At 38.8% G+C, this 72,089-nt stretch overlaps 1 protein-coding gene and 2 pseudogenes across 2 annotated transcripts in view; 2 read left to right on the top strand and 1 right to left on the bottom strand.

Annotated features, from left to right (window-relative positions):
* The window catches only part of LOC143533229 (mitogen-activated protein kinase kinase kinase 1-like), a 4,196-nt gene extending 4,012 nt beyond the window's left edge, over positions 1-184 (top strand). The window contains exon 9 of the mRNA XM_077028076.1: positions 1-184. This exon is cut by the window's left edge and continues 298 nt beyond it. The gene's annotated coding sequence lies outside the window, so the exon portion shown is untranslated.
* Positions 185-40,068: 39,884 nt separating this feature from the next.
* Positions 40,069-48,545, top strand: LOC143533233 (histone-binding protein MSI1-like; annotated as a pseudogene). The gene is made up of 3 exons (XR_013135319.1): positions 40,069-41,069; positions 41,533-41,861; positions 47,521-48,545. The product of XR_013135319.1 is annotated as a histone-binding protein MSI1-like (transcript).
* A 2,964-nt stretch (positions 48,546-51,509) lies between these two features.
* On the bottom strand, positions 51,510-52,151 carry LOC143533228 (secreted RxLR effector protein 161 pseudogene; annotated as a pseudogene).
* Positions 52,152-72,089: the final 19,938 nt, after the last annotated feature.

The following is a 72,089-nucleotide window of genomic DNA, read 5'->3' as shown; positions in this document are numbered from 1 at the left end:
TAAACGCCTACCCATGATTTGATGCGGGTCCCCTGCGACGTCAGATGTTCAAAAGAAATCAGGTGTGTCAAGTCCCGAGCCTCACCAAACCAAAATTGCCCTCCAAACCGCTTTAGCCCGAAAGCAGTCTAAAAACGCTTGTTTCGTTGTTTCAATCTCAGAAGCACACACATACGACAGTTATAATTAGCCTGATATTGGTAGATTATTTATCTAAACAAAATCTAAGCATCCAGTAACATGGTGACACGTGGAAACGAAGATAATTTTTGGATATCTAGTTGATAATGCCATATTATTTTATCTAAACAAAATCTAAACATCCAGTATCATGGTGACACGTGGAAACGAAGATAATGTTGGATATCTAGTTGAAATACACTACATATGAAACATATTACATGCATAAAGTAAAACACACATACATAAAAACCAAATATATTACAAATGCATAGCAAACTGTAGGACCGGTTCGGGACTCGGTTTCCCAACGATTCACGGGGCAACGTGTTAGAGTGCGGAATCCTCTAACACGGCGATTCGGTGGTGATCAACGGACACGTAGGTACGATTCCTAAAGGTGTTTGACGCCTAGGATTGGAGGAAACGACCAAGAACACGAAGAACGCTCGAGAGTGTTTCGGGAGGCTGCTGCTTCTCTGATTTTCGTGAATGTGAGTTGTGTTGAAAAGCCTCTGTGAAATTTCCTAAGTAACGTGTATATATCGAAAACTGGTTCGATCGAATGAGATACCCATTCGATCGAATGAGATCTGGTTCGATCGAATCAGTGACTGATTCGATCGAATCAGCTTCGTTTGACATTTTCAGTACGTTAACTTGGTTTCACGATCGTTGGTTTCTTGTTGAACCAACCTGATAGAACTGGGGACATACATGTGACATTTCATGTCCTAACAAACTCCCCCTTGGAGCCAGTTCTATTTGCTTGTAACCAATCGAGTTCTCTTGCTCGACCGTAACTCCCCCTTGGAGTTATCTCACTCTCTCTTTTCTCAAAACTAGTGGTGCATACGTTGCATCCACAAACTCCTTTCTTCATGGAGTTCTCTCTTTACCAAATGGTACAGTCAGTCAGACTTACCATAGGTTCCGCATATCCTGAGACGCTGTCAATTGGAATTTTGGATTAACATTTAAGCACAATTGTATTAGATTTGCAAAATAGACATTAAAGCATAATCTATCACAATATTCCAAATCATATTTCATTCAATTCAAAACAATTACAACCAGAAGATTTAACTTTGAATTACAATAAGAAACAAGATAAATGATAGACATGACAATTAATCTTCAGTTTCTTGGGCATACTTCTTCTGTTGTTCTTTCCAATTTGATCCTGCATGTATGTCATAGGCAAAGCAAATCCTAATGACATTTCTGTACGTTAACGCTTGCTCTATGTCTTCGGGAGCGTAAAGAATCTCTGTCTTGTACAACGTATAGACATCCTCCCTTGACAAATTTGTGAGCCACATTGGATCAAAAATACGAATTGTGCTCCAATTTCCATTGTCATTGAGCACAATAACTGCCTCATGCAGTTTACCATCATAGTACCAATGCCTGAATGATTTGTAGAAGTCCTGCTTCATCTTTCTAAGAGGAATCTTCTTCATTGTGAGTGGTGGCATGTACTTCAAGATAACTTTTGGCCTGTTGGTGATCGGATCGATCTCTTTTTTGCTTAGATATCTCTTCGGCCTTTGTGGTGTGATCATCTTCCATTTTGTGTTGTACTCTTTTCGCAACACATTCTGATAATACGTGGCAAATGGAGATGAGTTGGCGTATAGCAGATCAAGATAATTCAGACGGTTCAGATCATGAGTAGGAAGGGTCTTCAAATCAGTAATACGTTGAAAGTATTCAACCCCCCTTTCCCTCTTGACAGCTACGCAGTTAAGATCCTTCAGACATGCCCAAGCGATAATTTCTCCTGAGGTTCTGCGACCCTTCATTTTATATGACGTTGTATGAGGAATGGTCGGCTTCGCTTGTTGTCTGGATCTTATCTTCTCAAGAATAGCATTGAATGCTTTCTTGCACTCCTCGGTTTTCTCTAAAAATTCGGCTTGATCCGCTTCAGAAGGCTGTTCCATATTGTTTGACCTTTCTTCAGCCTTTTTCTGCATTTCCTCCTCTGTTACATTTTGGAAGAAACTTGCAAAGTTAGGAAGATCGTCATTTTGAGACGTATAGTATTCAGGATACTCTTCCTTTGACAAGTCTTCCATTTCAACGTCATCAAATTGAGAGGGATCGACGTGTGAGGGATCAGTGGCCGTAGATGATGATGATTCAGGTGTAGCAGCAGAAGAAGACGTTTGTTCTGTTGGATGCAAAGCCAGATACTTGCCTGTTTCTACGTTGGATAACTCAAACATTTGTTCCAATTCTTCTTCTGTGAAATTATGAGAAATTTCACCTTCTTCCAAGTCTCCACTTGCGAAGTTTAGCTGCTCATTTGGATTGTCCAGTAGAAACGTGAAAAATTCTGCTGCTGTTTTTGATTGCAGCGGTTGGACATTAAACGGATTATCATCACCTGTTTGATTAAACAAACACAATGTAACAACAATTGTAAATAAACATATGTAATATCATAAACATGAAATACAATATCATTACATATGAAACTGAGTTTATACAAAAATCATCATTTAACAAGATTTAACATTTAAATCCTCACTACATCCACTCAACTCACTCTTTAGTACCTTCACCACCATCATCTGAAGAGTCAAGTTCGTCTGTGTCCACATCAACATTTGTTGGACCTTCCAAACGTAGAACATTTCCTTTCAGTTCTGTTACTTTCGCCTCAAGGCTTAGATTCGACTCTCGTAGTTCCTTGATAGAAGAGCCCTGTTCGGCGACAGTCGCATTCAGCTGAGTGTTTTCAATTCTGAGCATGTCGTTTTCGGCTTGAAGTTTGGCAATCTGCTCATCTTTCAGTCGATTTTGCTCTTCTTGCCGTCTATTCAGCTCTTCTTGCTCAGTCTTGAACATGAACATCTTCATCATTGCCTTGTGAAGATCAGCTAGTTCTGTTGCAACCTGAGGAAAGTATAGACATTTCTGGTTGAGGTTGAGTAGTCGGTTGTGGTGCTGATTGTGGTGCTGGTTGCTGTGGTGGTGGCGGTGCTTGTTGAACGGGAGGAGCAGCAGACGAAGTCCCAACTGATTGTAACGGTGGAGGACGTGGGAGATCAGAAAATAGACTACGATACTTCCTTGTAACCTTCTTCTTTTGCCTCTTCGCAGGCCTTTCTTCGCCCGCAATTATATCGGCCAGTTGCTCCTCGGCCCTAACCTCACCAGCAAAGTGCACATCCAAAGCACTTGCTTCATCACCAGCATCCAGATCCTCAACGCTTAAGAATGAATCAGCCTCTTTTTCGGCATCTGTTCTGGTGTCTGCCGGTACCCCGCCTCCTCCTCAGTGTCAGACTCGTCGCTGGTTTTCTGATAAGGTAAGTTCTCGACGTCTGAATCACTGGTGGCTTTCCTCCACTTCCTCTTCGGAGGAGCCTTGTAAGACTGATTTGCCACGTGCCCAAAACACCTTTTGTGTGGTGGCCTTGTGGGGCGGTCCTTGTATGATTTTAATCGGTTGAGGGTTTCGTTCTTCATGTGGTCCAGTTTCACCACATCACCCTCATTTTCTTTCAGTAAACCCGGAGCTTGACTATCGACGATCATTTGCACAAATCGCGGGTACTGTAGAAACTTCTCACCCGCCCCTTGTTTTATTGTAAGATTCTCCACCATATGGCTGAAGGTCATCTGCGAAAAGTTGTAGGGGCGGTTCATCACTAATGCAGCCATTGTAAACTGCATGCTTTCCCTCAATTTATCAAAACTTGTTCTTTGAGGCCCTAAGCAGTGCATCACCACGTGTGCCAGATATTTGAACTCTGGACACAGATTGGCTTTATGGAGTAGACCGGCATTTAGGTCACCGTCGTACTTCATTCTGGCAAAACAGCCTCTGGTTCCAGCAGGATGTAACACAGTAGGATCTGAATCAGAATCTACAAACCCACAGACTTCCCTAAGGATTTGGGCAGATATAACAATTTCGTGCCCTCTAACAGTGGAGCGAATTACCGACGGCACAACTGTTTTGTCGTGCGTGGCATTCCTCCAGAATTCCTGTTGAACTGACATGACGGGTTCGACTACCCTAGAGATAGGTCCGTGAATCCTGGACCGTTTCAGAAATTTGATCATAATTGCAAAGTCTTTCCCATGGCTTGCCTTTTCGTCAAGAAAGGCTACAATGTTGTGCTTGATGGATGTTTTGAAAGGCACAAAAACTTCTGCAACTTCAGCCATTTTATCTGCAAACATAAACGTGTTAGAACGAACAGATATCGAAAAGATTGAATGCGTTTAACATTTTCAAACTTTCTGGACTGGTTCAATCGAATGAGTAAAGATTCGATCGAATGAGCTACTCATTCGATCGAGTGAGATCTAGTTCGATCACAGACAGTCGAAAAAGATAGATTTCACCTTTGACCTCTGATTCGATCGAACTACTGACCGAATAAGTCTCATTCGATCGAACAAGAGACTCGTTCGACCGAATAAACTGATTCGACTCATTCAAACGTCAGCCCAGATTTTGAAGAATCCCGATCGAAATTTTCGATCGTTTAAACGATACACAACACACAGATAGCATCGATTGTAGTTTGTGAACATTTATCAACATTAAACTACAAGTTTTAAACGGTTAAAAACAGTTTATTGTGTGTTTCTTTCTAATGTCCGATTCCGAGAACAAAACGACCAAAAACTTGATCAAAACACGGTTATAATCCAAAAATTCTTACATATTTGTGATGTACGTGAAAAACCGAGTAAGATGTATAGATCAAAACGAGGGATTCGAGAAAACGATTTTGAGAGCAATTTTCTGGAAATTTTTTTCGAACATTTCTGACCGATCGAATGAGTCTGAGTATTTATAGTGTTTCTGGACTCATTCGATCGAACGAGATGTCATTCGATCGAATAACATTCCTATTCGTGCGAATGGCAATTCAGTCGTACGAATGAGATTTCATTCGATTCACAGGACTTGTTCGATTGGACCAATCGATCGATTGTGAGTCTATTCGATCGAATAAGTCTCTTCGCAACACTCTCATTCTCGCAACAACTGACTCGATCGAATCGGCTCATTCGATCGATTTACTCGATCGAATAGTCACATATTCGATCGAATGAGGGAAAACTTTGAAAAAAATAAACTTTTAAACTTTTTATTCCCCGCCATCGATCGTGGTGCCTTTGAACCTGCAAGAAAACATAAACTTTTGACACTTGGTTAGTTTTCTTAGACATTTTCCGATAATGTGAGCTTAGTTCCTACAGAACATATAGACCATAAAACATTAGTAAACATTTAGCAACCATAAAATATCAGGCACAACCATCTTTGGGTTTTCTTGCCACTTCTTCTTTCTTTCATGCACAGCCGGTTGCGCAGATAAACATTTAGCAACCTGCATGAAGTTTTCTTTCATTCCTACACACTAGATAAACATTTAGTAGGAATAGACAGGGATCAGACTACCTGTCACGATGATTTCTCATCGATTTTCAAACAAACAGAACTAAATAAAATGAAAAATAAATAAAAATAAAATCTTTTTGTTTTTTTTTTTTTTTTTTTTCAGTCGGGACCGAGACGATCCGAGCCGGTTCGAGACGGAAGGTTTGATAACCAAAGACGGATAGAAACAAACACGAAACAAACGATTTCATTGATAAAAACGAAAGATTACATGCTTGTTAAACACTGAAATCACGATCTATGGCAGGGGGAGGTCGAGCATGGCCTCCCCCCTCATCCGGACAGCACCTGGGCGTCGGGCACGCAAATCCTTGACAAACCACGCCTGAAAGCTGGGTATTTATACCCACTGCTATTCGATCAGGACTCATTCGATCGAATGAGTCCTATTCGATCGAATAGCAGACTCATTCGATCGAATCAGAGACTGGTTCGATCGAATGAGTATCCATTTGAAAATGCTCTTTCGAATGGATGACTTTCGGCGTGGACCACTATCTAGGTGTACAGCATACAACATAAACAATCTAAACTATTCGCCAAGCGACGGCCACAAAACATGCACCAACATATTCCCCCTTGGACGTTGCTTGCGAATTGCTGTAAACACCTCTTGCAATCTTCAGTCAATCTCTGCTCTGGCTTGATAATCACGTGGTAGAATACCATCATTACAGCAGATTCCCCCTTAGACTGAACTCTCAGTTAATGGTGCAAAGTGTTCTCCATTGCTGACATCTTCAGACAAAACAATCTGTTTAAAAACAACCAACTATAGAAATTCCCCCTCAGCGTTAGCGTGTATCCCAATATATAGACGTGTAAGCTCATATCGTCTTCCGCTGACTTAATAATGTATTGGGCAAATGACAGAGGCTTCCGATCCACAGCTACTCCCCCCTAAACAGATTAGTTTGTATGCAGATTCATCATCGGAGACAAAGACACATCATTAACTTCGTGATTGCGAATCACCATTCTTCAACAGAATTCCCTCCACAAAGCGGAATTCTCACATGCGGAAAATAAATATTTAACATGATTGGCCCATAAATAGTCAGATGCTCCTTTTTTTTTTTTTTTTTTTTTTTTTTTTTTGGTCTGGAACATGTTCGATCGAATAGGGCTCATTCGGTCGAATGAAGCACAGATTCGATCGGATGAAGAACTGGTTCGATCAGCTATTTGAATTTGACACTTTGAGCGGGAAAACCAGTTCGATCGAATACAATCTGATTCGATCGAATAAAGTCAATCGAATGGGCGGGAAAACTGGCGTTTGAATGTGACACTTTTGAGCGGGAAGACCTACTCGATCGAATCAGCCAAACGAATAGGCCTATTCGATCGAATGGCAGATTCGACTCCTTCATCGCCAGCCCAGAAAACGCGAAGAACACGAAGAACACACCAACAGTTTAACGTCCAGAACGCATAAAATCAAGAGCTCGGCTTGCTAGATCGGTTGTTAGACCCTTCTAGCGGTAACCGTGGCTCTGATACCAATTGTTGGTTCAGTCGGGACCGAGACGATCCGAGCCGGTTCAAGACGGAAGGTTTGATAACCAAAGACGGATAGAAACAAACACGAAACAAACGATTTCATTGATAAAAACGAAAGATTACATGCTTGTTAAACACTGAAATCACGATCTATGGCAGGGGGAGGTCGAGCATGGCCTCCCCCCTCATCCGGACAGCACCTGGGCGCCGGGCACGCAAATCCTTGACAAACCACGCCTGAAAGCTGGGTATTTATACCCACTGCTATTCGATCAGGACTCATTCGATCGAATGAGTCCTATTCGATCGAATAGCAGACTCATTCGATCGAATCAGAGACTGGTTCGATCGAATGAGTATCCATTTGAAAATGCTCTTTCGAATGGATGACTTTCGGCGTGGACCACTATCTAGGTGTACAGCATACAACATAAACAATCTAAACTATTCGCCAAGCGACGGCCACAAAACATGCACCAACATAGTCCCCCTTGGACGTTGCTTGCGAATTGCTGTAAACACCTCTTGCAATCTTCAGTCAATCTCTGCTCTGGCTTGATAATCACGTGGTAGAATACCATCATTGCAGCAGATTCCCCCTTAGACTGAACTCTCAGTTAATGGTGCAAAGTGTTCTCCATTGCTGACATCTTCAGACAAAACAATCTGTTTAAAAACAACCAACTATAGAAATTCCCCCTCAGCGTTAGCGTGTATCCCAATATATAGACGTGTAAGCTCATATCGTCTTCCGCTGACTTAATAATGTATTGGGCAAATGACAGAGGCTTCCGATCCACAGCTACTCCCCCTAAACAGATTAGTTTGTATGCAGATTCATCATCGGAGACAAAGACACATCATTAACTTCGTGATTGCGAATCACCATTCTTCAACAGAATTCCCTCCACAAAGCGGAATTCTCACATGCGGAAAATAAATATTTAACATGATTGGCCCATAAATAGTCAGATGCTCCTGACTACCCCACAATAACTCAAACTCAGATTCTCTCCACAAAGCAGAATCTTCAGAATGCGGAAAATAAATTAAACTTGGTTGGCCCATAAATAGTCAGATGCTCCTGACTACCCCACATATTAACTCGATTACTGTTATTCATATTTCAAGGTCTGACATGTTGAATGATCTACATTTCTTCAACCCCATCCGCCAAAGATTGTGCCCTATTACAGAAGTAACACCCAGAAGCTCGTATCCCACATTTTCAGATTCAACCATACTTGTACCCTATTACAGAAGCCTCTTCTGAAGCTCGTAGCCAACATTTTCAGGTACAAGATTGAACCCTATTAAAGAAGCATCCCAGATGTTGCTCGTAGCCAACATTTTCAGGCTCAATCCTCGAACAGCGGAGAAAAAGAAACAATAGCCAATGTGTACATACCAAACCAATAACATCATAACTCATCAGTAATCACTTTTCTCTGTTCTTCTGTGTTCTTATAACAATAACCACTGTAGAAGCTCAATGAACAAGGGGTTATCCATTAAACTTGTAAACGATAATTCCTTCAGGTGATTTTGCTTTGTTCATTGCCCCAATTTGCCGCTTTAACCATTAAACATTTAAACGCTCTGACTTTGCCGGCAAATATCAGTGAAAATTTCACTGTCACCAAACTTTTTCTGGATTGTAATCAACTTGTATAGGATGTCCAGAAAAATCTTCATCACTGACCCGGAAATTAACCGAAAATTTCCCGGAAATTTTGTCGAAAAAATTTTATTTTTGCCAAACTTTTTCAGAAGACTTCCCGACTGATAAAAATGGCTTGGGCAAATTTTCGTGTAAGCGGGCGTTCCAGACTATTTTTTTTTTTTTTAAGTATTTACAGGGAGGGACAGGGATCAGACTACCTGTCACAGGATGATTATTCATCAACATTAAAGCAGAATAAAAATAAAAAATAAAAATAATTCAGAATAAAAATCTTTTTGAATTTTTATAATATTCAAACTGAAATAAGCAACTGTACAAAATTTAAAGTACAATATTTTTGGTTGAGAATGATCTATAATAAGAAATCATACAGACTTATTTGACTATCTACTGAGACTTTTCGTGATTTTTCACATGTTTTTGATTTTTCTGAATAAAAGAATATACAATATTAAACTAGACATAATGAACATTCTTTTTGTGAGAAAGATCCGAACATGGGATCAGTACTGACATTGTAGCACTCAGTAAGTTCAATACTTATAATTTCTTTTGGTCGATACATATTACCGATGCGATTATGGGTATATTTGTCCATTTAAACTTAAACAAACATCCTCTCGTCTGTCAATGACCATTTGATAATTGCTTTAATCATATTTCTATGATAATTGCTTGTGATCACAGCTATGTGTCCCACCATATTTTTGATTGACTCATGTAGGACCTCACAACATATTGAACAGTCAAATCGGCGCATCTTATTTTTGACAAACGACCATAAGCTTATAGGATCCCCTTTGTTCGCTTAGACATGTTTTTCACATACGTGTTCGGTATTCATCTACTTGTCCCAAAATCATTTATTTTATATTTTTCAGGAGATATCCAAGTTATCAGCGCTGTCCAGGTCGATACTTACGTATCACAGAGGGAGATAATAACTTTAGATATACCAGCATGGAAGAGCGCTGTCCAGGTCGATACTTACGTATCACAGAGGGAGATCATTCCAAAACCGGTGGAGCATAAGATATTTAATACAGATATCCAAGTTATCAGCGCTGTCCAGGTCGATACTTACGTATCACAGAGGGAGATAATAACTTTAGATATACCAGCATGGAAGAGCGCTGTCCAGGTCGATACTTACGTATCACAGAGGGAGATCATTCCAAAGCCGGTGGAGTATAAAATATTTAATACTCCTCCTTAATCAACGCATAAAGCATATGATTTAGAAGGGACTTTCGATGAAAGCAGACCTGCAACACGAAGATCTAACATTCTTTAAGAATTTAGGTTTTGGGGGAACCAATTTGGGCCGATGGTAATTCGTGTACGCGTGATAAGACATATCCTCAATTGATATTGGTCTTTAGACAGTGACGTCTCGTCAATTTATCTTAGATGTACACCCATAGCTGACAATCTAAATGATTTAGATAGGTCAAATCCAGACTCAATTCAGTAAGATAAGCCTACCAATATATCACATTAGTACTATGCATGACCAATTTTTCACTTTATATCTTTCTAACATCATGCTACTGTCAGTGTGCCATCACTTCCCAAAGGTTGGATACAATTTCTCATTTTCTGATTATTTGAATGTTTTTGGATTTTTTTTTAATATAAGGAAAATGAAAATAAGCTATACAGAAATAAAAATCTTTTTGATGTCTCAGTATGATAGCGTCTGTGTACTATCATCTTTCTTGTAACAAGATCAACTTCTCAAAATTTTAAAATTTTTGATGTTTTTGGGTTTTTGTATTTTATATTGTTTTTGGTTTTTCTTGAAACCTTTCTCCCCCTAAAAATTATAAAAACAAAATCTTTTTGGATTTTTCAAAATTTTTAAGAAAAGAAAAAATGAAAAACAATTTAAATGATATCTTCAGGAACATCATCTGATTGACGTTTAACGCCGTTGATCTCTAGCAAATATAAAAACCGTGGTTTGTCAAATGCTTTAGTGAAAAGATCAGCGCGTTGTTCCTGAGTGGGGATTTTTACCACATCGATTAACTTCTTTTCGTAACAGTCACGAAGGAAGTGATATCGAATTTCGATGTGCTTCGTTTTGCTAAATTGGACAGGATTTTTGGTAATTGAAATTGCAGCAGAATTATCAAGATATATGGGAGTAGTAGAACATTCAATACCGTAGTCACGCATCTGTTGCTGAATCCAAATAACTTGAGAACAGCAACTGGCAGCCGCTATATATTCTGCCTCAGCTGTTGAAGTGGAAACTGACGTCTGCTTTTTGCATTGCCACGTTACTAAACGACTTCCAAAGAACTGACATCCTGCGGTTGTTGATTTGTAATCGAGTTTACAACCACCATAGTCCGAATCACTATACGCATGTAGATCAAAGTTATCATCATGAGGATACCAAAGACCCCAATCTGGAGTACCCTTCAGATAACGCAAAATTCTTTTGACTGCAATAAGATGGGAGACCTTCGGCTTTGACTGGTAACGTGCACAGAGACACGTAGCAAACATTATATCCGGCCGAGAAGCAGTCAGGTACATTAGAGATCCGATGATCCCTCTATAGTGAGTTGGATTGATCAATTCACCCTTCTCGTCAGGATTAATCCCGTGATTAACCGCTAACGGAGTTCCCTGTGAAGAGGAACTCAACATCTCGAACCGTTTCAAGATGTCATTGACGTATTTTGTCTGGTGAATGAAGACACCGGAGTCTATTTGATCAACCTGAAGTCCTAAGAAGAACTTCATCTCACCCATGGAGCTCATTTCAAATTTTTCTTGCATCACTTGTTCAAACTCCTTGCATAGTGTTTTATTCGTGGACCCGAAGATGATGTCGTCCACGTACACTTGTACCATAATGAGATCTCCTTCTTTCTCCTTTGTAAATAACGTGCAGTCGATCGTTCCTCTTCTGAACCCGTTGTTCAGAAGGTGTTTGGATAGTTCCTTGTACCAAGCTCTCGGGGCTTGGTGAAGACCGTACAAAGCCTTGTTGAGCAGGTAGGCTTTGTCCTTGTGATTTGGGTCTTCAAAACCTGGAGGTTGTGCCACATATACGGTCTCTTCGATGTGACCGTACAAAAAGGCACTCTTGACGTCCATCTGATATACTTTGAATCTCTTGAAAGACGCATACGCCAAGAACATCCGGATTGCCTCCAAACGCGCAACCGGAGCATACACTTCATTGTAGTCTAGACCTTCGATTTGCCTAAACCCTTGGACCACCAGGCGGGCTTTGTTGCGAACAATCACTCCACGATCGTCGCGTTTACATTTGAGTACCCACTTAGTGCCAATTTTCTTCTGTCCTCTGGGGAGATCCACCAGCTTCCACACACCAAGTCTCTTGAACTGCAATAATTCTTCTTGCATGGCTGAGACCCAGTTAGCGTCTTTCAACGCATCGTTGATGCTGCTTGGTTCTTCTTGTGCTAAGAAGCATTCATGGGCATTTAGCGCAACTGATCCTGACTCCATCATTTCAGTGTAGAGGCCAAAATTCAGCTGTCGACGTGTTTTGACACCCTGTTGAATGTCCCCTATAATGTTGTCTTGTGGATGATCACGTTCAGTCCTAACTACCGGATTGTCAGGAACGACAACATTTTGTTCCAAGTTAGTTAAGTTCGGCTCAGGAACTGGAGCGGTTGGTGCCTCTGAAGTAGACGTTAGAGGCTGTTCTGCATTTGGCGCTTCTTGATTTGACGATGAAGGTTGTGGAGTAACCTGTGTCGGTGTCGATTGTACATCATCTGTTGGTGATTCATCTTCAGAGTCAGATTCGGATGACTCTTGAACTTGCTCGCTAGACTCTGTGGAGGAAGACGATGATGGACCAGGATGAGGTGAAGATTGCTGTGATTCATCAGGAGGTGCATTTTGCGCCTCATACATCATCTGAATAGCAACCTCATACAGATTGAATGACTTGAACAATTTGTCAAAATCAAACAACCAGTCTTCTCCTGACCCCTTGGCTGGTTCTGTGTAGCGTTGAACGTCGACATGGTACCATTCTTCAACTAATTTTGTTGATCTGTTGAAGACCCTTTTGAGAGGTACGCTGTAACCCAGAAAATAGCCGTTGATGATCTTCTCCTCGAACTTATTATCGACTTGCCTTTTAAGTAACGTGCAAAGAGCTCCAAATGGTTCCAGGTGCTCTAAGTTAGGCCTCCGTCGTTGAAGAAGCTCGAAGCTTGTCTTGCCGTGGCGCTTGACAATGCCTACCCGATTCAATGTGAAACAGGCGTTGGCAATTGCCTCACTCCAAAACGTGACAGGCAACACTGAGTCTGCTAACATTGTTCTAGCTGTCTCGATTAACGTTCGATTTTTCCTTTCAGCAACCCCGTTCATTTGTGGAACGTACGGGGCACTGAACTCCTGGACAATGCCTCTTTCTTTGCAAAAGTTTTCAACATTCGCATTCTTAAACTCTGTCCCGTTATCTGAACGCATTCTCCGAACCTTCAGATTGTACTGTGACTCAAGAGTTGTAACCAGCAGATTTATACACCCAAATGTCTCGGACTTTGCTTTCAAGAAAAACACCCAAGAGAATCTCGAATATTCATCAGTAACCACTAGGCAGTATGAGTGCCCAGAGATACTCTTGACGCTTATTGGGCCAAAAAGATCCATATGAAGGAGTTCCAATGGTATATCAATCGAGTGGAAACTCTTAGACTTGTGGGACCTTTTTACTTGCTTTCCCGCTTTGCACTTCACACACGAGTCAGGGAGACTGAAACTTCTCAGATTAACTCCCTCAACTAGCCTGTTGTGCACAAGCTTATTCATGTTCCTGACATTAATGTGACCCATCCGTTTATGCCATATGACAGTATCACGTTCGGATGCCTTGGACACGAAACATGTCGCCGTTGGAGACGATGACTCTGCCTTAGCCATATCCAGAATGTAGAGATCACTCTGGCGTGCGGCTGACATTAAAACTTTGTCTTCAGGAATGGTGAATTCCTTAGCCAAGATGTGGCAGTCTCGGTCATCAAACATAACTTTGAAACCCTTGTCGCAGATTTGACTTATCGACAACAGGTTGTTCTCCAACTCCTTGATGAAATTAACCATATCAAACGAAATTCGCCCATTTGAAACAATTCCTTGGGCCGTGATGTAACCACCTTGAGTTCCTGCAAAGGAAACTGCACCTCCTTTTATCTGTCTGACACTGGATAGGAGATTCATGTTTCCAGTCATGTGCCTGGAAGCTCCTGAGTCGATGATCCACATGTTGAATCTTGGATCATAAAGAGCAACCTGCACACAAGAAGCAAAAGGTTTAAACATCATTGGAAACCCAAGCCTTTATGGTCTTGGGTTTTCCATTTTCGTCACGAATTAACAGTTCAATCCATTTACCCTCATTAACACTGTTTTCTGGTTTGACATTGTTATCAACAGTGTTGTTTTCCATTTGTTTCCAACTGTCAGTCTTCTTCTTAGCCTGTTTGACATAGCTGGTTGAAGACTGACTTTCACTTGTTGAAGTGGAAACACTTGGGTTTGAGGGATCAACAACTTTTGTTTTAACATTTTGATGTTGTTGTTTCTTCGGTGATCTGTGTGGTGAGGTTGACTGAGGTTTCCTAGGAGAAACCGACCGCGGTGTGTGAGACCGTGTTTGACTTTGAATGTCAACGGTCGGTCGCCTCATAGGAGTTGACTTGACATATCTAGGATCTGGAGTTGATATGTATTGCTTAGGATCCGTGTACTTGTAGCAGAATCTTGCTACATGGCCAACCTCTCCACATGAGAAACAGTAGTTTCTCTCCCTTTGACGTGGTGGAGAGTAACGACTTTGTTGTTGTTTGTTACCATAGTACCCCTTGGATTTGACATTTTGGGGTGAAGTTTGTCTGGGAGGGGGTTTTGGAAAATTATGTTTTTCATTAAAGTTACCCTCCTTGACAAACTGGGTACCATGTTCCACATGCACTTTCTCAGATTTATGATTAAACTTGTTCTTCTGAGAATTACTTGTTGTTGCCTTTGATTTAGATGTGGATGGGCCTGACTTAGTTGTGGAACCTAAGTCTGTGGCAACAACATTTGGTTTTGGCTTGGTCTCAGGAGCAGGGTCAATGACTTCTTTACCCTTGGACTTTGAAATTTGTTTTGCGTCCTCGGGTGTTTTAACATTTGAGTCATCTTCTGGCACAGCTCCTGGTGTGTTCACAAATTGGTTCAGCACTGGGGGTGGGACATTGTGATATCCCACACCTCTTTCCTTATTGCACCGGAACTTGGGGATAATGTGTTCTAGCAAATAAGAGGAATTGGAGTAACTCTTTAACTTGAAAGTCAATGATTCAAGATCAGCTTTTGTGTTCTCCATTTCCTTTTTCAAGACATTATTTTTATTGATATGAAAGTTTATAGAGTCTTGTTGATTTAGAACACATATCTCCAATTCCTTGTTCTGACGCTTAAGGCTATCAACTTTTTCTTTATAAGCAGACTCTTTCTGCTTCCAAGCCTTGTTTTGAGCAAGAGCGTCAGTCAGTTCAATTAAGGATCTTGAGGCTGCTTGTTTATAAGCCTCGAGATCTTCAATTCTCTCTTTCAGAGAATGAATTTCTTGTTCAGACATTTCACATTTTAAACATTTGGTATTTTCTGGTTTGGGAGTAGTCGGGTTAGAACTTACCTTGGCATCATTTGACGTCTCTGCCATGAACGCAAAGTAAAGATTCCCCGCTCTTTCCAGAAAAGATGCAGAAGTTGCTTTTGACAGTACTTCGTTGACTTCTTCAACAGTAGCAGCTTCTGCAGGAATTGTTGAACTTGGAGATGATTGAGGAACATTTGACTCTTTTGCTTGATCCTCCTTAATCTCCACTGATGACACTTCAGCTTCATGCTCTCCTTCATTTACTTCAGTAGCTGGCTCCTCGACAATGTATTCTTCATCAGTTGAGGAATCATCAGACCCAGATTCTGAGTCTCCATCCACAACGGTGATGTCAGCCATGTTAATGCTGAAGTTCCAGGACTCGCCTTCATCACCTTGAACAGCAAGAGCAGTTTCATTGTTGATGTTGGCGTTGTTTGCTGCTGTTTGATTCTGAGGGACCAGTTGTCTCTCATTGTTGACATTTGCAGCGGCTGCAGCAGGAGTAGATGAAGTTGAAGTAGTTCGGAAGGGATATTGGTGACCTTCCCTCTTTGGTTTAGAGCACTCCTTGGCAAAGTGACCAAGTTCGCCACAGTTGTAGCATTTAACTTTGGTTTTATCAAAACCAAACTTGGATTTATTATTGATTGAAAGGGCTTGGCCTGTTTTCTTAGCCCACTTTCTAGCCCTACTGAACGCGCTGCCAAGTGCCCACATTATGTCGATGCGTTCCATATCGTCTTCATCTAGCTGTTCATAGTCATCGCTGTCCAGATGACTGTTGCCAAGTTTACCAGCCACCATTAAGCTGTATGATTCAATTATTGTGCCTAACGTTGCCATATGTTCTTTGGCAACTTCCACCGTTACCTTTCCCAAGCCTTCGGTGTTTAACGTTGCCTTTTCAGTTGACTTGGGTCCGGAGTTAGAACTTGAATTTCCGGAATTTGATGTTGGTGGTGCAGAAGATCTCGTTTCGGTCCCCTTAGATTGATTTGACATTTAGGAGACAAACGCAGTCTTCATTGGAGCATGGTCATTTGAATCTGACATTGGTGAATTTGACATGTACAGCGACTTGTCAGATGTTGCTCTGGGTTTCCTGGAGGATGCTCTTAATTCAGCATCTTCCTGTCTGATTTCTTTTATAAAGTCAGAAAGAAGAATCGTCTCCAGTTGATGACTTCTTCTCATCACAGTCAGGAAGGTGTTCCAGCTTGTTGGGAGTCCTTGAGCGAGACATCTAACCTTTTCAGTCCCTGTTGTTTTGACATTATAGGACTTTAGCTCTGACATAAGATGATAGAATCTTGACAGCAACGATTCAATGTCTTCGCCGGATTCTGGACCAAACAAATCAAATTCACGCTTTAGCTCCCGTGCGTGAATTTCTCTAAGTGACTCAGATCCTTCGCATCGTTCTACCAGTGCGTTCCAAAGAGTTGACGCTGTTGTGAACTGGTTAAATTGATGGAAGAGATCGCTGGAGAGAGCTTGAGACAGTAAAGAGAAGGCTTTCTTCTCAGCATCAAAGGCTATCTTTTGTTCTTCTGACAGCCTAAAGTAGCTCAGGCTTTCACCATCATCGTTTGTAGGATGCACCCACGTTGTCTGAACCGCTTCCCATAGTCCAGGATTCACACCTGTGATATGGATCTGGAATCTTGTCTTCCAGGTAGTAAACTCATTGAGTGCCATCAACTTTGGAGGCTTGTTGAAGCTTCCAGATTCTGAATCACTCTCAAGGATCGATTGGATCCTCTTGTTTGCACTTGAACTGGCAGACATGTTTGCTTCTTTGTTTTAAACTTTGATCTGTAAACACTTAACAAATAACGTTAGTAACAAAAGTGTCAGTCAATTCTAGTGAAAAAATTCACTTGAAAAGACTGAAAAATAATTGAAAATTTGCAAAGTATTGAGAAATCAGCCTTTTAATCGAATGAGACTTGATTCGATCGAATGTATTCTTTATTCGATCGAATGTGTCCTGATTCAATCGAATGCCTGACTGATTCACAGTTCTGGTCTTCTGAAGCTTATCCGATCGAATACGATCTTGTTCGAGCGAATGAGGTGACAGGTTCGATCGAAGGAGTGTCCGGTTCGATCGAAAGGGTTCTGGCAGTCGAATAAGTAGGAGATCGAATGGGAGGATCGAATATGAGACTTGTTCAATCGACTGGAAGCAGGTTCGATCGAATGGATGAATTTATTCGATCGAATGGACTTGGCGTAAATCACGGCGCGAAAAACTAATTCGGTCAAAATTCAAACTGGTTCGATCGAATAGAAGGCTTATTCGATCGAATGAGTTCCAAAAATACGACTTGTTCGATCGGGATTTTCGGAATTTCCAAACTTAGAAGATTTGACCAGATTTTCGGTTTTAAAATCACTAACACGAATCCTAATCGATTTAGAAGCAAAATAGGACTCTTTTAAGTGTTTTAACACTTAAACAAACAAGTAAACACACAAAAATGGATCAAACGTTTAAAAAACGAAGAACACTTTGAATGTTCTTGATAAAATCCGAAATTTTAAGAGCAAACATTTATGAGTTAGACGTGTAAAACGAACACAGATGATTAGAATTGATTGAAAATCAATAAACCAACACTTTTAACACCAAATTTTGAGATCAAAAACCAAAATATTTGACTTTTTATGAGTTTTTGATAAGAACACTAAGAACACCAAGAACAAAAACACTTGTTTTCGAAAATTTTTCAAGCAAAATATATGTATTTGACAAGAAAAACACGAATATCACCACGAATCTTTCGTGAATCAAGAACCTGAAGCTCTGATGCCACTTTATAGAACCGGTTCGGGACTCGGTTTCCCAACGATTCACGGGGCAACGTGTTAGAGTGCGGAATCCTCTAACACGGCGATTCGGTGGTGATCAACGGACACGTAGGTACGATTCCTAAAGGTGTTTGACGCCTAGGATTGGAGGAAACGACCAAGAACACGAAGAACGCTCGAGAGTGTTTCGGGAGGCTGCTGCTTCTCTGATTTTCGTGAATGTGAGTTGTGTTGAAAAGCCTCTGTGAAATTTCCTAAGTAACGTTTATATATCGAAAACTGGTTCGATCGAAAGAGATACCCATTCGATCGAATGAGATCTGGTTCGATCGAATCAGTGACTGATTCGATCGAATCAGCTTCGTTTGACATTTTCAGTACGTTAACTTGGTTTCACGATCGTTGGTTTCTTGTTGAACCAACCTGATAGAACTGGGGACATACATGTGACATTTCATGTCCTAACACAAACCAACTAAAATTAAAACTCACAGTGAACCGGATTTAATTAGACGAACCCATAGAGCTTCATCATCAGATGGCGTTTCATCATTTCTTCTTTTTGGCGACAACAACGGCTTTTGCAACAGTACTGTCAACTGCATATGTTGCATTTCCTCCCGCTTCCCTTCCCTTTCCTCCCGCTTCTTTTCTATTTGCTTTCGCTTCCTTTCTTCCTTTTCTTTTTCAAACTCGAGTCTTTTTTTCATGAGTTCAATTTCATCATTTCTAGTAAGGTTCAATACACGAAGTTGTTCAGTAAACTCCTTAAAAACCTTACCTTTTCCTTTTTTTTTGGTTGCATCTCTACCTGTTGGACGCTGAATTGTTGAACCACCACTAGTTGGTGTGTCTGGGTTGGAATTGACATAGTCCCCTTCTTCGTTAGTCCTTGTTCTTTTTGTGCTTTCAACGATTTCTTCATCATCCACCTCACATTAAGGACGGGAGCGTGTTGCATCATGGTTATTCTCTAAATCCCACTTAGGGTGCTTACGCGTAACTTCATTAAAAACGACAGTGGCGTTAAACTTTCCCCCATCTTGCTCGTGAATTTTATGAGCGTTATTCTCAATTTATTTCATGCTCATTCCACTTCTTCTTGCACATTATGTTGCCTTGTACGCAGCAACCCATTTACTCCCATTTTCGCTAAGTCAGCTAAAACGACCTTTTAATTGATTTGCATTCCATATACCAAGCTTCTGTGGCTTTTCTTCTCTAGCTGCACCTTACAATTTCCTTACTTCTTCCCAAAAATGTTTTTTTCTTTTTGTTTTTACCTTGAACTTTATCTTCACCCGCTAGAAACCAGGATGACATAAAGGCGACATCTTCATCAACATCCCACTTGCGGGGTTGGTTTTCTGAAATTTATGAGGTATGTGGTGAAGTGTTTTCATTGACATGAACTTGAGTTGGATTTGAAAAAGGCTGAGAGTTTTCGTAGAATTAGGTATTGAGATAATCTTTAGTATCTCCAAGATTCATGTGAAAGTTTGAAAATTGATGATTCATGGTAGGAATATGAAATCAGATAGAGATGAAAGGTGTGAGTGAATATGAAAGTTCTTATAATATTTATAGGGTTAAAATACGAATTTAGATATTTATTTTATTTTTGTGAATGAGATCATGTTTGATTTTTTAGATTGTAAATCTTATTCAGAAAATCTTACTAAACTAATGGTTCAGATAAGATAAAAATAAGGGTTAAAACATTAATCTTATTTTAAAAAAATACGATTTTTTAAACGAACTCCTTTTTTAACGAAATTTATGCCTGAATGTTCATAGAAATCACTAAGTAAGACTATGTTTTTATATTTTTTTTAAAAGTTAAATATAATAAGTTATAAAACAAAAACCAAAAAATATATATATAAATAATTGTTAAGAATTAAAAAAAATAGCCACTCAAATTGTGACAAGTGTTTGAAGTTGGTAAAATTGTGAGATTGCAAACTAGATTGGTTGGCCAATCAGATTGAATGAATCTTCAGATTTTTTTCTTTATTTTTTAATTCTAAAAATTTAGAGATTGCAATCTGAATTGCCAGTGGGTGTAGCCTTAGTACATTATATAATTAACTATGTTATTGACCCGTGTACGACACGGGTGGAAATATATAAATCGTTTAACAACAACACTCGAGGAGACAATAACATGATATATAGTTGTTAATAATACGTATAAGAAACAAAAACGTTGTTCAACATATGTTTCAACCAAAATAACATTGGTTCTACAATTACTATATACATAATACAAAATTCAAAATGATAATTTCATAAACAACTAAATGATAATTTCATAAATAACTAGATAGTTCCTTATAAACCACATTTGTAGTTTTATTTGTAACTTTACCCTCCTTATCTAATATAAGCATTTTAACATCGGCTCTACTCTTCACTCGGGATAAATCCACATAGAGCTGACCATGTGTAAACACTGGCTGTCGAAGATATATTCCAACTCTTGCTAGTGACTGGCCTTGACTTTTGTTACTGTCATTGCAAAACAAACTGCCAGAGGAAATTGTCTTCGTTTCAACTTGAATGGCAATTTCTTATATGAAGGAGTTAGAGTACTACGAGTTATATAAGTGCGATGACCAATGTTAGTACCCGAAATAACCTTTACTTCGATAAAACGCCTCCCCAATTGAATAACCTGTAATCGAGTTCCGTTGCATAAACCATTTTCCTGATCAATATTCCTTAGTAACATTATTGGCACACCAACTTTTAGAACCAATTTATGATTAGGCATACCAGACATCAGAAAATCTGGTGAGTGCAATGCTGGATCGAAACCAGGCCCAACACTATCAGAGTTATCTATACTATCAGAACTTAGATATTCAACTTCTTCTCCCGAAAATAAAGTTAAAAATCTGTCATTAATGTCTTGGACAACCTCGTTTAAATGTGCGAGTATAGCTCTTTCTTGAAAATATGAAATATCATTAAAATTATTCAATAATGCTGGATATAAAAAATCAATAAGCTCATAAATATGATCGGATAAATCACCGATTAAAAGATCATCTGGTATTTCTATAATGGAATTACCATCATTGTCACCACCAAGTTTACCTTCACCAAGTTCTAACAACCAATCTGCAAATTGGGAGGTCTCTTCAAAATCTGATGGGTGACACCCGACGGTTAACCTCATGTTTTTGGTTAACCTAAGAACCTTGCACTTGGACCAAATGTGGGACGAACTGAGTGAAGCATTAACAATGCTTCACCAAGTTCTAAGAACCTCACAGATCTGATGTGGAAGAACCTGAATTTCAAATAATCGTTAATTGTAAAAGAAACGTCTATGGATCCAAATAAAATTAGTAAATGAATATATGTGAATCTAATTAGTAAGACATACCATTTACATTTGTGAAGGATCATAAAATACAATAACCGCGGGTACGTCCATTATTAATATCTGTTGATCAAAACATTGAGTACAAGTTGTTATAACATATACACGAACTTGAAATACACAAATCAGGAAAACATATGTTACAAAAAATGAAGGTAACATCAATTTAAAATCTCAGTAACACCTGCTAACGAATAGTGTACTTTAAAATCACAATTTGGTATGTATTATTAATTTCATATACTCACATAGATTACATGATAAACTCATAGTGTAGCTCTACTTTACCGTTTACCATAAACGTAACCTTTCAAGTATAATATGTAATAAGGTTTCATAGACACCCAATAATGGTGATTAATGTTTATGTATACTAAAAAAAACAAAGAACATTATTTACCAGAAACAACAAAGTAAAGTATTCATTGAAATCGGAGGTTGTATAATTTACAGAAATCGGTTTATCAAAATGTTTCATTTACAGAAAATTGGGAGCTAAGTAATGTCACTATGATAAAATAAGAGGCTACTAACAAACGCGGTGAAGATCATTCAAAGATTACGTCCTCCAGTTGGTGAAGAACATACCTGAGTGTAGTGAAGCGGATTGAGAGATGAAGAAGATGAAAGGTTTTTTGAATTGTGAGGAGTCCGATGAAGATATTATGTTTATAATTTTATTTTGGTAAGATTATAATACTGCTATGTTAAGTTTCTATAGTTTTAATTGTAAGAAATTGTATTATTGGAATGACATATTTACATTCCATATTTTCTTTTGAAATGCCATATTTTAATTTAAGTAGTTTGTTTTTAATACAAAAATATAATTGTCGGTATTGGTATCTGCTAGTTTACCGTTTACAGAAAAACGGTTCAAAAAGAGATCTCAAATTTATTAGTCGTTTGTAAATTTCTAGTTTGATTATGTTGGGTTTGAACAACAGGAACTCAGTCGCGAAACACCACATGTTATGGTTTGTTTGACAAGCTAAATGTTTAATATTTACAATCAAAATAGTTTTTGTCAAGCATAGATGTTTAAATATTCATAAGTTAATACTTTATTTTGAATAATATTACAGGATTGATAAACTTATACTTATATTAATGTTAATACGTTTTAAAAATACATAAATAAATAGTGGTATCCCGTACATAAACGTTCGTGTTGCGTATAACTATTGTAATCAATATTCTTTTGTTTACTTTATTATACTTATATTAATGTTAATACGTTTTAAAAATACATAAATAAATAGTGGTATCCCGTACATAAACGTTCGTGTTGCGTATAACTATTGTAATCAATATTCTTTTATTTACTTTCATTTCCTTTTTACTTATTTGTTAACAACTACATAGTGGTATACGCTACTTAAACATTGGAGTTGAAAATATTCTTGTAACATAAAAATATATTACCAAAATTGTTTAAATAATTTATTAAAATTTTGGGTGTTGTTGGTTATGCTTGTTGGATAATTATTAGTGGCTTTCATCATAAAGTGTATAGTAGTAATTAATGGTATGAACTTAAATAAACGTGATGATTTATGCTAATCACATTATAATTGATTTTCACTTATAATACATACATTATATTCAAAAAGTTACAAATAAAGTACATTGCATGTTAAAGAGTGAAAGTGATTATTAAATTCGTTTAAAAAGATTTGTTATCAATAAGTTTAGGAAAATAGTACAACATAAGTTCTTCAACAAATATATGAAAAGATTGGTCATCATGAATATTACATTAGAAAGGATAAACAAAGTAGTTGGTATAAACTATAAACCAATGAGAATAGAGAATACAACTATTAAACAACACATAACATAAGGAAAAAACAAATTCATTGATATGCATATAAAATGCAAACACCACAAATAAAACCAAATTGTCAAAGTGAAATAAAGGACAGTAAAGACAAACACATCCAAACTCAAACAAAAAAAAACTAAACATGCATGCAAAACGTTGCATTTATCATGAAACTTCCAAATCCGTCATTTTTTTAAAAACTTTTGCATCCCAACGGTATCTCCCTCACCAACATTGGTATCAACAGTTGTTTCTTCATCAACCTTGGTAAGTTTTTTAAGATAGTCATCCCACAAAGTGAGATAAATATTATTGCCACTGCATAACAAAAACTTAAGTTAACACAAGTGAATTATTTGATTATACACAATAATAATTTTTAATATTAATAATACCCCAAGTCAGCAAACTCCATGGTTCTTCGATTTTGATGTTGTGACTCACGTAAGAATGCGTTTTTGTTGGTAAAAAACTTGCTGACATGCCCGATTACATCTAGGGAAAAATTGATGAATAATGAAACATATATAAAACCTTTATGTTAACTGTTGTCATTTAATGTATAGAAGTGAAAAGTATATTGCTAATAACGAATCAAACTAACCTATTGTTCCATTCTGAGGTATGTTTTTCGCTTTGATATCATCAAAGGTAACAAACGACAATCCATAAAGGTGACCTTTAAACTCATAGGTAGAAAGACGAGTTTCTGATGTGAAACATAGCTTGTGTGGGCTGTCAACATATCGGTATCTTGACAGATTTGCTCCAAGTGAAGATTTTCGAACAATCAATGACCGATTCTCAGCTAGCCAAACATCATGTTTCGGGATGCAAGCTTTCCTTACATATGATTGCATTCTATTACCCTGTTACATTATTAATATGATAAACATTATAATTATTACATATATATAATGAGGAATAAAAAAAGGAATAAAAATAATTATATTTGTATATAATAATACCATCTCATCTTGCAAAATCATTTCTATGGACCAATCCTCTCCGGGTTTATTGTTGTCCTTCAAACGTCATAGTTTCAGTATACGAACCTTCAGTACACACTCGTTGTTAGTCACATCCAACTTGTTGAACATTGTAATGTTTGATGGTTCCATGTTGCTTTTTGAGAAAAATTAAATTAAAGCAAGGATTAAACATTCAATAATCAATAAATATACTTTGAACAAAACAAATAAAATTAAAAATAAAAAAATATAAAAGTGTGAACAAAATTATAAACCTTGAAAATGACACAAATAAGAATTTTTAGTAAGGAAGTGAGAAGTGTGAGAATTTGTGTATTTGGATTATAGTATATATGGATAAATAGATTGTGTTTGAAAGTTTGAATTGTTCCATAAGAAGGAAATGTCTAAATATAGTAAATTTAGGGGATACAATTAGGGATTTTTGAATAACCAAACAATTATAACTCATCACTCATATCAATTAAATTATAATTGATGTTTACTTATATTGGTAGTAATAAATATAGTAAATTTAGAGAATGTAATTAGGGATTTTTCTATAACCGAACAATAATAAGTCATATCAATTAAATTATAATTGATGTTTATAAAATTAGATACATTAAGTTGACTTTGAATTTAAATTTAAATCCGTAATAAGTTGTTAGGTTGTAATAATGATATGAATCAATGCAAATCAATCACAATACATCTAAAAATAAACCAAGGTATGATCAATTCAAAATTTAAATTGTAATAAGTGTTTAGGATCTTTTATATTCAATCCTATAGATGCAATTTCAATTAAACATTATACATTCAATTAAAGATTAAAAATACATTAAACATTAAACATATAGTATAAAACATTACTCGAAAAAATTAAACATATATTTAAACATACAAACCTAAGTTACTAATATAAAATACAAATCAAAAAAATTTAACATATACTGTAATTGAAATTTGGAATCAATTAAACATAGGAATTAAACATAGCAATCGATATGAACCATATCAATTAACAATTAAACATTAAACATACCAACCTAAATTAGTAATCTAAAATAATAAACCGTTTAACCATACAAACCTGATGGTTTAGTGACCCGAAAAAACGTCAATTGACGGGGAAAACAGCCATGGATGTGAAGACATTAGTAACAGTATACTTCCAGATGCTGAGCAGTATACTTCCAGATGCTGAGCAGGCATCGTTATGGATCTACTGAAATCAATTGCCGGATCTAATCAAATCAATCATTGTCTTCAAATAATGGAGCCTTACTTTACCGTTGATCACACTAATTTAGGCAAACTACAAGGTCGATTACAATTACAGGATCTAATGAAATCATCATCGGATCAATGTAAAATAATGGCGGAGTGAAAGAGGGATTTAATATTGGAATTGTAATTATAATCTTATTCTTAAACTTAAATGGTTACATTAATTATTGGTAATTGAATTTCTTTTTGATTTATTTAATTGTTAAGAAAATTAGAGAAATATAGGATATATTTGGAAATAAAGGGAATAGACCAATAGAGAAGGGCCATGTGGACCCAATCTCAATTGTTTTAATAGTAGGATATAGATAAATTGACCATTTAATTATAGCCAAATTAATGCTTTTATAAAAAAAGTTGATCGTTTTATAATAGGCAAAACTCCATGTATTTTTTTTTAAAAAGTTGACCATTAATTATGGCCGAAAATTAAGATTTTGTTTAAAATAAGTTTTCCATTCAATTATAGAAAAAAAAATACATATTTGATAGACCTGTTTTAAAATTTAAGCCACGAAAATCAAAAACCTTTATTTAGAAAATTCCTAAAATAAAGTTTTATATAATAATTATATGCGAATGATACTGAAAATAACGTTTTTAACTTAAAAAGAATGCTTAATCAATTGATATTGAAATTTAGTTGACATAAAATTGATTTTTATTTGTTATTACTAATAATAAATATTAATAAATAATAATTAGTACGCATTAATGATGGTATTTACAACTTTGTGCAAATAAATAGTCTGAATCATATTTTGACATAAATTATTAATTAAATTGTAACAAATTAATAAAATCATATTATACTTGTAATTGATAAATTGATGTGCTCAAAATCCAATCATTGTTATATTCACGTACACATGCATGTATACACATAATTAGTTTGTAATTGTTAAGACGAAAAAACAATAATGTTTTTCATTTTATATAATAATTAAGTAATATCAAACAGTACATAACATACACTAAATTGAAGAACAAAAATATTTCAACAAACAATTTGTAGGCATCAAAGCTAGAAATGCATTTTAATAATATATAAGATGTAAGGCCCCGAACCCGGTAGCCCTACTTTAGCGTCGGATTTACTCATAAACACAGTCCTTCAAATCAGAGTTTATTAAAACTTTTCGCGGAAAATAAAACATCAATCATTTGTTACAAAACATTAAATCTTTTCTTTGATACCATAACACCAAACTTTATATCCAAAACATTTTTACTTCTTTCTTCAGATGCCAGCCGTTCAATCCATGCCATGCGTCATCCTCTCGCTAGCTCTGTAATCGGCTCACCTGCGTGCATACTAAAAGTCAGCTACGCTGAGTGAGTTCTAGTTAATCAGGCAACATACAATCCATTCCCATATATTACTTCCCGTATCCGAAGACACATACTACTACCTTAACCTTGTATAAATATCCATAGGAGGATCGTCACGTAATATCTATTAAAAGAACCATTACCATTACCCTACCATATATAATTTCCATAGGAGGAACACTATACTATCCATAGAAGGAACACTTTACTATCCATAAAAGGAACACTATACCTTCCATAAAAGGAACAATTTACCTTCCATAAAAGGAACACTATACCTTCCATAAAAGGAACACTATACTTTCCATAAAAGGAACACTATACTTTATTATTTAATATCCATGTAAGGAGCTAGTCACTTCCCTCGACGATACGTGCAATATCCGAATATCGTTCACGTACCGGCAAGCAATCATTCATCTATTTCACATTATCCATATAAGGCTTACACATAAAATTTATATCCTTTCGTTCATACTTTCTTACTTTCTTTAATATTATCTTACTTTCATATCTTACGTTATAAAGAGCATTACGCCCTACATTCCTCGAGTATTACTAGGGCTCGGTACCCTCTTCGTAACCATACAACCATACGTTATCATTTCTTTCTTCTATTATCTCTATCATGTTCATACACATAAACATACATAACATACTTACCTTATACATAGCGTTACAACCTGACAGTACGTGCAATATCCGAAGATCGTTCACGTACCATCAAGCAATCATTCATACATTTCACATTATCCACATAAGGCATACTCTTATCTCTTAGGATAAGTGTATTAACAAACATATTGAGTATGCACACAGCCCCGAAAACGTAACACATAAATGGGGCTAGAAACTCACCTGAACACGGTTACGTTCACCGTTAATCGTAATCCCTTTCTTCAGTTGTGCACGGCTGACTGTATAACAAGTATACGTATCAATTAACTATCACTTCTCATAATGTATTTCTATCTTTATATGACCCACAACGAACGGGGGTCCGGGGGCAGCGCCCCTGGCAGCGGGGTCTAGGGGCGGCAGCCCCTAGCAGGGTCCAAGGGGCAGAGCCCCTGGCTGGGGTCGAGCTGCCAGGTCAGCTTGGAAAAATTTTATTTACATTAACTGTCTTAACACATTTTCCATTAGGTTTTTAATTTATTTTCTAAGCGAACTTAACTTTAGGCGAAGTTAAACCTTAGGCGAACTTAGCTTTAGGCGAAGTTAAACCTCAGGCGAACTTGGCTTTAGGCGAAGTTAAACCTCAGGCGAACTTGGCTTTAGGCGAAGTTAAACCTCAGGCGAACTTAGCTTTAGGCGAAGTTAAACCTCAGGCGAACTTGGCTTTAGGCGAAGTTAAACCTCAGGCGAACTTATCATCAGGCGAACTTAGCTTGCAGGCGAAGTTCATCGCTTGAAGGCGAAGTTGCCCAGATGAAGGCGAAGTTGCCCAGATGTCCGCTGTTTCGGTTTCTGATCAACATTTCGGGCGATTTTAACACCCTTGTTAAGGTTCAATACCACCCACTACACTTCCAGACCATTTTCGGTCGTTTATACACTAAAAGCTCGGATCTTTAAACTTCCAAGATCAAGAATCATACCTTTTGAGCTTGTTTGGATCTCGTTTATCTTGGTATCACCACTAATCTTTCTCTCTTACCCGGACCTCGCTCGATCCTTCCTTCTTTCTCGGCCCGGCGGGCGGCGGATTTGGGTGCTTGGTGTGTGTGTATGTGTGTGTGGAGTGTGCTTGGATAAAGATAGAATAAAGATATTTTGGGGTTTTGGGGGTATTTATATCCCTGAAATCCCATTCTCATTTAACCCATCTCAATTAATCCAAATCTATAACCAACGTCCATTACCCGACACTAGCCCGACCCATACCAACTCCTACTCTTTTATTTATTTCCTGATAACCCGAGTAAACTTTCCCTCTATTATTAAGTAATATAATTAATATTATCTTGAAATTTCGGGATGTTACATAAGATCTTTTTGAATTTGTCAATTATTGACATTAGAATTAGAAACACGTGAAATGATAAACTTTATGCAAAATATAACGTTTTTATTAATATATCATTTGTAAAGGAAATTGGTCTAAGATTTAAGTCATATTAAGTGAATGTTGAAAAGTTATTGTATTTTTTAATAGATATAAAAAAAACTTTTGGAAATGTTAAACCAATATTTTAATACATTGATATTTTAAAGCAAAACATATTCCATGTAATAACTTACAATTAATTAGTGATATGTAGATATCATAATCATTAACATTAATTAACATTAATATATGAATTAAATTGAGTGTCAATACAATAATATTATTTACTTTTGAATTATTTAATTACAAAGAAAATTTGAGAACCCTTAGTATATATGAAAATATAGTGATGAACCAATAGAAACATGACATTTGTACAAGAACTCTGTTTTTTAATAGTATAGGTAGATAATTTCACCTGCACTTATGCCATACACTTTATAGTCCATGTTTTTATAATAACATAACACCTATAGGGAATTACTTTTTAATAGTGGAGAATAAGAAATTTGGTACATATGTGTAAGAGATTGATAAGGGGTTCTCAGGTCGGAAACTCTTATTTGTATCCACGATCCATCGCGATACGCGATGGGTCAATTGAGCAGTGATAGCGTATCGCTACCCAATTATTTCTCAATTAGGGCTTGACCCCTTCGCGATACGCGATGGGTGGGAACGGACGTCATCGCGTATCGCGATAGCGTCATCCATGTTAGGGACACCAATTGTTTAGCAATACGCGATGGGTATCGTGCTAAGACCATCGAGTATCGCTGTGAGTCTTGTTAACAGAAAGTTTTTTTCGCGAAAATGGGTTCGGATATTTTCCAACCCCACCATTTTTCGGCATCCCGACATCACCCTGAACACGTTTCCGAACTCAAAATATACTTTTCGTACCTGAAAAGACGTGTGATTGACCAAACTCTTACCGAAATTTAAGAACTTCCAACTCTTCAAACAAGCTTCTCCACACTTAGATTTTGCTATGATGGTACACTTAAAATACAATTAGTAAAATAAAAACTAAAACAAAATGCAAACTGAAAACATACAAAATGTACAGTTACCACCTTTTCGAAACTTGTATGACATTCAAGGTGGGCGTCTGGCCCGCTCCCGTGCAACCTTCTCATTATAAGCACCCCTTTTCTTCAATCATTTGTTGCCGGTCTTCCGATAGGCCAGGATCTGGCCCGAACATCCTCAATCTCCACTCTCGATCATTTTGGGTTGGTGGATGTCTCACTTTCTTCTTCCTAGGTCGAATATCTTTCTTTTCCACCTTCTCACTATGTTGTTTCTCTAATCCCCTCTTATCTATCCTGTCAATCACAAAACATTTCTCTATTGTGTGATCCTTGTCCAAGGATACACACTTATCAACAAGAGGGTTAATATCATTTTCAAATAATAGTAATCGTTTATCACGATCTCCACACTTGATTCTCAAAACCCCCTTAGCACAATCAATTACCGCATGTGATGTGGCAAGGAATGTGAAACAACTCGGGTTTTCAAATAATTAATTATTAACCGTTACCCGACCCGTTTTCATATTCGGCAATTTAATCAACAAAGCATCACGTTATTCGAGAAAATATTGTTTTATTAATATTTATTTATTTTATATATATAACTTTCATATTTTGGCAAACATAACCCTAATCAAAACTGTTATCCCATTATGTTTCCACCTTCATTCTTCAGGGACTGAAGTGCAATTATATTAAATTATTATATCTGCTAACCCATATGCTCAGTACCAAACCCGTTAACCCGCCCATATTGCGAACCCGATTACCCGTTTGATAGCTTGCACCTCAATTTTTGTCACAAACTTGGAAATCAAATAATAGAATATGTTAATATTGCCTTATATGAGCTGCCATCACTTGTTAATTTGGAAAACGAATCAATTATCATCTGTATTGCTTATATTACTTTGCGGTCAAAACCCATTAATATAAAATACACGTAAACGACCATCTTAATGCAATTAACCTTGCAGATATCACCTCCTAAACATCGCCTATCGTTCCCCCTTATCTAATTACATTATCTTCGTAATCTGCATGATGCTTTAAAGCCCTTTATGGCCGTCGGGTTCTGCGCATTATTCACCATCAATTCGGACTTGTAGCAGGTAATTAAACATGATGTCTAACTTGTTTTTATGCCTGGATCCTTAACCCCATCTTTAATTAAACAATCATATCCTGGATTGAAGTATTGCGAATTCTAAGGTTAATAACAGATTGGGGTTTAACCAGATTATGTATTTAAGTTTTTGTTTTCAAACTCTTACCAACTAACACCGTAGCGCGTTTGGTTGTGTGTGCGTGTGTTTTAGCCTCGAGCTGATTGGGGGCGCGGGTTCGAGCCTCCCCCAGCCCAACTCTTATTCTATTTGTTGTTTTTATTGTTTTAAATGGTTTATATATATTATAATTAATATTAAATATTAAATAGTTAACAAAACACCTTTGAGTTTACGTGTTCTCGTCGATTAATCTCGCATGCTAGTTATTAATTATATATATATGTGTATGTATGTATATTATAAGTATATTTTTTTAATAATATTAAGTTAACGTTACTTTATTAAAACATGACACCAATACTGGTGTTTTCTCGTCATTGAGCGTCTTTATAAATATATATATATATATATAGGGGCTTGTTCATGCGAGAAGTCAAGTTACAGCGAGAAATGCGAGAAGTTAATCTGGACCATTCATTTCATTTTTAATCTTACATCATTAAAAGTAAATGAAAAGAATATTAAAATAATATAATTATATTCTCTCTCCAATTAATATATAATTAAACCATACAAGTTACATTTTTAACTAATATAATTAATCTAATCACAATAACTAAAATATTTAAAAAATCAATAAACTTGTAAATCTTTATAATTTTTTACCCTATCTCTTGAGTTCACCCTACACAACTATAATTTTTTCCTACACCTCTTAAAAAATTCCTACATATGTTTAATTTTTTCATACATGTCTTAATTTGTTTTTCCTACACGTTTTCAATTTCTTCGTATGCATGTTTTTCGTCCTACACATATTCAAATCTTTCCTACGAATATTCAATTTCTTGTTACACATCTTTAGTTTTTTCATACACATCTTAATTTATTTTCCTACACATCTTTTAGTTTTCTTATACACAACATATTTTTTTCCTACACATCTACAATTTCGCCGTACACTTTTTTTTCCGTCCTACACATCTTCATTTTTTTCATACGCGTATTTAATTTCTTCCGACACATCTTCAAATATCTCATACACATCTTTAACTTTATCATACACATCTAATTTTTTCACCTACACATCTTTAATTTTCTCATACACATCTTTTTGTACACATTTTTAATTTCTTCGTACACATTTTTTTCTGTCTTACACATCTTCAAATTATTTATTTTTCAAAAGAGCAATCGATTTTTCAATTTCTTCGTACACATTTTTTTCCATCTTACACATCTTCAAATTATTTATTTATTTTTCAAAAGAGCAATCGATGATGAAGATAATATTTTCCTTAAATGTTATAAATATAAATATTTTATTGGTGAAATAAAAACAAAATTAAATCTTACACTAAACAAATAAGAAATAAATAAATTGTAACTTACAAATCATAAATTTTAGATATTTATGCTTTGAGCTTTTATTTAGGGATAGATGAAATAAATTAAATGATGAATTATTTTATTTTACCTAGACTAAAATTTTCTTATTTATTTTAATGTCTTTCAAATTGTATTAATTACAATAAATACAATAATGTTTCAACCATTGATTAATAATCTAATGGTTGAGATCACTTCTCGCACTTCTCTCTATAAAATCACTTCTGAAAATAACCTAATCCTATATATATATATATATATATATATATATATATATATATTATAAACGTATTAAGTAAATTTTCTTTAAAAAGGTTGATACAAATTATTTATTTAATTATTTATGTATAAATTTAATTATATATATATATATATATATATATATATATATATATATATATAAAGTAAAAGGTGATTTTATAAATAAATAAAAGTAATTATTCTTATAAGTAAGCGTTAAGCAATAACATTAATTTTTGTAATAGTAATAACGTTAGAAATTAATCGTCTAATCAATAACCATTCTAATCGCAACATAACTCGAACCACATCTAAATCTTAATTCATTAAATCATGTTATATATTTTATAATTAACTCATAATATTATTATTATTTAATTAGGAATCCTTGACGGTATATCCCGAGGGATTTATCTTCCTCGCATCATCATTTATATTTTGTTCATCCGATCAGGTGAGTACCACATTCCTTTATTTTACTTGTTTTCCACGTTTTGGGGACATATGCGTAAATATATTTCTCATATAATACTTATACACAAAACTGCAACTTTGTCTTATGTGTTAACAACTTATACCTTACTTGTTTATGTGCTTATTTCCTTTGTATGATTCCGCATTCGGAGAGTTCCAACATAATCTCAGTCTAGTATGATCATACGCCAGTCGTTAGCCTTTGTGCTTCTCGACATCTCAGTTATACTTGCTCATTTGGTTATTTTGTTATTCTAATATGACTTGTTGCAGCTACGTATTTTGTTATATATACTATATATACAACTAAACTGGTGTGTTTCTCACTCAACATGTGTTGTTGACAAAATTCTATTTTATACGCATATGCAGGTTATCGTAGAAATTTAATGCAGATTGGTGAAGACTTAGTGAAGAATTTAAGTTAGGAATGATACAATCAAGAATTTAAATTTGTAATTGTTGTTTGTTTAATAAGTTGTATTTTGTACTTGAATTATTAAATCGAATTAAATAGATATTGTCATTTATATAATATTGCATGATAGTAACCTTTGAAAAGCTGTGAGCAATCAGTTCGCCCCGGCATTTCCGCCGTAGATTGGGGTGTGACAGATTGACCTACCCAATATGACTTATGGTTGTGTATTATTGACACGTTTAGCATAGTCAAGTACAAGAAAGACAACTGGGTAGAAAAATTCCTCCACCTGAATCACTACATTAGTCACCATGCCCCGGGGGAGTGTATGAGTTTGGTCCGCCAACACCACGGTGGTGTTTACCCTTTCTAACGGGCCAACATCATACTGATCATATAAACTACCGGGCATGATACTAACACATGCTCCAAGATCTAGAAGTGCCCGATCAGTTTTAAATTTCCCAATTTGAATTGATAAAAGCGGCACTCCCGGGTCTTGGAGTTTACTTGAGGTGGTATTATTCTCCACTTCCTCATCTCTCATGGTGGTCAATTTACCATTTAAACATTTTTCACATGTGCAATTTTCACAAAAAGACATTTCATATGTTTTTTGTTCCGATTCATTTTGGAAAACCGATTCATTTTGACCGACACAATCACTCTCACACAAACATCTTCCACCTCCCCTTCAACAAATTGTGGTGGTGAATCAACCTCAACACCAGGAATTTCAAAATGAGGTAAAAGACTTACAACATTTGTGTGCACGTTGTTTCCCTTCTTGGAGCTTGAGCGGTAATGGTTCGGGTTAACTGTAGTATCACTCGGGAGTTGACCCGCATTCTTCTGTAACTTTGCCACATTTGCAGCGAGCTGACCAATCTGCTTTAACATTGTCTCTGACGATTTATCTCGTAACTCGAACTGTTGCTTCGTTTCAGCCTTATGATCATTCATAACCTTCAACAATGCATCCAACTTTGAGTGCACCGACTCATCCGAATTTCCCGAGGACCCTTTCTGCTGGTCCTAATTTCCTGAAGAATTTCCACCCCGGTTACCGTCTCTTTTATACCCTCGATTCTGATTATATGAACCCTGCTGCTGATAACCGCCTTGGCGGTAATTACCCTGCGATCTTTTCTGGCTCGTTCCCTGAAAGTTCGGGTTCAACTGTGTAGACGCGTTCCCGTAACGAAAGTTCGGGTGATTCCTTAGGCCCGGGTGATAAGTGTTCGAGTTGAACCCTTGGCCTTTGGAGTCCCCGTAAGCATAATTAACCTCTTCAGTCTCATCCTGCTCGTCATCATAAAACTCGGGACAATCTCCGACTTATGCCCGATTACACCACAATCCTCACAAACCGGGAATTTTACTCCAACTTTCCCGACTTCTTTCTTCTTACCATTTCTGTACCCAGCCAGTTCACGTTCTAACTCAACAATTCGTTCAGACTCACTCATGACTGACTTAACTGACCTGGAGGAAGTACCATCTCTTCGTCTTTCAGCTGTTGCTTTTGCCTTTGAATCTTCACACATAAACTCCAAAAAATCCCAATCATCCTCTTCAGATTGATTCAGCAGCTGACCATACACGAGGCTTTCAGATGCTTTCGGTCCTCGTATGTCAACCCATCAACAATGCATTTCACCAGTTCCCACAATTCAATCTGGTGTGTGGGCATTTCCTGATCATCTCCTTAAATATGGTAAACACTTCATGAAATAATTCGCCCGATGTGAAAAATGGCGAATTTTCATTCGGGCCTCGCTCGTCTTCGACTGCGAATAATACTCGTTCAGAAACACCTACTCATCTCGGCCCAATTTCTGATACTGTGCATCGGTAGCGAGTTAAACCAGTGTTTTGCTTTGTCTTTTAGGGAAAACTGGAATAACCACAACCGAACCTCGTCTTGATCATAAGTACCATCACCAATCGACCCGCAAATAGCCAAAATATCGGACAAATGAGAATACGGGTCCTCGGAAGCCATCCCGTGAAAATGCAGTACGAAGTTAATGTATGATGGTCGGGACTTAAAAGTCCATTGTCTCGGCACTCGTTCCTGTGGGGCCAACGGGGATGCTCCATCCGAGATAACCGGTCTGAATCGACTGTTAACACCCTGAACCGGGGCTACAAAATTTCTTCTTTGCCCCCCTGGATTTACGAAACCACCCCTGTTCACCTGAATGTTTCGAACTCTTTCGGGTCTTTCTGCCCGGTTAACTCTGTTCTGACCCATATCATTCATTTCCCTGTTCCTGTTGACCGCATCATCCCGTCTTCGAATTACTGGTTCTTCCACCTCCTCATCCCAATTATTATCCTTCTCGTTCTCTGGCTCAACTACCTCGTTCTTAGGCTCAACTGCCCGATTCCTTCTAACCCACCGGTCTACCTTGTTCTCAACCTCAAAACCATGGTTCACATCATCATCTTCCCCCATCCTCTTCATCTTCTGTCGGAATGCTAGGATGAGCATCATCAAGATTAATCCGAACTCTGCGATTACGGGTGTTATTTGGGGCTAATGGTACGGCCTGGTCAAGGTTTCGGTTTCGGGTTCTAGAAGCGCGAGCTGAGTTATTCTAGTTGTTTTGGGTATTGAAATTTAGTGGTGGAGGTATGTTGTCTGGGTGAAACGCGTTATTTTTGGGAGTGGTTGTGGGTCTTGGTTTTGGTTTTCGTTCTGGTTCTGGTTTTGGTTTTGGTTCTGATCTTGATCTTCCATGTCTGAGGTTCTGTTCTGAGCTCGGTTCTGCCGAGCTAATCTTTCAATTTCGGGCTCGAAAACTAGCGGTGACTGTCTGTCACAAGTGGCGGGTGTGCATAAACCTGTTACCTGCACAAACAACACACCTCGCGTAAAATAGAAAAAATAAAATTCAAACTAAAAACTGAAAACAAAAATTAAGACTAAAATTAAAATTAAACAAAATCAAATAACACGAAAAACACTAAGGCACTAACTCCCCGGCAACGGCACCATTTTGATGATCGTCGTTCGAGTCATGCAAAAACCTAGTTAAACTATCTATATAGGATAAGTAAGGTATCGTATCCACCAGGAGTATGCGGTTAATGCAATTCGTGTAAACAAGTTCAATGTTATGAAGTAACAAGTTTTAGTGCTGATCACACAAGCAATAGTTTGAATTTAGAATTAAGTAAACAAACGAGTAAACAAGTTTCAATAAATTAATAAAAGCAAATCACACCCGAGACTTCAAGTAAGCAACCTATAGTGATCTCATGCAACCTAACATATTAATTATTAAAGGTTAACTACAAACTGATCAATCAGACAAAACCTTAGACATCAACAATCGCATTACACATGGCACTGGTTATCAAACAGTACCTGCCAGTGTGATTCAGTTAAAGGTAATCATATATTTATCGTATTCAATCTAATCAAACAGTCATATGATCAATTATTATAGCAACTGGTAACGAATCGTTCATATCAACATAAACCTAAACCGATTGAACACACAGAAATACCAAACATCAATAATCATATATCAACCATAAACAATTATACATAAGTGTTGTTAGTCACATGGGAAAAGTGAAAGAGTTACAAACTATACATTCCCGGGTAAGATTCTAGGAGATTAGCCAAGCCTCGACATCATGGAATCGTCAATAATGAAGAAGTGGAAAATGTATGTGGTCTTGATACGAACTGGAATGATGGAATCACCCTCCTCAAGCTCTGGAAATCGCCTACTTTGATAAAAACCAAGTTAGGGTCGAGTTTGATGAAAAATATGTTTAAAACCCTAGCTTCCCGTCTGCACACCCCATCGCGATACGCGATGGGGTCTTCACTGGTCCATCGCGTATCGCGATGGACCTTTTGGTCAATGCTTCATTAAACACCCATCGCGATACGCGATGGGTCCTCAAGCAAGCCCATCGCGTATCGCGATGGGTCTTGTCACCAGCAACAATCTTTAATCTTTCTCGTTTTGTGTGCTGGGCGTCCCGAGTCTTCAATACATGCATCAGCAGGTCCAAATTAAGTACTTTAACGTTTGTGACCTGAAATACAATAATACACGTATGAAGTATTGAAGTTCCTAAAATAAACGATTAAAACTAATAAATTAACGAACTAAAGCATATACAAATTAACCAACCATCACTTAACAAAATATAGCACAATGTTGAGTAATATAACATAATATAAAGAAAAAAAGACAGTGTCAGGGAAAAAAGACACAACCAATGACGGAAATAAACACAAAACACAATGATAAACAAAAATACACAATGACTTTTTCACTCAGCATTGTGTTTTTTTTAGAACGAGAAAGACGGTGGAAACATTTTTGTGTTTTAATTTTTTTCGTTTTTTTATTAAATTTTGAGTTATGAGTTTTTTATCAATATTTTTTTTTATTTTTTTGAGGATTTTTTTGTGTGCCTACAAATCCTTCTCATACTTCTCGTTTTTGTTCCCCTTTAAAGAATGACTTACTATTATATTACATAAACATAAAAATTTTATGTGGTTCACCTATTCCATCTTGTCCACTACAAACGACACACCAACCCAACACACAAATACCTTCTTATGAGAGTGTATTCGAAATTGCAATTTTTCTCATTTTCGCTCTTCGCTAGAAATAGTGACTTTTGAGGCATCAATTTGATCTAATCTGTGTCATAATCCGGAACTCCAATCGATCTATTGTCACATAACACCATGCCAGTACTATAAAATTTGTGCAAATCATGTGAATCAAATAAAACCACCATGTCAATTATATAATTAAAGTTTTCTTCGCAATCTAGTCATGAGTCAATCAATAAATTAAAATAACAAATCTTAAAGCTCCATCAACTAAAATAATGATTTCTACAATCTTTTATTTAGAAAATTGTAATGTGCTTTTGTTTGATTTGTAGTCATGAATTCTTCAATCGAACAATAACAGAGTGTCAATGATTTATATAAGGAAAAAATGAGTTACAGACATAACAGAGTAATTGTTTAATAGGATAATAAGTCTGTTTTATTTTTTCCCCTTGATTTGCATGTTCAATGGTTAGAGGTTAGAAGAGACTGCAAATAACGTAATATTTTACAAGTAAATCTTATAACTGGAGTATTTTTGTTTAGCATCATACACTGAAGTCCTTTTGAACCAAGGATGAGCTTAATAGCGGCACTGAAAATCTGCAAAAACAAGTACCGGTACCGGAAATACTTAGTACGATACATGTACCGTTATTAAAGACAAAAATTCAACAAAATACTGATACCGGTATGTGTTAGAAACAATGTATGAAAATGTGAAACAATAAAGACGGTAACAGTGAACCGAGCTTGTGGTTGACACACTTATCTTGCGGTTTGTTTCAGGGTATGCCGAGAAATTTAAGTTGAGAAGCCCATTTTCGCACTTCCTGCGTGCGGGTAGGATTTGTGATATCATAAAGCTAAGGTTCAACGGAGTATTCAAAAAGTAGGTATGGAACGTTATAAGAAAAAGCCCCTTTGTTTGGAAATAAAACCAACCCTAGTGTGTTTGTTCGACATCGATTATTATTGCTGTTGGATCAAATGTTGATTCTTCGTCTACATCATTGGATCAATTGCTCTTCGTCTTCAACGGTAACCCTAATTTACTCACTTTACAATAATTTCATATAATATAATATATCCATTGAAATTGCCTGCTTCAATTCAAATCATATCATCTTTTACAATTTTAACCAGATAAGAGAAGCAGTTTAGCTCTTTCTTTTCGACATTTCTCTCCTGCTCTTACCAAGCTAGATTTTTATGTTTGTGTTCACAATACACAAATTGTTCACTGAACGTTTGGTTCATTTACAGCCCTACTCGTAAATGATCTGGCTATTAACATATCTTCTACATAAACAACTAGTAGTATGATGTAAGAACCGCCACATTCCTTTAGTAGTACTAACATAATCATCCATCGCACATCTATTGAGATATTACTTGTAGCTTAGTAACCTCTTTACATTTTTCTCTATGAATCTGATCTGACTATGTACCATTTTCTTCTTCCTATCGGTTCATATAAGATATAGGATTCATACTCATCAACCGAAAGAGTACATGCTATTGGTCAATGGTTGACAAGGAACAAATATAGAGTTGACTAGATTTTCAGCTTAGTAACGAAAGAAAGTCGGTTATCATATGAGTTGATTAGCATTAGTGCATTCGAGGGCAGTGGGAAAGTATGTCAGAGACTGGGTAGGTAATTGGCCAATAATGATTAGTGATCAAATGAGTATCGTCATTTTCTAGAAACGATTTAGAAATGTAGTTGGTAAACGACTAAATGCTGAAGAGTATAATAGTAACCAAGGGGGGCGGAGTGATGAATTATACACGTTCTTTGATTATGAATGTATTTTACTCAATCTAGTAAATAAGTTGAATCTTTTCGTGTGCAATGAATGCGCTAACCATATTGCCGAAAGCCCTCTTTGATGAGTAAGGAAAGAATCTACATTGAGATTAGCAAGTGTGAGTTGGTAGATATGTACATGGAGAAATTTCGTTTAATTATTTATTATGATGACACTTTCCTCAGCCCAAAGAGTTTTTTAGATGTAGGAGCATGCCCAAAAAGTCACTGATCTAGTAATTCCATAGTGATTCTTTCCGCAGGCCCATTATCACTTCCAAAGTACAGTCTTTCATGTATAAATTTTTTAGGGTTTGTGACATTCTTTCCTTGTTTCTCCGCTGAAATCCCCTATTTCCCCTTTCAATTATTGCCTAAAGAGACATCCTTTATCCCCTTGAGTTATGGATACTGATAGTGATAGTGATTTCGAAGAATCAATGGTTGATAGAGACGATCCAAGTAGATACACAAATGAGAGGTTGATCGATGACGAATACGAATATTGGGAGAGGTCGGCCTCGCTTTTCTGTCATTTGGTCATTACTCATTATGTCGAGTGGCCTTCTCTGACAGTTGACTGGCTTCCTTACCGTGTACAATCGTTAGACACTCGCTATGAATACCAAAAGGTTATCATTGGGAATCACACTGCAAATGGTGAACCTAATTACCTAATTATTGCAGAAGTAAAACTTCCTAATGATGAAGGACATGGTGGTTGCTGCGAGGTCTGAGATTTCTTACTATAATTAGATCTATTTAATTATATTTTGGTATCCCTCCTGTACCTTAAAATCATCTGCAATTGTCAATTATTATTCTGTTGTAAGATTTGATAGTTATTTTCGATAGATACGGTATCATGATGGTTAACGGAATAGGGAAGTAGGATAATAATTCTTCTAACAATAGATATCAGAGTGAATCTCAATAAGGCAAAACTGATTTGTTATGAGAAGATACTAGTAATGTCCTCTTTAACCATCATTTCTTTAGTTGTCCCTATCAAAGTCTCTCTTGAGCCTTTTTCCTTTTAAAGGAATATGCATAGTCTAAACCTTCCTCATCTTAATATATCATATTGCTAACATCATATCTGCCCCTAATTCAGTCCCTTTCTTGAATTTTGAAAACATCATCTAATGAACTGGAATTTGGAACTTATAATTATTTGAATGAGTTTTTTTGCAGATAGAATTAATACGGCGAATACCCCATGATGGAAGCGTGCTTAGAGCTCGCCATATGCCTCAGGATCCTTTTATTATTGCTACTAAAACAACAAGTTCAGAAGTGCATATATTTGATTATAAGAATCATCCAGCTGAACCTCGTATTGGTGACACAAGTAATCCTGATCTGAGGCTAACGGGCCACTGCAGCAAAGGTTTTAGGTTGTCGTGGAGTACAATAAATCGAGGTTCTTTATTAAGTGGATCAGATGATTCTAAATCTGCTTGTGGGACATTGATCAGGCCCCACTGAATAAAGGTGCACTAGATGCTCTACAAACATTTGAGGTACATTTCGTTAGCATATTGATGGAAACTGTGCACATACATAACATATAGATATTGGTTATCTAAACTTGTATAAATGGTATTGGTGGTCCCTGGATGAGGTTGGGCTATTTCTTTTGTTCTACTTTTTCTGGCTAATTTTTTCAAGATTCCAAGTTGCGTATAATGTGATCTCTTTGTTGGAGATATGTTGTCTTCAGCCCAGCCTATAATGGGTTAGCTGAGAATTAGAGAAAAAGGCAGAAACGGGCCTGGCCAGCTCTAATTGCCAAAGCCCAGTTTGTTAGGTTTCTTGTTTAGCAAGATTAGCAAAGGGTTAAACCCTAATTAGCTAACCTATAAATAGATCTCTTGTATCTGTAAATTATCATCACTAAATAATAAACCCTAGTTGCCCCCGTGGACGTAGGTTAAACGTTGTAACCGGACCACGTAAATCTCTCGTGTTTCTTTGTCCTTTGATTTCTGTTCATGTGTGTGTGTGCTTCGATACCTAACAACTGGTATCAGAGCCAGGCTCGGCTCTTGATCATCGAAGAACACCAACCCAACCGTAACCCACCCAAAACCGATCCTAGCCAACTGCTAGGGTTTTGCTGGAAGACAACCCAGATCTGTTGTAGTTGACCGCAGTCATCCCTGACCCACCGAACCCAGCTGCTGCTGCTGATCAGGTTCTCAACTTCTCAACTGTTGCTGTTGTTGGTTCTGTTCAGTCCAGAAACAGAAGTAATGGCTGAAGACGGGAAGATCAGAATTGTGGTATTTGATGGGCAGAATTTTGGATGGTGGAAGATGCAAATCACGGATTTGCTAGTACAAAAGGATTTGGATTCAGCTCTAGGGACTCCTCCTACACCGATAACACCAGCTTGGACAGCACTTGACAAGAAGGCTATGTCAACAATCCGGCTTACTCTATCTATGAATGTTGCGTACAACATCCTAGAACAAACCACAGCGCGTGGGATTATGGAAGCGTTGCCAAACTTGTACGAGAAGCCATCTGCTGCCAATAAATTGTTCCTAATACGGGAGTTAGTTAACACGCGCATGAAAGAGGGAAGTTCAGTTACTGCTCATATTAACCTGTTTAATTCTCACTTGTCTCGTTTTTCTTCCGTTAATTTCAAGTTAGATGATGAACTACAAGCGTGCCTACTTTTATTCTCATTACCTGACAGCTGGTCAGGAACAATCACTGCAGTTACCGGGTCAGTTGGATCCGAAGCTCTCATGTTCAGTAAGGTTCGTGACTTGATACTAAGTGAGGATTCGAGAAGAAGAAGCACTGGAGAGACAAGTTCTTTACTCGGTACAGAGGGTAGAGGAAGAAGCAGTAGTAGGGGAGGAAACAGAGGAAGATCAAAATCTAAACGAAGAAGTAAGTCGAGATCAGCAAAACCAAGGAAAGACATAGTTTGCTGGAATTGTGAAGAAAACGGGCACTTCAGAAGTCAATGCACCAACCCACCTAAAGAAAAGAAAGAGGTGAACGCTGCCACATCAGCATCAGATGATTCAGATGATGCGCTTATATGTTGTGTCGAGAATCCTGTTGAAGACTGGATTATGGATTCAGGAGCATCTTTTCATGCTATTTCTAGCACGAAGAAGATGAAGAAACTACGAACAGGTAACATTGGTAAAGTTCGTTTGGCTAATAATCAGTGTCTTGATATAATAGGAATGGGAGACATAGACTTAAAGACTCCATTGGGAACCACTTGGACCTTGAAATATGTTCGGGTCATTCCAGGTTTAAGGAAGATGTTGATATCCATCGGTAAGCTTGATGATGAGGGATATGATGTCACTTTTGGTAGAGGATAATGGAAAGTAGTGAAAGGCAGTATGGTGATTGCTAGAGGTAAGAAAAGAGGTACTTTATATATGGTTGAAGTACCAGATGAAGGGGTTAATGTAGTGACTAGTGGGCTGAGTCAATCAAAGTTATGGCATCAACGACTCGGTCACATGAGTAAAAAGGGGTTGAAAATGCTTGTCCCCAGGGGAAAGCTTCCAGAGTTGAAGAGGGTCGATTCTGAGTTATGTGAACCGTGCGCCTTTGGCAAGAAAAAGAAGGTAACTTTTGCAAAGACAGGTAGAGCACCAAAAGCTCATAAATTAGAGCTAGTTCACTCAGATGTATATGGACCGACATCGGTCGCTTCAATTGGAGGATCTCGCTACTATGTTACCTTCATCGATGATTCAACACGCAAGGTATGGGTTTACTTTCTTAAACATAAATCTGAAGTTTTTGGTATTTTTAACAAATGGAAATATGCTGTTGAACTTGAAATTGATTTGAAGGTTAAGTGCTTAAAGTCCGACAACGGAGGAGAATACATCAGCAAAGAATTTATCGATTATTGTGCTGAAAGAGGGATCAAGATGATAAATACAGATCCGGGAACTCCGCAACAGAATGGGGTTGCAGAGAGGATGAACAGAACATTATGTGAGAGAGCCAGAAGTATGAGATTGAATGCAGGGCTCCCAAAGATGTTCTGGGCTGATGCAGTTAACACTACAGCTTATCTGATCAACCGTGGGCCCTTAGTACAGTTGGGATTCAAGATTCCTCAAGAAGAATGGAAGGGTAAAGCTGTAAATTATGATCACCTAAGAATTTTCGGGTGCAGTGCTTACGACATTAATCCAGAAGGTGACAAGTTAGATGCTAAAGCGAAGAAGTACACACTCATTGGTTTCGGGTCAGAAAATATGGGCTATAGGCTTTGGGATTTTGAAAGCAGAAAGGTAGTCAGAAGCAAGCACGCCGAATTCAATGAAGCAGAGCTGTACAAAGATAGAAAGTCAGTCAACTCAGAGGTTCAGACCGAAGAGGTTGAGTTCGAAACCACAAGTCAGAGAAAAGAACCAGTTACTGAATCTATAGCAGGTCCTGAAGATGATTCAGATCCCGAGTTTGATAATAATGACGGTGGAGTTGAAGAACCAGTGGGGTCTTCAGATAGTGGGAGTTCAGAGTCTGAAGAAGATCAGCCTCCACAACAGCCACAACCTGATATCCACCAGAGCTACTAAACCGTCGGACAGGTTCAATCCTGGTTGTACAAGTCCGTCAGTTAATTATCTTCTTTTAACTGATAATGGTGAGCCTGATTGCTACTCTGAGGCAATTAAGGTAAAAGAATCGTTCCAGTGGGAGCAAGCAATGAAAGAAGAAATGGGTTCTTTAGACAAGAACAAGACTTGGGTTCTTGTCAAGCTTCCGCAAGACAAGAAAGCTCTTCAGAATAAGTGGGTGTACAGGATCAAAGATGAGAACGATGGAGCCAAGAGGTATAAAGCTCGTTTAGTGGTTAAGGGGTTTCAACAGAAAGAGGGGGTCGATTACAGTGAAATCTTCTCTCCAGTTGTGAAGATGACTACTATCAGGGTGGTTCTTGGTATCGTTGCAGCAGAGAACTTACATTTAGAGCAACTAGATGTCAAGACAGCTTTCTTACATGGAGATCTTGATGAAGACATCTACATGAAACAACCAGAGGGTTTTCAAGTAAAAGGTAAAGAAAATTGGGTTTTTAAACTGAAGAAGAGCTTGTATGGTCTGAAACAAGCACCGAGACAGTGGTACTTGAGGTTTGATGACTTCATGAAGAGAATAGGTTTCAAGAGTTGTGAAACTGACCACTGTTTCTATCTAAAGAATTTCAAAAATTCCTACATCATTCTACTTCTGTATGTAGATGATATGCTGATAGCAGGGTCTGACATGAATGAGATTAGCAAGTTGAAGAAACAAATGTCTAAAGAATTCGAGATGAAGGATTTAGGTGCAGCCAAGCAGATACTCGGGATGAGTATTACTAGAAACAGAAGAGTTGGTTCACTAACACTATCTCAGGAGAAGTACATAAGGAAAGTGTTAGAGAAATTCAAGATGAATGATGAGAAGACTAAGACTAGAAATACTCCATTAGGAAGTCACTTGAAGCTTAGCAAACAACAATCACCAAAGTCTGAAGAAGAAAAATCAGAGATGGCTAAGGTTCCTTATGCATCAGCGGTTGGGAGTCTCATGTATGCTATGGTGTGCACTCGACCAGATATAGCTTATGCTGTTGGGGTAGTTAGTCGATTTATGTCAAATCCTGGTAAAGAACATTGGGAAGCTGTCAAGTGGATACTCAGATACTTGAAGGGTACCCAAAAGATGGGGTTGTGTTTTAAGGGTAAAGATACTATGCTCAAAGGTTATACTGATGCAGATTTGGGAGGTTGCAGAGAGACATACAAAAGCACTACAGGGTATATTTTTACAGTGGGAGGCACAGCAGTGTGCTGGACTTCAAGACTTCAGATGAGTGTGGCTCTATCAACAACAGAGGCCGAGTATATGGCTGTTGCAGAAGCGAGCAAAGAACTAGTTTGGTTGAAGACTTTTCTCGAAGAATTAGGTAAACATCAGCCTGATTACTCGTTGTATTATGACAACGAGAGTGCAGTGAAGCTTGCTAAGAATCCTGTCTATCATAGCAAGACAAAGCACAATGGGAGAAAGTATCACTTTGTGAGGGAATTGATTAGAGATGGAACAATTAGTTTGAAGAATATCCCAGGTGCTAAGAATCCAGCAGATATGTTAACCAAGTCTGTGGTGCTGGATAAGCTGAAGCTTTGCATAGCTTCAGCTGGTCTCCAGGAATAGTTGAGGAGAGTGGGGTAACTAGGGAAAATTGAAGAATAAAGGGGATTCTTCATTTTACAGAAGTACAGAAGAGATGGTGCAGTTCGAGGTCCGAAGACACCAAGTAGGAGATTGTTGGAGATATGTTGTCTTCAGCCCAGCCTATAATGGGTTAGCTGAGAATTAGAGAAAAAGGCAGAAACGGGCCTGGCTAGCTCTAATTGCCAAAGCCCAGTTTGTTAGGTTTCTTGTTTAGCAAGATTAGCAAAGGGTTAAACCCTAATTAGCTAACCTATAAATAGATCTCTTGTATCTGTAAATTATCATCACTTAATAATAAACCCTAGTTGCCTCCGTGGACGTAGGTTGCACGTTGTAACCGAACCACGTAAATCTCTCGTGTTTCTTTGTCCTTTGATTTCTGTTCGTGTGTGTGTGTGCTTCGATACCTAACACTCTTATGTTATCAAAGGTGGCAATTTGTGTCCGGTAGGGTTAACCCGCACAAAGCAACATAGAACCCAACCCCCACATGACACAATTAACTCTTCGTGTCATGATGCTGGACCCTACCCGAGACACTACAACACGGGTAGCCTGATTATCCAAACATGTCAAATGAGTTGATGTGCTATAAAAAAACAAAAACAGCTAAATAATACATACAGAATTAAAAATTCTAGAACATTCAACTTCAAGTAAATAAAACAGCAAAATTTAAAATCCTTATGGATCCATTAAAAATTTATATTGTATTTTAAATTTTTTTATTTCAACATTTTAGGTCTATAAGCCAAATGAGTTTGCGGGTTGCAAACGAGTTGTGTTGGTCACATGAAAACTGAAATGGGTTGTGTCTTCTGACCGGACCCCTGTTTAGCCCCAACCCAAACCTGTTTACTATGTATCTGGTTTGTTCTGTGGTTCTATTTCTACCTTTAAATTTGTATTACAAGCAGAAGAATCTGTGTAGCTTATGATTATTTTTATGGTTAATAGTTTCATGAAGGCGCCGTTGAAGATGTAGCATGGCATTTGAAGCATCGCCACCTGTTTGGTTCATGTGGTGAGGACCAATATTTGTGCATATATGATTTACGCTCTCGATGCACCAGGCCTACCCAAAGAATAGCTCACCAGAGGGCGGTACGTAGAAATTTTTTTATTTTTATTTATTTCTGTATTCATCATTTAATTATCGTAGGGGTATACTGTAGTGTATGTTAATTGAATGCAACAATTGTTTAATTTTTATTTTTGAATGAGCAATTCAACTTGTTTAGCCACCCCGTCGCCCCTGCCTACTAAAACTGTAAATGGTGTAATAGCCTTGATAGTCAAATTAAGAAACAAAGCAACCCGGGTCTGTACAAAACAATTAGTACTTCTCTCATCTAGGAGGACCTGCACTTTATTACCTTTACGGTGCCCGAAAAGTGGAGGGTAGACGCCGAGCGTCCACCTGAGAGAGCTTTGTTAGAAATTGAGGAATGTGCATTGACCTCCTGTAAATGTAAAGCTTCTGCTAAGACCGCATCAGAACTGGAATCAGGTTGAGGTTCCATCAATGGATCTCCGATAGGCTCTTCTTCATCGAAAAGTAACAGTTGCGGAGTAGACTTGCATTTATGTTCTTGAGAATATCTTTCATCGCATTTATAACATAACCCTAATGCACGTTTTTGAGCGAGTTGAGTAAGAGTTAACTGTTGAAATTCAATTGAATTCGGTAGTGGTTTAGGATTCGTAATTGCCGATGGAGGGATAGTAGACGCTGGAATTGAGTTTGATTCAGGAGTGGGTAAAATGGGCTTAGAGGCCTGATTAATGAACTATCTACCCACTCGTTCAAACTGGATTCGATTTCGTGTAGTTCCAGCTTCATCGATTCATCAACTAAGGTATGGCGGTGAATCAACACCGATTGCTTGATATTGGCGCTCAATCCAGAGGCAAAACGGTGAACAAGTAACAGCGGCGGAAGGGGCATCGTCCTGGTGGAAATTTCCTTGAAGTGGTGACGATACTTGGCCATCGTTGAGATTGCTGCAATTTAACGAAATCCCTTTCGGCTCATTTAATTCCCGAGCCTTAAATCGTTGAATGAGAACTTGGGTAAATGGCAACCAACCTGTTAATCGGTGATGTCTGGTTATCTAATCGTACCAATTGGCAACACCATCAAGGTAGAAGGAAGGGATGGTAACCCTATCTGGATCTGCAATTGAATAAATTTTAACGTAACAGATGGCCTGAGCTACCCATCATACCGGGTGAGAACAGCAAAATGAGGTAAATAAGTCTGAGCGAGTTTGTCAATTGTGACGGCCCAAAATTGAAAAACCACCGTTACCGTAAGAGGACGAACCAGATGAATCACCGTTAGCTGTGGTTTTTGATTTGGGGTTAAGCAGAGTAGCAGGCTGGCTGAACTAGTACCTTATTCAACACCTTCTTCTGATTTTCAAGTGAGGTAGCGATTAAATTGACATCAGATATTAATTCGTCATGTGTAACTTGAGATTGCTTGTGAGCGTCATGTAATGCGATGATACCATCATCAAGCCATTTAAAACAACTTCCATCAACCATGAGAGCTAATGTACACTGAAAGCCCCAATGTAGTGTATGCCAGTTTTATGCAACAATTGATGATTGATATAGGGTTTTTATTAGAGCAATGGCAGAGAAGAATTACATAGCAAGGGATGGGAAAGAAGACATCACAAGATCTAGCAAATTCTCATACCCCACACACACTCTCCTTGACTCTATATAACAATAAAGATGCTCATTCCGTTAAGAAGATGACTAGACATTGATAATGAAATCTTTCATTTGGGTGTTGGGCTTCTTGGTTCTTGAACTCCTCCTTGAATTGGGCTGGTCATTCACTGCTTTTGGGCTTATTTGATTCATAGTGTCGGACCCATTCACAACATGTAACTTATAATATGCTAATTTCCATTTTTCTGTATTGAGTTTGCAGTTATTATGCAATTCGGTAAACAGGTTCACTTGAAAACCAATAGATATATTGTATGTTTATATGGTATAATTATAGCCTGTTAAGGTTCTATTTGTCAAAATCTTGACTAGAATTCTCAAAGCGGAAAATTGCACCGCTTCACGTGTATTTATAAATAACTTTTATATTTCTCGTTAGTTTCTAGCATTGTGTAAAGTTAGGTATACATAAGCCCTCTCTGATGCAATTTGTAACAAAGATGGATTGCAATTGGGTTTTAGATGATTGAGATCTAAGATAGATAGATGGTCAATCACCATGTTACTAGCAGAGAATCGATACAATACTAAATATAACGACCTTGAGACTCTGCACATCTTTTCTCCTATGACTTTTTAGTCAACTTTTGACGTCTTAATTTGTATCAATACCTTCCCCTTAAGATGATCCTTGACCCCAAGGATCAAATGTAGGATACCAACTCGAGATAAGTGCAACACTTTTCCATGTCGCATCTTCAATGAATCTTTCCACTTAACCAACCATTCAATACACATGCAGACATGCGGTTATGTTTTTTAAAAAACTCATTTATCTATGACGCTTTCTTGATAGCGTTGCACTTGTGAAGTAGACTGCTGACTATTGGAAATAGGAACTGGTAAAGGCCCATGATAGTTCTTTATTAATAGTGAAATATGAACAGTAGGATGAATTTGAATGTCAGCAGGTGACTGTAGAGTATAAGCGACTTCCCCCACTTTAGCATTTATCAGATAAGGACCAAAGTACCTTGCAGATAACTTTTGATTAGACACTTATGTGGCTGTAACTTGCCTTTAGGGCTGTAACTTTAAATACACCCAATCTCCTACTGCAAAACTACGTTTGGTTCTATATAAATCAGCCAATTGTTTCATACGTTGTTGAACTTTTAATAGATTGGTTTTAATGACCGAGACAGCCTTCTCTCTCGCTGTTAGACTCCTATCAGTAGCCTCAACACTACTATCACCATGCATCATCATCATCATCATCGTACTCAGTATATCCCACCAATAGCAATTCTATGGTAGGGTCTGAGGAGGGTAAGATGTAGACAACCTTACCTCTACCCCATAGGGATAGAGAGGCTGCTTCCGATGAGACCCCCGGCTCGATAAGGCATATGAATAGGAGGAGTCCATATACAACCTCAAAGGGAGGGCATTTTATGGCATATTGGTATGTAGTGTTGTACCAAAATTCAGCCAGTGGTATCCAATGAGCCCAATCGGTTGGGTTTTCAAAACACATACACCTCAAGTAGTCTTCTAAGCATCTGTTTAATACCTCGGTTTGGCCATTAGACTGAGGATGGTAGGAATAGTAAATCTGTGGTTAACATCAGTTGTTGCCAAAATAAGCTAACAGATCTCGATCAGTAACAGCAGATTTGGGTGAACCGTGCAGCTTGTGGACATTATCTAAATAAGCTTGAGCGACTGTAGTAGCAGTAAAGGGGTGTGCGAGGGTAATAAATCAAGAATGATAAACGATAATTAACGTACAACTTATAAATAACCGACTTATATTATAACCAGAAAATATAACTCTAAAAACTGATTATAATAACTTTGGTAGTGATGGTGGTGATTGTTATGTTTGTTGTTGATGTTGTGTTGTATCTAACACTAACTTTGTACATCAATTTATACTAGTAACCCAACTTGGTCACCAAGCATAATATGTGGTCACCACTCAACTTGGCCACCAAGGTGAACTTGGGCAACAAGGTCAACTTGGCCAACAAGGTGAACTTGGCCACCAAGCATATGGAATATTTCATAATACCCTTTAGACTTTAACCGACTTGTTAAAACCTCTTAGGCCCGGTTCACCGACTTGTGACCCAGAATAGAAATTAATCTAACATTCACCCCCCTAATTTCTGATTCGGATTAGTAAGGTCTTCAACTCCAAGTAACTCGTGCATCTCCGTGAACTTAATTCTTGCGAGTGCTTTAGTGAGGATATCGACTCATTGCTCTTTCCCGCTAATGTGCTCAACATCGACCTCGCCGTCGTTGTAGCAATCTCGGATAAAATGAAAGCGAAACTTTATATGCTTTGTTCGGTTGTGAAAAACCGAATTTTTCACAAGGGCTATTGCGGACGTGTTATCAACTTTCAACATAACTTTCTGCAATGCTTCTCCAGTCAACTCGCTCAACAACTCTCGGAGCCATACAGCTTGACATGCGGCTGCTAAAGCCGTCATGTACTCGGCTTCACACGACGAGAGTGCAACTGTTGCTTGCTTTTGTGAGCACCATGTAATTGGAGATTGCCCGTAATAAAACACGTGACCAGTGGTACTTCTACCATCATCCTCATCTATGTTATGACTACTATCACTATAACCTACAAGTCTTTTGGACCCGTTCTTCCCGTACTTGATCCCGTAACTCGTCGTTTTCTTCAAATATCTCAATAGGTGTCGTATTGCCATAACATGAGATTCTCGTGGGCTTTGCATATATCGACTAACAATACCCACGGAGTACGCCATATCCGGACGAGTGTGTAATAAATACCGTAAGCAACCCACTACCTTTCGATACTCGGCTGCATCGAGTTCGACTTCATTCTCGACTTTTGAGTATTTCACACCATGATCCATCGGGACTTGAGACGGATTACAGTTTTGCATACCTGTCTCCTTCAGAATTCTTTTGGCGTATCCTTCTTATGTAATTACTATCCCATCCTCTCGTTGGAATACTTCGATTCCGAGATAGTAGGTCAACTTCCCAAGATCTGACATCTCAAACTTGGTCGCCATACCCTTTTTGAAATCGGAAATTATACTCGAGCTTGTACCTGTCACAAATAAATCATCCACATACACGGCTACGATCAAAAAATGTTTCCCATCCGTCTTTCGGTAAACCGATTGTTCCTTGGAACATTTTTGAAACTTCATGTCTCGTAGGATGTTATCGAGCTTTGTGTTCCAAGCTCGGGGAGCTTGCCTTAACCCGTACAAGGCCTTTGACAACTTGTAAACTTTTGCCTCCTCATCCTTTTTCTCGTATCCTTCGGGTTGTGAAACGAACACAACTTCTTTCAATTTACCATGTAGAAAAGCCGTCTTTACATCAAGATGGTGGATTTTCCACCCGTTAGATGCTGCCAATGCGATTAGTAGCCGAACGGTCTCGATTCGGGCTACTGGAGCGAAAACATCATCAAAGTCAATCCCGGGTTGTTGCATGTAACCCTTTGCAACCAACCGAGCTTTATACTTGTTTATCGTTCCATCCGCATTTCGTTTGATTTTGAACATCCACTTCAACCCGATACATTTTGCACCCTTTGGAAGTTCGACTAACTTCCATGTTTCATTCTTTTTTATCGAATCGATCTCGGTATTCATAGCACGAACCCACTCTTGGTTTGAATTAGCCTCAAAATAGCTACTCGGTTCACCACTTGATGCAAGAAGCAACTGCTCATAGTCAGAGTCAACATGCAACACATAATCTTCTTGTAATCTTCTTGGTAAAACCGAGACTCGGGTTGAACGTCTTAGACCCGTTTGGGCCTCATTTTCACTCGAATGGACCTGTGACCCATTACTCGTCGACTGAACTTGAGAGCGGGTTGAGGAAGTAGGCCCGATATGACTTGGTTCGGTTTAGTCGTTGGACTCAGGTTGAACTGATGATGCATGTTCAGAGCTTGGGCTACCCGGGTTGCTTCCAGACGTTTCTTCAATGGTGGGTTCGATTTGACCAGTTCCATTGTCAAATGCACCCCCCCAAACAATAGTAAACATACCCGGCTCGTAGTCATTCTTCTCGACTTTCTTTACCCAATTCCACCCTTTTTCGTCAAACGCAACGTCTCGACTAACAACAATTTTCCGGATGTTCGGATCGAAGAGACGGTATGCTTTTGAACCCGTCTCCGACCCGAGATAAATGAGTTGTCTTGACCTATTATCAAGTTTCTTTAGATGTACACTATCAACTTTAGCATATGCCATGCACCCAAATACTCGAACGTGTTCAATAATCGGTTTCTTTTTCTTGAACCGTTCATATGGAGTTTGATCAACCAAGGCCCGGGTTGGGACCCGATTGATTAAAAAGGTTGAATGTCAGACCGCTTCTCCCCACATATAATTCGGTACATGCATCGCCTTTAGAATACTCCGCACCATCCCCATTAAAGTCCGGTTTCGCCTTTCTACCACGCCATTTTGTAGTGGCGTGTATGGGGCGGTTAAATGCCGAATAATTCCACTTTCATCACAGAACCTATTGAAATCACGTGAAGTGAATTCTCCTCCCCTATCGGTTCGGAGAGTTTTCATTGGTAAACCCGCCTCCGTCTCGATCAGGTCTTTAAACCTCTTAAAACTTTCAAACGCTTCACCTTTTTCTTTCAATAAAAACGTCCACATGTATCGTGAGTAATCGTCTATAATAACAAAGACATACCTATTACCCAAGATAGTGGATGGGGTTATTGGACCGCACAAGTCACCATGAACTAACTCCAAAGGTTGGGATGCTCTAAACGAGGATGTAGCCGGAAACGAACGCCTCGTTTGTTTACCCACCAAGCACGATTCACACAACTGATTTTCGTGTTCAACATGTGGTAAACCTCGTACAAGATCCTTCTTAGCCATCGATTTCATTAACTCGAAATTGATGTGCCCAAGTCTTGTGTGCCAACGCCATAATCTTTGATTGCAAACACACGGGAGCTCCAATTTTCATTCGTATTTTATAGAGTCGGTTTTCGGATCTCTTGACCTTCATGAGTAACCTCCCATTCTCATCGTACATGGTCAGAAGATCGTGTTTCATCCGAATGTCACATCCGGACTCTGTTGCTTGACCGAGACTTATTATATTATTTTTTAACTCCGGAATATAATAAATCTCGTTTAATAAGTCTTGGTCACCCGATTTTCCTTGGAAAAAAATTGAGCCTTTTCCCTTGATTTGAACAAATGACCCATCTCCGAACTTAACCCTCCCGGTTATGTTCTCGTTTAACTCTAAAAAATATGACCGGTTTCCCGTCATATGATTACTTGCCCCATTATCCAAATACCATACATCATCTTCGACCCGCTCGGTCTCGTATTTCTTTGGTATTAGGTTTTGTTCATTTAAGAACACAACTTGAAGCATATACGCCGCATCATCAAAAATTTCACGGGCTTCAGTTTTGTTTGCTTCTTGACCCTTTTGAACTCGGTCCGGGCAAACAGATGCAAAGTGACCAAACTGGTCACATCGGTGACATAAAATCTTTGACCGATCTTTCTTCACCCTTACTTTTCCCTGACTTGAAGACCCTTGTTCGGTACTAGGGGTTCAGTATTGGCCATTGAAACGGCCTCGACCGCGACCTCGACCTCCTCGTCCTCGTCCCCCATTAGATTCAAAACTTCTATGACTTGATAAGTCATATTTTGTAACACCCCGTAACCGCAGCGGAAACGTAAATGGGATGCAACAGACACATCTGATATCAACAGCATTGCTTATAGAGAAAATACCACTACATTAATTTATGTCATATTACATTGTTGCTAATTCGTTACTGTATAGGTGTTACACACGAGTTTTACCGATAAGACATTAATATATTCATTACAAAATATAGATCAGCAAGCTTCCAACAAGTAGCACAGATCATTAAGCACATATCAATCATTCCAACTTGGGCATACCTAGAAAACATGTAAAGAAAACGGGTCAACTACGAATAGTTGGTGAGTTCACTAATTTAAATAAACACTGACAGATCATTTTAATAATCATTTATTAGCAATGTAATTATGCGGAAAACTATGTTTCCCCAGAACATTTATAACTTCTGGGAACTAAGTTACCCCAGAACAATAATAACCTCCGGGAACTATGTTACCCCAGAACAATAATAACCTCTGGGAACTATGTTACCCCAGAATAATAATCACCTCTGGGAACTATGTTACCCCAGAACAATAATCACCTCTGGGAACTATGTTACCCCAGAACAATAATCACCTCTGGGAACTATGTTACCCCAGAACAATAACAACCTCTGGGAACTATGTTACCCCAGAACAATAATAACCTCTGGGAACTATGTTACCCCAGAACAATCCCACACGATAAACAATTTATTTATTCTATGCATCAAACCATATATATATTTAAATATACAAGTGTTTCCATACGATGAGTATGTACTTAAATACTTTAATAAATACATGCTATCCGCCCCGGGAAAATATTTAAAACAGTTCAGTAAAAGGGGCTCGTGAAAACTCACCTTTCTGTGAGTCGGGACGTGATACAATGAACTGCTATAAGCCTGGATCTGTAATATAATATCTAGTCGTTACTATATAGTTCCCATAAATTAAATACGTGTCAATCGGTACATCTGGGGACATTGTTAACCCATTACTGTACTCGATCCGGGGACTATGTTAACCCCGTGACACTTCTAAGGACCCAGATTGTGACATTACTTAGAGTCGGACGGTCAAAATTATCATTTTTATGTTTTCCTTGATTTGCGTGCCTAGCACGGTTATCCGTTTTTAGATTCAAAAATGAGTTTGTTTACAACCGACCCAAAAATGGTGTTTGGCTGTTATTTTAGTTAAAGTGATGAAATTATAGCTCGGTTTGTACACCCCGTTTGGCCGCGGGGCCCGTTTCCGTCATTTAGGTGCCGGAAACAGTTAAATCGGGTGAAATTACCCAAATCATCCGAATTATTTTTGGATGATTTTCTTTTATTTAATTTACTTAGTATTATGAAAATGGTCTATTTTTAGGTTTTTATATACCAGTCAGCTCGCTTATGCGAGTTTTGCCGGTTTACACGTTTTAAGCTTTAAAAATTTGTTTTTATGTCCTTTTTAGCACAAATAATTATCCGTTTAGTCTCGGGTCTTGAAATTTTGAACAAAACTTATTTCGACAGTAATAAATTTTATAAAAATTTTCCAGATTTATTTTCTTATATTTACATTTATTTATCTATTTTTAAACCTTATTAAAACACTAAATATGTCAAAAATACCAAAAGACTTTAGAAAAATCCCAAATTTTTCTGGGATGATCCCTGCCATCCTCATAACTCCCTGGAATTTTTCCAGAACCCAAAACTCATTTTTCAAGCCATTTTCACAAAAACCGAGCTAGAAAGCTCTAGAACTCGTTTTACCGAAAAGCCCCCTTAGACTTCTCAAACTGAGCTCAAATTTTGTGTGTGACTTTTATATGTTATAAAAAGCTTATCCTAAATTTTTCAGAATTTTTAATCAAGTTTAGCTATTTTTCACCATTTTTGGCCAAAACCGAGCATTAAATTCACCAAATATTCATCTTTTATCCAAAAATTACCAAAAATTCACAGATCTCATATTTTCATGTGTAGATCATCTCTGTGAAATTTCATGACCCGACTCTAAGCACACTACAATCTGCCCAAACTCACTAAATCACACGAAAACCGAACTATCTTGTGTTTTCTAGCGTTAGATCGCAAAGATCTTGGTTTCTAGCCTTTGCTAGCCACTAGATACAACACTTACAAGCACAATAACACTATACCAAGCAAGTTACACCAACAATCAAACCATTTCTTTCATAGTGTCGGTTTTGATATAAAAACAAATGTTTTAACCGTAAAAATCCGTTCTCGACTCTTTTTACTCATTTCTTGGACCAAGATCCCTTGTATAACTTGTATACATCTCTTGATCATGCAAGAGTCGGTTTCATCTCGGGTTTTCTCCCGTCTTTCACATAGAAATTCATTTTACAAGATTCTAACCGTAAAAATTCGTTATTGACACTTCTAACTCGTTTCTTGGATCAAGATCCCGTGTATAACTTGTATACATCACTTGATCTAGCAAGGATCGGTTCCATCTCGGGTTTTCACCCATATTTCACTTGGAACCTCTTGTTCTTGCAAAACAACTCAAAATTAAGAAATCAACACCAAAGATCTTGCATTATAACATGCTTATACCTTGTGTTCTTGGTTAAAAATGATGATCTTGATGAACACTTGAATGTATGGAAGGAATTGAGAGAGTTTTGATCTTGTAAAAAAAAGAAAAATGAATTGATAATAATGGATAGGGGGCCGATCGGTCCACCTTATGGGGTGGGGTGGGTCCCACACATTCGGATTACGCAATCCGGATAATGTTGTGGATAATCTGGTTCAGTTCGTTTCTCGTTTAAACTCGTAATTCGGTTTAAAACGAGCCTAATATGGTTGTTTTTCGGGTTAAAATAAAATTTACATAAAACCGACTTAAAAACTTTAAAAACTTAAACCATGACATTAAAACATCATATTATTAATAATTACGCATCTTTTTCGGCTTGATCGATCGTCTCTTGCTTGGTTTGATGTTAAAGGTTTCGTTTATCGTAACGACGTACTAATAAATCGAAATCCTTTTTCTGTGCTATAATTCACTTATCCCGAAGCATTAATACTTCGTAAACATCACTAAACATTATATACTTCGTCTATAATTTAATTCCCGATTCGTTCGGGTTTCAATGATCGTTCATTGGTTAATTGTAATTCCAATACGATTCACTATATAATCGAGTATGATTCGTACTATGAATCATATATACTCGTATAAACGTACTATAACTCATATAATCAATATTAAATGACACGTAAATAGTATATACCGGCTAGGGTATACCTGGTTTTGCCGGAATTGTTACATTCTCCCCCCGTTATAAAAATTTCGTCCTCGAAATTTTACACGTCAACTACTTCCTTTTGAGGAAATAGGTGGGGGTATTTCTTCCGAAATTCGTCCTTTCGTTCCCAAGTAAATTATGGGCCTCGTTGCGAATACCATCTAACTTTGACTAACGAGATCTTATTGTGTCTAAGTTGCTTGATTTTACCGTCCACTATTTCAATGGGCTTCTCTACGAAGTTGAGCTTATCATTTATTTGAACACCCTCTAAGGGTAACACCGATGTCTCATCCGCCAGACATCTTTTCAAATTTGACACATGAAACACGTTATGAACTGCACTTAGTTCCTCGGGCAGTTCTAATCGGTAAGCTACCGGACCGATTTTTGCGGTGATGCTGAATGGTCCAATGTATCTAGGGGACAACTTCCCCGCCTTTCCAAATCTGACCACTCCCTTCCAGGGTGATACTTTCAAATATACCTTTTCCCCCTTCTCAAATGACAACGGTTTTCGACGGGTATCGGCATAACTCTTCTGCCGATCCCGCGCGGCTTTCAGGTTGTTCTTGATTTCAAGAATCTTGCTGGTCGTCTCCTGGATCAGATCCGATCTAATGACCTGCGAGTCACCCATTTCAGACCAGCAGAGTGGTGATAGGCACTTTCGTCCATATAATGCTTCATAAGGTGCTGCTTTTATACTGCTATGGTAACTGTTATTATAGGAAAATTCAACGAGTGGGAGATGTTGATCCCAGTTTCCCTTAAAGTCCAGTACGCAGGCACGAAGCAAATCCTCCAAAGTTTGAATGGTCCTCTCAGACTGACCATCGGTCTGACGGTGGTAAGCTGTGCTTAGGTCAATACGTGTTCCCAATGCTTCTTGGACAGCCTGCCAAAGTTTGGAGGTGAAATGGCTATCCTTATCGGAGATGATCAAGATGGGGGTGCCATGACGAGACACTATTTCATTTATATAAATTTGCGCAAGTCTCTCAGTGTTATAATTATTCCTAATCGGAATAAAATGTGCCGATTTGGTTAATCGATCCACGATTACCCAAATTGCATCATGTCCCCGGGATGTCTTAGGGAGATGTGTCACGAAATCCATCGTGATTTGCTCCCATTTCCATTCGGGAATTTCTGGTTGTTGTAACATTCCCGAGGGTTTCTGGTGCTCCGCCTTAACTCTCGCACACGTCGTACACTTGCCGACGTATGTGGCTATATCCTTTTTCATACCCGGCCACCAGTAAAATTCTTTCACATCCTTGTACATTTTATCTGATCCCGGATGTATGGAATATTTTGATTTATGTGCTTCGTCCATGATTAATTCACGAAGGTCATGGAGGGTCGGAATCCAAATCCGATTTTTGAAATAGAGAATTTCGTCCCCACGCTGTTCGAAATTCTTCTCGTTACAGAAAAGTCCTTCTTTTTCCAATTGGTCCCCTTTCAACGCCTCGCGTTGAGCGACTCGAATCAAATCTGAAAGGTTCGACTGGACTATCATTCCCAACGCTCGCACGCGTAGTGGCTTAACTCGATCTTTCCTAATCAAGGCGTCGGCTACAACGTTAGCCTTGCCGGGGTGATATCGGATGTCACAGTCATAGTCACTCAGTAACTCGACCCACCTTCGTTGTCTCATATTCAGTTCTTTCTGATCGAATATGTGTTGCAAACTTTTATGATCAGTGAAGATGGTGCACTTTGTACCGTAGAGATAGTGCCTCCAGATTTTAAGTGCGAAGATGACCGCTCCCAGTTCCAGGTCATGAGTAGTGTAATTTTTCTCGTGAACTTTTAATTGTCGAGAAGCATAGGCTATAACCTTACTATTTTGCATCAATACGCATCCTAACCCTCTCCGAGATGCGTCACAATACACGACAAAACCATCGTCTCCGTCGGGGAGACTTAAGATTGGCGCTTGGCACAATCTTTGTTTTAGCGTTTGAAACGCCGTTTCCTGCTCCTCACCCCATTCATACTTCCGATCCTTTTGAGTCAGGAGGGTTAAAGGTTGGGCGATGCTGGAAAAGTTCTCTATAAATCGACGATAGTATCCAGCTAAACCTAAGAATTGGCGGATTTCCTTTGGAGATTTAGGCGCTTGCCAATTCTTAATTGCTTCAACCTTACTCGGATCAACGTGTATTCCTTGGTGGTTTATAACGTGACCGAGGAATTGCACCTCTTGTAACCAGAAGTTACACTTGGAGAATTTTGCAAATAACTTCTCCTGATCCAGGAGCTCTAAAACTAACCTTAAGTGTTGCTCATGCTCTTCTTTACTCTTCGAGTATATCAAAATATCGTCAATAAATACAATGACGAATTTGTCAAGATAGGGTTTACAGACTCGATTCATGAGATCCATGAATACTGCCGGCGCATTTGTTAGCCCAAAAGGCATAACTAAAAATTCGTAATGGCCGTAGCGAGTCCGGAATGCGGTTTTTGGGATATCCTCCTCCTGAATTCTAACCTGATGGTATCCCGATCTAAGATCTATTTTTGAAAAGTAGCTCGCACCTTGTAGTTGGTCGAACAGATCATCGATTCGGGGGAGAGGATACCTATTTTTGATTGTCAACTTGTTCAATTCCCTGTAATCAATGCACATTCTAAGGCTCCCGTCCTTCTTTTTCACGAATAAAACAGGTGCACCCCACGGGGAATAACTGGGACGTATAAATCCTTTATCCAACAATTCCTGCAACTGGTTGGATAATTCTTGCATCTCGGATGGTGCAAGTCGGTAGGGCGCCTTAGCAACAGGGCCAGCCTGAGGTAACAGATCGATCCTGAATTCGACCTGTCGGGTTGGCGGTAATCCAGGAAGTTCCTCTGGAAAAACTTGTGGAAATTCGCGTGCCACGGGAATATCGTCCACCCGTTTTTCCTCAGAATTAGCGGCCGTCAGGTTCGCTAGATACGCCACACATCCCTGACGTATATATTTCAACACCTTGAGGTGGGATATAAATGGTATCATGGTGCCGGATTTTTCTCCATGTACTAATACCTCCTCGTCATCCGACACCCGGATCTTGACGGTTTTCTTTCACAGTTTATTTCTACCCTGTTACGTGCCAACCAATCCATTCCCACTATCACGTCAAAACTACCCAATTCTACCGGTAATAAGTCAATCAGGAAGGATTGTTCGTTCAGAATAAAAGGGCAATTCCGAACTATCCGATTAACTATCATGGTTTTACCGTTAGCGACTTCTACGGTGTAAGGTTCTATGGTTTCGCCAATAGGAAGGTTTGCTATCGAAAGGAATCTAACGGAGACAAAACTTCTATCGGCGCCTGTATCAAATAATACAGAAGCGTAATGATCAGAGACGAGGAAGGTACCTGTCACTACGCTGGGGTCCTGGCGTGCCTCGTTCGCCCCCATCACGAATGCTCGGCCTCGCGCCGGATTGGACGACGATGCCTGACCCGTGAGTTGTCTCCCGTTTCCTCCCTGGTTCAGTTTCGGGCAGTTCCTTTTGAAGTGATCCGTGCTGCCGCATTCGTAGCAAGCACGGCTAGTGGTCACCATCTGATTTCCTTGCGGGTTCTGCTGTCGGGCTGGTTGAGTTCTAAATGGTTGCGCACAAATAGGTTGCGGTTGCCGGTTCAGGTTGTTCAGATTTGTCTTACAATTTGGTGCGTAGTGTCCAATCCTGCCACACCGGTGGCACACCACCTCTTTGCACACGCCACCATGGTGGTAACCACATTTCCCGCACTTAGGAACGTTCCCTTCTGCGGTTCTTGCCTTCCGCCCGAACTAGTCATGGCATAGCTCTGGGCAGCGGGCCTAGCTCGTTTGCTTTGCTGCTTTTCCTGGATTCTATGATCATGTGTACCCCGTTTTCCCCCAGCGGATTCTCCTGTCACCTTTAGTGATCCGCTCCGCAAGAAATCATACGTGACAATGCCAGCCTGTGTCACTGCACTTTCATACGTCTGGTGTCCCCCCGCGTTAACTATACTCCTCACTACTGGAGTAAGTCCCCAAATATAACGTTCCACCCTCTTCGTCTCTGGGGTGACCAACCACGGTACTAATCGTGACAGTTCATTAAACCGGTTGGTATAACCCAGGTGGTCCGCCCCCTTCATCTCCAGATTCCACAACTCATTTTCCAGTTTCTGCAATTCATTCTTTGGGCAGAAATGTTCCAACACAAGAGCCTTAAGCTCCGTCCAGGTCATGTGGTTTGTCGCCGCCTGACCTCGAGTCTGTACTATGGTGTTCCACCATGTCAAGGCATGGTCGGTGAATGTACAGGTGGCGTACTTAACGACACAATCCTCGGGACAGTTGCTGATATTCACCACTGATTCTATTTTCTCTATCCATTTGACTAACCCATTCGGTCCTTCAGACCCGCTAAACTCTAATGGCTTGCACAACATAAAATCCTTGATCGAACATCCCCTGGATGCACGAATTGGTTCAGTACGGTTTGTCTCTACCGTAGGTATAGGGCCATTGCTGTCAGTAACGACCACCCTAGGCGGTGCGTCATTACTCGGAATAGTGTTATCATTCCTTGGAAGGTTAGCATTTTGTTCCCCGTCATTATTTATGGGCGTTTGATTGCTCGGAGGGGTTGGATTGGTCGAGTTGTTAATACTGGCGGCGATGCGCGATACTATATCCGGTATCGCCGCCTCCAACTGTTGAGCAATCAAACGGCTCACATCTACTTCCGATATTTTCGTTGATCGTTTCGGTGCCATTCTACACAACATCAAGAAATACATATAATCAATACCATCTCAAATTATAAAACACAATACATATTTCATTCATTAGTAAACATTGATACATATTACACAAACATCAGTTTACATACTTTCCAGTCAACATTACACAACTAAGTTTTAATACAAGGGCCCTATGTCGGTATCATCTCGACATAACCCGTAAAAGGGTCAGTGCTTGAATGATACCCAAAAGTATCTATAAAGATATGCCCCAAAAGAGACCCACCCTAGGGGCCAGTGGTTGTATCATAACTAAACAAGATTCACTCCGTGTTAGTATCACCACTAACTACTTACACAGAGTATCAAAAAAATGGTCCCTGTCTATCCCCAAACCCAAAACAACTAAACATGGTGGTATGCCCACCACATCATCACTGCCACCAACGCCACCACTACTGCCATCACCCCCCGGAGCCACGCCTCTAACCGCTGAATCATCAATCGGGAGTACGAGCACTCCCTTGTCAACCGGTCGATTGCATACTGGCAATCCAGTATGCGGTCACCAAGGTACACCCGTCTCTGTACCCCTACGGTCAGGGCGGCTGAGTGCTCATTTACTTGCTCTGTGAGCACTCGTAGCCAGGCCGCCGCATCCCGCTCTTGTCTAGGAAGGCCCCAGACAGGTGGAGCCATCGGCTATGGCTGAGATGAGGACTCTCCCCGACGAGTAGCAGGTCGGGGTGGGGGAGAGGTCGGTGGGACACGCGGAATGCTGATCCGCGCCGTAAGGCGGGGACCAAATCCCGGAGGGACAGAGGTGGCCTGCGGTGCGAGTGGAGTAGGGGATCTGACGATCCGGGCCGGGGAGGACTGGCTCGAGCTCCTGTGACTCGCCTCGCTAGGCTCGGAGTCGGATGACACGTGTAGGCTCCCGGAGTTTCCGGGGCTAACCTCCTCCGGGTCCTCCTCTACTGATAAGCTATGCGGGCTTGACATTTTTACCTGCACACAAGTTAACAAGCATATAGTTCTTTCCATAGTGTAATTCATAATCAAATTAATACATACTTATTTATACAACTTTACCACATAATAATATTATCATATATTTACACGTATGTTGCCAATTTTACCTATTTAAAGTTCCTCGTGACTTCCCCTGAATTCTCCCGTGCAGACAAGTCTGTTATTATGTTCCGGACCATAATAACTCACTTGTCCATCCAAGTTCATCCAGATCCCGTCACAATAAATTATTAGTTGATATTCAGATCCTATAATACTTGAGCTACTGGTTATATTTTAGGTATCTCTTTCAGACATCCTAATTCTTTATAACCAATGGCTCTGATACCAAGTTCTGTAACACCCCGTAACCGCAGCGGAAACGTACACGGGATGCAACAGACACATCTGATATCAACAGCATTGCTTATAGAGAAAATACCACTACATTAATTTATGTCATATTACATTGTTGCTAATTCGTTACTGTCTAGGTGTTACACACGAGTTTTACCGATAAGACATTAATATATTCATTACAAAATATAGATCAGCAAGCTTCCAACAAGTAGCACAGATCATTAAGCACATATCAATCATTCCAACTTGGGCATACCTAGAAAACATGTAAAGAAAACGGGTCAACTACGAATAGTTGGTGAGTTTCACTAATTTAAATAAACACTGACAGATCATTTTAATAATCATTTATTAGCAATGTAATTATGCGGAAAACTATGTTTCCCCAGAACATTTATAACTTCTAGGAACTAAGTTACCCCAGAACAATAATAACCTCCGGGAACTATGTTACCCCAGAACAATAATAACCTCTGGGAACTATGTTACCCCGGAACAATAATCACCTCTGGGAACTATGTTACCCCAGAACAATAATCACCTCTGGGAACTATGTTACCCCAGAACAATAATAACCTCTGGGAACTATGTTACCCCAGAACAATAATAACCTCTGGGAACTATGTTACCCCAGAACAATAATAACCTCTGGGAACTATGTTACCCCAGAACAATAATAACCTCTGGGAACTATGTTACCCCAGAACAATCCCACACGATAAACAATTTATTTATTCTATGCATCAAACCATATATATATTTAAATATACAAGTGTTTCCATATGATCAGTATGTACTTAAATACTTTAATAAATACATGCTTTACGCCCCGGGAAAATATTTAAAACAGTTCAGTAAAAGGGGCTCGTGAAAACTCACCTTTCTGTGAGTCGGGACGTGATACAATGAACTGCTATAAGCCTGGATCTGTAATATAATATCTAGTCGTTACTATATAATTCCCATAAATTAAATACGTGTCAATCGGTACATCTGGGGACATTGTTAACCCATTACTGTACTCGATCCGGGGACTATGTTAACCCCGTGACACTTCTAAGGACCCAGATTGTGACATTACTTAGAGTCGGACGGTCAAAATTATCATTTTTATGTTTTCCTTGATTTGCGTGCCTAGCACGGTTATCCGTTTTTAGATTCAAAAATGAGTTTGTTTACAACCGACCCAAAAATGGTGTTTGGCTGTTATTTTAGTTAAAGTGATGAAATTAGAGCTCGGTTTGGACACCCCGTTTGGCCGCGAGGCCCGTTTCCGTCATTTAGGTGCCGGAAACAGTTAAATCGGGTGAAATTACCCAAATCATCCGAATTATTTTCGGATGATTTTCTTTTATTTAATTTACTTAGTATTATGAAAATGGTCTATTTTTAGGTTTTTATATACCAGTCAGCTCGCTTATGCGAGTTTTGCCGGTTTACACGTTTTAAGCTTTAAAAATTTGTTTTTATGTCCTTTTTAGCACAAATAATTACCCGTTTAGTCTCGGGTCTTGAAATTTTGCACAAAACTTATTTCGACAGTAATAAATTTTATAAAAATTTTCCAGATTTATTTTCTTATATTTACATTTATTTATCTATTTTTAAACCTTATTAAAACACTAAATATGTCAAAAATACCAAAAGACTTTAGAAAAATCCCAAATTTTACTGGAATGATCCCTGCCATCCTCATAACTCCCTGGAATTTTTCCAGAACCCAAAACTCATTTTTCAAGCCATTTTCACAAAAACCGAGCTAGAAAGCTCTAGAACTCGTTTTACCGAAAAGCCCCCTTAGACTTCTCAAACTGAGCTCAAATTTTGTGTGTGACTTTTATATGTTATAAAAATCTTATCCTAAATTTTTCAGAATTTTTCATCAATTTTAGCTATTTTTCACCATTTTTGGCCAAAACTGAGCATTAAATTCACCAAATATTCATCTTTTATCCAAAAATTACCAAAAATTCACAGATCTCATATTTTCATGTGTAGATCATCTCTGTGAAATTTCATGACCCGACTCTAAGAACACTACAATCTGTCCAAACTCACTAAATCACACGAAAACCGAACTATCTTGTGTTTTCTAGCGTTAGATCGCAAAGATCTTGGTTTCTAGCCTTTGCTAGCCACTAGATACAACACTTACAAGCACAATAACACTATACCAAGCAAGTTACACCAACAATCAAACCATTTCTTTCATAGTGTCGGTTTTGATATAAAAACAAAGGTTTTAACCGTAAAAATCCGTTCTCGACTCTTTTTACTCATTTCTTGGACCAAGATCCCTTGTATAACTTGTATACATCTCTTGATCATGCAAGAGTCGGTTTCATCTCGGGTTTTCTCCCGTCTTTCACATAGAAATTCATTTTACAAGATTCTAACCGTAAAAATTCGTTATTGACACTTCTAACTCGTTTCTTGGATCAAGATCCCGTGTATAACTTGTATACATCACTTGATCTAGCAAGGATCGGTTCCATCTCGGGTTTTCACCCATATTTCACTTGGAACCTCTTGTTCTTGCAAAACAACTCAAAATTAAGAAATCAACACCAAAGATCTTGCATTATAACATGCTTATACCTTGTGTTCTTGGTTAAAAATGATGATCTTGATGAACACTTGAATGTATGGAAGGAATTGAGAGAGTTTTGATCTTGTAAAAAAAAGAAAAATGAATTGATAATAATGGATAGGGGGCCGATCGGTCCACCTTATGGGGTGGGGTGGGTCCCACACATCCATTCTAGGCCACACATTCGGATTACGCAATCCGGATAATGTTGTGGATAATCTGGTTCAGTTCGTTTCTCGTTTAAACTCGTAATTCGGTTTAAAACGAGCCTAATATGGTTGTTTTTCGGGTTAAAATAAAATTTACATAAAACCGACTTAAAAACTTTAAAAACTTAAACCATGACATTAAAACATCATATTATTAATAATTACGCATCTTTTTCGGCTTGATCGATCGTCTCTTGCTTGGTTTGATGTTAAAGGTTTCGTTTATCGTACCGACGTACTAATAAATCGAAATCCTTTTTCTGTGCTATAATTCACTTATCCCGAAGCATTAATACTTCGTAAACATCACTAAACATTATATACTTCGTCTATAATTTAATTCCCGATTCGTTCGGGTTTCAATGATCGTTCATTGGTTAATTGTAATTCCAATACGATTCACTATATAATCGAGTATGATTCGTACTATGAATCATATATACTCGTATAAACGTACTATAACTCATATAATCAATATTAAATGACACGTAAATAGTATATACCGGCTAGGGTATACCTGGATTTGCCGGAATTGTTACATTCTCCCCCCGTTATAAAAATTTCGTCCTCGAAATTTTACACGTCAACTACTTCCTTTTGAGGAAATAGGTGGGGGTATTTCTTCCGAAATTCGTCCTTTCGTTCCCAAGTAAATTATGGGCCTCGTTGCGAATACCATCTGACTTTGACTAACGAGATCTTATTGTGTCTAAGTTGCTTGATTTTACCGTCCACTATTTCAATGGGCTTCTCTACGAAGTTGAGCTTATCATTTATTTGAACACCCTCTAAGGGTAACACCGATGTCTCATCCGCCAGACATCTTTTCAAATTTGACACATGAAACACGTTATGAACTGCACTTAGTTCCTCGGGCAGTTCTAATCGGTAAGCTACCGGACCGATTTTTGCGGTGATGCTGAATGGTCCAATGTATCTAGGGGCCAACTTCCCCGCCTTTCCAAATCTGACCACTCCCTTCCAGGGTGATACTTTCAAATATACCTTTTCCCCCTTCTCAAATGACAACGGTTTTTGACGGGTATCGGCATAACTCTTCTGCCGATCCCGCGCGGCTTTCAGGTTGTTCTTGATTTCAAGAATCTTGCTGGTCGTCTCCTGGATCAGATCCGATCTAATGACCTGCGAGTCACCCATTTCAGACCAGCAGAGTGGTGATCGGCACTTTCGTCCATATAATGCTTCATAAGGTGCTGCTTTTATACTGCTATGGTAACTGTTATTATAGGAAAATTCAACGAGTGGGAGATGTTGATCCCAGTTTCCCTTAAAGTCCAGTACGCAGGCACGAAGCAAATCCTCCAAAGTTTGAATGGTCCTCTCAGACTGACCATCGGTCTGACGGTGGTAAGCTGTGCTTAGGTTAATACGTGTTCCCAATGCTTCTTGGACAGCCTGCCAAAGTTTGGAGGTGAAATGGCTATCCCTATCGGAGATGATCGAGATGGGGATGCCATGACGAGACACTATTTCATTTATATAAATTTGCGCAAGTCTCTCAGTGTTATAATTATTCCTAATCGGAATAAAATGTGCCGATTTGGTTAATCGATCCACGATTACCCAAATTGCATCATGTCCCCGGGATGTCTTAGGGAGATGTGTCACGAAATCCATCGTGATTTGCCCCCATTTCCATTCGGGAATTTCTGGTTGTTGTAACATTCCCGAGGGTTTCTGGTGCTCCGCCTTAACTCTCGCACACGTCGTACACTTGCCGACGTATGTGGCTATATCCTTTTTCATACCCGGCCACCAGTAAAATTCTTTCACATCCTTGTACATTTTATCTGATCCCGGATGTATGGAATATTTTGATTTATGTGCTTCGTCCATGATTAATTCACGAAGGTCATGGAGGGTCGGAATCCAATTCCGATTTTTGAAATAGAGAATTTCGTCCCCACGCTGTTCGAAATTCTTCTCGTTACAGAAAAGTCCTTCTTTTTCCAATTGGTCCCCTTTCAACGCCTCGCGTTGAGCGACTCGAATCAAATCTGAAAGGTTCGACTGGACTATCATTCCCAACGCTCGCACGCGTAGTGGCTTAACTCGATCTTTCCTACTCAAGGCGTCGGCTACAACGTTAGCCTTGCCGGGGTGATATCGGATGTCACAGTCATAGTCACTCAGTAACTCGACCCACCTTCGTTGTCTCATATTCAGTTCTTTCTGATCGAGTATGTGTTGCAAACTTTTATGATCAGTGAAGATGGTGCACTTTGTACCGTAGAGATAGTGCCTCCAGATTTTAAGTGCGAAGATGACCGCTCCCAGTTCCAGGTCATGAGTAGTGTAATTTTTCTCGTGAACTTTTAATTGTCGAGAAGCATAGGCTATAACCTTACTATTTTGCATCAATACGCATCCTAACCCTCTCCGAGATGCGTCACAATACACGACAAAACCATCGTCTCCGTCGGGGAGACTTAAGATTGGCGCTTGGCACAATCTTTGTTTTAGCGTTTGAAACGCCGTTTCCTGCTCCTCACCCCATTCATACTTCCGATCCTTTTGAGTCAGGAGGGTTAAAGGTTGGGCGATGCTGGAAAAGTTCTCTATAAATCGACGATAGTATCCAGCTAAACCTAAGAATTGGCGGATTTCCTTTGGAGATTTAGGCGCTTGCCACTTCTTAATTGCTTCAACCTTACTCGGATCAACGTGTATTCCTTGGTGGTTTATAACGTGACCGAGGAATTGCACCTCTTGTAACCAGAAGTTACACTTGGAGAATTTTGCAAATAACTTCTCCTGATCCAGGAGCTCTAAAACTAACCTTAAGTGTTGCTCATGCTCTTCTTTACTCTTCGAGTATATCAAAATATCGTCAATAAATACAATGACGAATTTGTCAAGATAGGGTTTACAGACTCGATTCATGAGATCCATGAATACTGCCGGCGCATTTGTTAGCCCAAAAGGCATAACTAAAAATTCGTAATGGCCGTAGCGAGTCCGGAATGCGGTTTTTGGGATATCCTCCTCCTGAATTCTAACCTGATGGTATCCCGATCTAAGATCTATTTTTGAAAAGTAGCTCGCACCTTGTAGTTGGTCGAACAGATCATCGATTCGGGGGAGAGGATACCTATTTTTGATTGTCAACTTGTTCAATTCCCTGTAATCAATGCACATTCTAAGGCTCCCGTCCTTCTTTTTCACGAATAAAACAGGTGCACCCCACGGGGAATAACTGGGACGTATAAATCCTTTATCCAACAATTCCTGCAACTGGTTGGATAATTCTTGCATCTCGGATGGTGCAAGTCGGTAGGGCGCCTTAGCAACAGGGCCAGCCTGAGGTAACAGATCGATCCTGAATTCGACCTGTCGGGTTGGCGGTAATCCAGGAAGTTCCTCTGGAAAAACTTGTGGAAATTCGCGTGCCACGGGAATATCGTCCACCCGTTTTTCCTCAGAATTAGCGGCCGTCAGGTTCGCTAGATACGCCACACATCCCTGACGTATATATTTCAACACCTTGAGGTGGGATATAAATGGTATCATGGTGCCGGATTTTTCTCCATGTACTAATACCTCCTCGTCATCCGACACCCGGATCTTGACGGTTTTCTTTCACAGTTTATTTTCTACCCTGTTACGTGCCAACCAATCCATTCCCACTATCACGTCAAAACTACCCAATTCTACCGGTAATAAGTCAATCAGGAAGGATTGTTCGTTCAGAATAAAAGGGCAATTCCGAACTATCCGATTAACTATCATGGTTTTACCGTTAGCGACTTCTACGGTGTAAGGTTCTATGGTTTCGCCAATAGGAAGGTTTGCTATCGAAAGGAATCTAACGGAGACAAAACTTCTATCGGCGCCTGTATCAAATAATACAGAAGCGTAATGATCAGAGACGAGGAAGGTACCTGTCACTACGCTGGGGTCCTGGCGTGCCTCGTTCGCCCCCATCACGAATGCTCGGCCTCGCGCCGGATTGGAAGACGATGCCTGACCCGTGAGTTGTCTCCCGTTTCCTCCCTGGTTCAGTTTCGGGCAGTTCCTTTTGAAGTGATCCGTGCTGCCGCATTCGTAGCAAGCACGGCTAGTGGTCACCATCTGATTTCCTTGCGGGTTCTGCTGTCGGGCTGGTTGAGTTCTAAATGGTTGCGCACAAATAGGTTGCGGTTGCCGGTTCAGGTTGTTCAGATTTGTCTTACAATTTGGTGCGTAGTGTCCAATCCTGCCACACCGGTGGCACACCACCTCTTTGCACACGCCACCATGGTGGTAACCACATTTCCCGCACTTAGGAAACGTTCCCTTCTGCGGTTCTTGCCTTCCGCCCGAACTAGTCATGGCATAGCTCTGGGCAGCGGGCCTAGCTCGTTTGCTTTGCTGCTTTTCCTGGATTCTATGATCATGTGTACCCCGTTTTCCCCCAGCGGATTCTCCTGTCACCTTTAGTGATCCGCTCCGCAAGAAATCATACGTGACAATGCCAGCCTGTGTCACTGCACTTTCATACGTCTGGTGTCCCCCCCGCGTTAACTATACTCCTCACTACTGGAGTAAGTCCCAAATATAACGTTCCACCCTCTTCGTCTCTGGGGTGACCAACCACGGTACTAATCGTGACAGTTCATTAAACCGGTTGGTATAACCCAGGTGGTCCGCCCCCTTCATCTCAGATTCCACAACTCATTTTCCAGTTTCTGCAATTCATTCTTTGGGCAGAAATGTTCCAACACAAGAGCCTTAAGCTCCGGTCCAGGTCATGTGGTTTGTCGCCGCCTGACCTCGAGTCTGTACTATGGTGTTCCACCATGTCAAGGCATGGTCGGTGAATGTACAGGTGGCGTACTTAACGACACAATCCTCGGGACAGTTGCTGATATTCACCACTGATTCTATTTTCTCTATCCATTTGACTAACCCATTCGGTCCTTCAGACCCGCTAAACTCTAATGGCTTGCACAACAT

The sequence above is a fragment of the Bidens hawaiensis genome, unplaced genomic scaffold (assembly GCF_021521415.1).
Source record: "Bidens hawaiensis isolate Kalapana, Puna unplaced genomic scaffold, B.hawaiensis_p1.1 tig00009657_1, whole genome shotgun sequence".
Classification (NCBI taxonomy): Eukaryota; Viridiplantae; Streptophyta; class Magnoliopsida; order Asterales; family Asteraceae; genus Bidens; species Bidens hawaiensis.
The sequence above is the reverse complement of the archived record's forward strand: the minus strand, read 5'-3'. Positions and strand labels throughout refer to the sequence as shown.